Source organism: Prionailurus viverrinus, chromosome X (assembly GCF_022837055.1).
Source record: "Prionailurus viverrinus isolate Anna chromosome X, UM_Priviv_1.0, whole genome shotgun sequence".
NCBI lineage: Eukaryota > Metazoa > Chordata > Mammalia > Carnivora > Felidae > Prionailurus > Prionailurus viverrinus.
The window spans coordinates 91,936,888-92,008,976 of record NC_062579.1 but is presented as its reverse complement, the minus strand read 5'-3'; the positions used below and the strand labels follow the sequence as shown (position 1 = coordinate 92,008,976).

Sequence of the window (72,089 nt, the reverse complement as noted above, 5' to 3'; positions counted from 1 at the left end):
GAGAACCTAGTCATTTGAGTCTCTGGATCCTGGTGTGTCTGAGATCTGCTTTGTCTTTCCCAGTTATAGAAGCTAATAGACTCCATTTCCTCAAGCTTATTCAACTTGGGTTTCTGTCACTTGCAAACCAGAGTCCTAACTAATACAAGCTGTATGTAAGATATAAACACTGAATCCCATAACTTTTTTGTTTTTTTTCTTTCTTAAAGTACTATAAAGTATATAAAGTACTATATACTATATATTATAGTACTATATTCTATATATTAGTACTATATACTATATAGTATATAGTATACTATATATATTTATACTATATAGTGTATATATATATATAGTATATATATATAGTATATATATACATATATACTATATATATATACTATATATATATACACTATATAGTATATAGTACTATACTATAGTATATAGTATACTATATACTATATACTATATACTATATACTATATATTAGTACTATATACTATATATTAGCTCCCTCTTGTTTTATTTTCCAGCATGTATTATAAAAAATTTCAAATGTATAGAAAAGTTTAAAGAATTTTATAGTGAATACACACCACCTAGATTTTACAATTACCATTGTATTATTATATTCCAACAGCTTTCTTTTAAACAATAACAGGAATAGAAACAGGAAACAAACTATCTCATTCACAAGAGTAGAAAAAGATATGTGTGAAACACAAACTGGCACAGACAAATAAAGCTCCCACAAAATTCTTTTTCTTTTCTTCTTTTATTCTTTAAACATTTTATTTTTCGGGGCACCTGGGTTGCTGAGTCGGTTGAGCATCTGACTCTTGACATTGGTTAGGGTCCTGATCTCAGGTTCGTGGAATCCAGGCCCAAGTCGGCTCCGTGCTGAGAATGGAGCCAACTTGAGATTCATTCTCTCTCTCTCTCTCTCTCTCTCTCTCTCTCTCTCTCTCCCCCCCCCCACCTCCCCCGCCGACCCCGTTCGGGCTCCCCCTTTCTCTTTAAAAAAAAAAAGGGGGGGGTGGGATCAAAATCAGATACATTTTGAGTTTTTGGTTTTTGCCTTGGCGCCAACCAGGCGTCTGTTAGATGAGTGGGTTTTTCCCTGAAGGGATTGGTCAGATCCGCTGTCAATCAGCCATCCTTGACCTATTAGATACGCCGGAACTCCAGCTTCAGTGGGCAGGACCTAGCTTTAAGAACACGCGTGTTGCTAGCGTGACTGAAGGTCCTTCGTTGGCGGCCGTGGTTCGTATTTCGAGACGTTGGTTTGGAGATCCGAATCGATAGCTAAAACGCCGGTAACCACAACAAATCCCGTTGGTCCTCTTGGGACGGTGAGTTAAACAGCCCCTTAGAGACTGGGGAAAGCGGAGGGGGTATCTTCTGGGGGCTTACTGAGTTTGGACCTGACTTCGGGCAGAGAGACGATAAGCCAAGGCTCCGCTTCTGGCAATTTTAAGTTATTCTCTTTGTTGTATTTCTTTTCGTTATTCGCAAGCATTTAAAAGGTATGTTAGAAGTTATAGCCTTTACTCACCTGCGATATGAATTTAGGGAAAATCATGTTAGAGCCATAGTTATCTGTGGAGAAAATCTTCTTAAAGGTGGTGACCACGTGGGAGGACCCCCAACAACCGCGGCTCTGTAGCCTGACGAAGAGGCCAAAATAGAAAATAATTAGAGACCTGGTTCAGATCGCAGTGAGGTCGTACTTTGAGACCCTCCGGAATAGCTGGAGGATGTCCAGAGTCTGTCTGTTGCCGGTTAAGCAACTGGGCGGGGGGCGAGTGGGGGGCACAAGCCTTCGTAATTTAAAAGGGCATGGCAGATTAAGATGTTAGTCTGAACAGTTGTGCTTTTTCTCCACAAAATAGCATTAAAGATGGAAAATAAATATAAGAATAAAGACGTTAAAAAAAAAAAAAAGGATAGAGCCATAAAAATAGGATACACTTGGTTGAGAAGCCAGAGTCCGAGAATCCAGAACACTATACAGATACGGGAGAGGACTGCTGCAAACATGAATTCTGTTTTCTAATGCAGCCCTTCAAAGACAGAATATGTCACTGTTACCTGGATCAGGGAAAGGGAGGTATGGTGCCCTCAATTCAGAAGATAATGGTGAACAAATGAAGTAGTAAAAGCTAAATTCAGAGTTAAATACAAATAATTGTTAAGAATATGTCTAGGAAATGGTGCCTGTCTGGTTCAAGTTGGTAGGGCATGGGACTTGGGGATCTTGGAGTGGTGAGGTTGAGCCCCACATTGGGCATAGAGCTTACTTAGTAAAAAAAAAAATCAAGCATGAAACTCTTCATATAAAAATTAATAGCAAGATGCAAATAAATTTCTGGAGAGAGGATGGTGGTAGAGGGCACTTATGCTTTGTTGTGGTTGTTTTACAGTGAGAATGAATTCATGTATATTTTGGGAAAAAAATTAAAGTTTGATAATTCTTAGTGTTGCTAATGGTGTGGGCAATCAGCAGTCATTCTGAAGGTGACTGTGTATGTACCACCTTCCTGAAGAGTAAGATGGCAATCTATCAACATTTTAAATATACTTTTTCCTTGATTCTGCTTCTTCAAATATATCCTCAGAACTACTTTTATGCCTGCATAAAGATTTACATCACAGGATGTTTATTGCTGCATATTTGTAATAGAAAAAAATTAGAAATAGCCAAATATCCAAAAATAAGGGAGTGGTTAAATAAAACAAGGGATGGCTGTACTATGAAATAGTATGCAGCCCCTAAAAAGAATGAAATCTCTATGCACTGGCATGGAAAGCTGTCCGAAGTATATTGAGTTTAAAAAGCAAATTGTAGAGCCAAATTTACAGAAATGATACTATTAAAAAATACCAGGGGCGCCTGGGTGGCGCAGTCGGTTAAGCGTCCGACTTCAGCCAGGTCACGATCTCGCGGTCTGTGAGTTCGAGCCCCGCGTCGGGCTCTGGGCTGATGGCTCAGAGCCTGGAGCCTGTTTCGGATTCTGTGTCTCCCTCTCTCTCTGCCCCTCCCCGTTCATGCTCTGTCTCTCTCTGTCCCAAAGATAAATAAACGTTGAAAAAAAAAATTAAAAAAAAAAATACCAAAGCTGCCTATTTGTAGATATACAAATATATGTATATAAATACTGAGGAAGGCTATGCACCAAACCTACCAGTGAAGGGATTTTTTGTTTTATATTTTTCTATATGTTTTTCTACAAGAATGTGTGTGTCATTCGTGTAAGTTAACAAAACTGAAAGACAACCAGTAATAGAATTTAGTGTGTAGAACTTGCCAACCACTAATAGTTGAAAAAAAGGAAACAGGGAAATTCAGTCAATTCAGTCAATCCAGTAAGGAGAGGGGAAAAACAAACAATAATGCAATAATTAGAATTTTTTAAAGTGAGAGGGGAATGTATATTCATATACAGTATGCTATGCTACCCTTAAAAGTGGTGGGGTAGATCTATGTATACTGACTAGGAAAGACGTCCGTGATATAATAGTAAGCAAAATAAACTCACAGAACAATTCATGTATGATCTATTTTTTTTAAAAGCAACAACTGTATGTTGCTAAAGGTGTACAGAAAGATCGTTAATTAGTAAACTGTGAACTGAGGTTATGTTTAGGGAGTGGTTTTTGTTGGGGAGCAGAGAGTTAGGGGGAGGTGTCACCTTATTTTGTAGTTAAAAGTTGTTGAGACCTGGACATCTCTAAATGCACAGCTGATCAGATTATTCCCTTCCCTGCTTGAAGCCCTTCAGTGGTTACCCATGACCTGGGGAATCAAATCTAAACTCTATAGCATGGCACAGAATGTTATCCATGATCTGAACCCTGCCTGCCTCTCTGTCTTCCTCTCCTACCATCCGCCTCTCAAACCTACTGCACATTAGTCACACAGCATAATAATACTTGCATTTGCGTAAATGGGCCATCATTTTTCTCGTATTTCCACGTGTTTGTATACACTATTCCCTTTTTCAAGTAACCCCTAGGTTTCCAGATCTCACCATCCTGATACTACAAATTACATTCAGATTTGTATAATTAATGCACAATTACAGCAACTCTTAAGTCCCCATCTTGTGGACCATGAAAAGTCTATTCTTCCATCAGCTTGAGGGTGATTCCCCCAGCCCCCAAGTAACTTGAAAGAATCCATGAGAAATGCCTAAATGTTCCAGAAATCAGTCCTAGTTGTCATTTACCATCTCTGCCAGCTATTCTTTCTCCAAACTGTTATGCACTAGTGTTCAACAAGGCACCACTTAGCCTTTTATAATTTATTCATTAATATTTAAAAAGAAAAACTTTTTTTCCAGTTTTTTAAAAGAAATCTTTATGCCCAACGTGGGACTTGAACTCACACCCTGAGATAAAGACTCGCATGCTGTACTGACTGAGCCCCCAGGCACCCCAGTCTTTATACTTTAAAAAACTTTTTATTAGGGGCGCCTGGGTGGCTCAGTCGGTTGAGTGTCTGACTTCGGCTCGGGTCATGATCTCGCAGTCTGTGAGTTCGAGCCCTGCGTTGGGCTCTGTGCTAACAGCTCAGAGCCTGGAGCCTGCTTCGGATCCTGTGTCTCCCTCTCTCTCTGCCCCTCCCCCACTCATGGTCTGTTTCTCTCTCAAAAATTAAAAAAATAAACATTAAAAAAATTTTTTTAAACTTTTTATTATAGGGGCACCTGGGTGGCTCAGTTGGTTGAGCGTCCGACTTCGGCTCGGGTCATGATCTCACAGTTTGTGAGTTTGAGCCCTGTGTCGGGCTCTGTGCTGACAGCTCAGAGCCTGGAGCCTGCTTCAGATTCTGTCTCCTTCTCTCTCTGCCCCTCCCCACTTGTGCTCTGTGTCTCTGTCTCTCAAAAATAAATAAATGTAAAAAAATTTAAAAAAAACCTTTTTATTATATAATTTTAATACATACAGAAAAATGTGTGGGACATGTAAATTATGGAGCATACTAAGAAAACACACCCATGAAACCATTTATCAATCTAAGAACTAGAACATTGTCAATGCTTTTGAATCTACTTAAATTCTTCCCCGTTTCCCTTAGAGCAATCCCCTATCCTGGGTTTTGTGTTTATTTTTTCCCTTCTATCTTTTAATGATTTTTACCACATTTTCTGTCCATTGAGTCTTCCTTATTTTTGAGCTTTACAAAAAACTTATCAGTTGCGTGTGTTCTGTGATTTGCTTTTTCCATGTAACATTTTTTGTGATTTATGCATGTAAGCTGTAATTAATTTTTCAGTGTCATGTAGTATTTCATTATCTGAATATGCCACAGTTTGTTTAGTCATTCTGTCAAAGAATATTCTCTTGCCATTTTTTTTTTCAACGTTTATTTATTTTTCGGACAGAGAGAGACAGAGCATGAACGGGGGAGGGGCAGCGAGAGAGGGAGACACAGAATCAGAAACAGGCTCCAGGCTCTGAGCCATCAGCCCAGAGCCCGACGCGGGGCTCGAACTCCCGGACCGCGAGATCGTGACCTGGCTGAAGTCGGACGCTTAACCGACTGCGCCACTCAGGCGCCCCTCTCTTGCCATTTTTTTAAGGTTTATTTTTGAGAGAGAGACAGTGTGAGCAGGGGAGGGCAGAGAGAGAGGGAGACACAGAATCTGAAGCAGGCTCTAGGCTGTGAGCTGTCAGCACAGAGCCTGACACAGGGCTCAAACCTATGAACTGTGAGATCATGACCTGAGCCAAGGTCGGACGCTTAACTGAGTGAGCCCCCCAGGCACCCCTTTTTTGCCATTTTTTGAAGTCTGTATCAAAGGTTGATGCAGACTAGGAACAGAAAATCCTTAGCATGTTCTTTCCTTTCTTTGGCATGTGTTAAATCACTTCCCTCTTGTGCCACCACTAGACAGTCTCCATATATCTATTTTTAGCACTTAGGGCAAAAGGTCAGCAATTTCTTTTTTCTGTAAAGGACTAGATAGGAAATATTTTAGGCTCTTGCTGGCTCTATGATCTGTCCCAACTACTTAACTCTTGTTTTAGCACAAAAGCAACCACCAAAAATATGTAGATGAATGCGTATGGCAGTATTCCAATAAAACTTTCTTTATAAAAATAGGCAGCTGGCTGGGTTCAGTCGACTGACTCTCCTTTCCCAAACTCTGCTCCAGTTCATCTGAATTCTTGTAGCATTGTCCAGTACTGTGGTTACATGTGCATCTGTATTATCTCATCTCATTCTTATTACTTTATTTCCCATGCTTATCTTTCCCTGCACTCCCCCAACTTTGCGATTACTGAACCAGTGTGGCTCAAAGCAAGAATTATTATCAGTATGGGGTGCCTGGGTGGCTCAGTCGATTAAGCATCAGACTTCGGCTCAGGTCATGATCGCAGTCCATGAGTTCCAGCCCCACATCGGGCTCTGTGCTGACAGCTCAGAGCCTAGAGCCTGCTTCAGATTCTCTTTCTCTCTCTCTCTCTCTCAAAAAAATAAACATTAAAAAAATTTTTTAAATGAATTATTATCAGTAGCAATGAGAAGAAAAGCTAGTAAAAATGAGATAACAGGGACAGCCAGATGCCCGAGCCTGGATTCTCCCCTTGCATACTTTTGGCTTCTGTAATCTTGTTTGCCTCCTGTGTCCACCATCTGCCCAGTTAGCACCACTGTTAAGGGCCCTGTACCCCTTTTCTTTTGTCTCTCAACACCCTACCATCCCAGCCATAAAAGGAGGCTGATGCCAAGGTTTGAGGCTCAGCCTTTGGAGGTGACTCCACTGGGCCAGCACCAGTGCTCAATAAACAATCTTTTCCTGATTCCCCAAGTGCGTGTGGTTTGTCTCTCCCTGGGCACCGAGTATTTGCTGTAACATTTGGTGCTTTGGCCGGGAAACTCAATAGCTGCCTTGGCCCCTTGAGCCACCGTTGGTGGAGGCTAGTGGAGAGGCCACTCTTCAAGGGCTCTGTGACAGAAAGGAAGGTACAGCACCACTGATTTCACTGGATCCCAACCCTCACTGGGCCTGGCAATAGTTGGCCCCCGCTGTGCTCAGACAGACTCCAGTGGGAATCAGAAAATTCTGCCAGGATAGGACATCAGATCGGGTAAGTGTCCCTGGGGACCCAGAACCAAGTTCAGGCCTGCCCTAGAGGTGGAAGGGTAGTCTGATCACCTCCCAGCGACTCAGACACCACATAGGACAGGGAAGACCTGGGTGGAAGTCTGCAGTCTGAATGTGTGTGTGAGTGCCCGTGCTCCACGGTCTTGGCTACAGAGCCTGAGTGGGTCCTACCCTGCAATTCCGTGATGACCTCATATGGCTCAAGGCAGAATCAGGTCCGCACAGGCCTGATCCGAGTTAGGGGTTTATACTGACCTGCCAATGCTAAGAGGCGTCTAAATCCCCGCGAGGGGAGCGGCCAGGTGGACAAAGTGACCTCTTCCCTCGTGTTTGTCCTGTGACACCATACATTGGGAGGGATCTATCTAGGATACCAGGATGGGGAGAATTTCCTCAAAACCAACTGTTTTTGAATGTATGATTAAGAATTTTAAAAAGATGGGGCGCCTGGGTGGCTCAGTCGGTTAAGTGTCTGACTTCGGCTCGGGTCATGATCTCGTGGTCCTTGAGTTCAAGCCCAGCATCAGGCTCTGTGCTGACAGCTCAGAGCCCGGAGCCTGTTTCGGATTCTGTGTCTCCCTCTCTCTCTGACCCTCCCCCGTTCATGCTCTGTCTCTCTCTGTCTCAAAAATAAATAAATGTAAAAAAAAAAAGTTAAAAAAAAGAACAGAAATAATTAAAAAAGAAGAATTTTAAAAAGAGATTTTCAGGTGACTATGGGGTCAAATTGACCCCCGGGAAGTTACACACCCTCTGTGAATTAGAATGGCCCATGTTTGGTATAGGCTGGCCCCCAGAGGGCACCCTAGATGTCCCCAAAGTCTAAGCTATTTATAAAGTAGTTAGTGGAGACCCTGGCCTCCCAGGTCAATTCCCATACGTTGATCAATGGCTGGAAATAGCCCAAATCAAGTCTCCTTGGGTCCAGTTCTGTGTTAATAATAAGGGACGATGTAGGGTCTTAGTGGCACAGGCCAAGAAGACTTCACAGCAGAAAAAACTGTCCCCCGTTCTCCCAAGAAACATCAGAAGTCCCTCCATTTCAGCCCCATATGCCCCAGCATCCCATCAATTGAGGGAGGGGAACCTCGCCTGCCTGATAGTCCACCTCTGTCGGTCACGCCTCTGCCAGCAGCCAGCCCGCCCCAACTTGGGACACCTGAACTGGTAGGGAGATGTCTTAGGTCTGTGGCTCAAGGTCCAAGGCCCCCAACGGCAATGCAGATGCCATTGTGGGAGACTAGGGGTCCCCAGAGAATAGGCCCCGATGGGACCCTACAAGAGGGGGATTGGTTTTCTACTACCAACCATTCCCCACTACTGACCTCCTCAACTGGAAACGCCACATGCCACCCTACTCTGAGAAGCCACAGGCGATGATAGATCTCCTAGAATCCATAATCCAGACTCACTGCCCTGCCTGGGTCGGCTGTAAGCAGCTTCTGCTTACCCTTTTCAACACGGAAGAGCACTGACGAATTGTCACTGAAGCCAGAAAATGGCTCCAGACTCAGGCACCAGATGGGAATCTAGAAGTTGAGGCTTGAGTATGGGAAGGTATGCCCGAAGAGGAGCCCTGCTGGGACCCTAACACAGAGGTGGGAAGGGCCAGATTAGGAAGATACTGACCCGCCTTCCTCCAGGAGTAGAAGCAGGGGCCAAAAAGCCCACCAAAATGGCAAAGGTATCTGAGGTCCTACAAAAGCCTTCAGAAGAGAGTCCAGCTGATTTCTATGAAAGATTATGTGAAGCCTTCAGAATTTACACTCCATTCGACCTAGAAGCATCAGCGCATAGTCAATGCTGCCTTTGTGGGACAGGCCCAAAGTGACATTAGACAGAAGCGCAAAAAAATTGGAAGGATTCCCTGGAAAAAATCCCACCGAATTATTGGAAATTGCCAACAAGATTTCTGTAAACTAGGATCAAGGTGCCAGAAAGGAGGCAGACTGAAGAATGAAACAAAAGGCAGCTCTTCTGGCTGTGGCCTTGAGGCAACCACCCCCTCCAGAAGGGCCTCCACAGAAACCATGAGGGATGCAAGAACAAAAAAGTAGGGCCCCACAGGGACGGGATCAAGGAATGTGGACACTGGAAAAATGAATGTCCAACTGCCAAAAAGGGAAACCAAAAACCTCTTCACTCAGATGCTACCAACCAGAACCACCTAAGGCTGATCTGATCGGAATGACAGGAGTGGACTCTTACTAGGAAAGACTGAACTCTAGCTAACTAGGCCCCCATGAGCCCATGGTCAAAATGAAGGTGGGGGACCAAATAATAGACTTCGTGGTCGACACTGGGGCTGAACACTCTGTGGTGGCACAAGGTGGCACCTCTGTCAGGTTGAGAAGTCACCATTGTAGGAGCCACAGATTTGCCAACAGGAAGTTAAATATTTGGGCTTCACAATTACCCAAGGCAAACAGAAGTTGGGAGCCGAAAGGTAACAGGCAATCTGTGCCATTCGGGTTCCCGCTACCCATTGGCAGATCCGAGAGTTCCTGGGAGCAGCAGGATTTTGTTGAATATGGATCCCAGGTTTCTCAGAGTTGGCCAGACCTCTATATGAGGCGCTAAAGAGGGAAGAGACAGCACCCCTTTTCTGCGGCCCTAATAAGAAAAGGCTTTCATAAAGACCATAAAAACAAAACTCACGGAGGCACCAGCCTTGGGACTCCCAGATCACGAGATTTCAACCTGTTGGTACATGAGAATAATGGGGTGGCCCTGGAGGTTCTCACTGGGGAACTTGGACCTTGGCAAAGACCAGTGGCATACCTTTCAAAGCAGATTGACTCAGTTGCGGCAGGGTGGCCTTCCTGTCTGAGGGCCCTGGTAGCCACCACACTTTTAATCGGGGAAGCAGACAAACTCATGTTGGGGCAAACCTAAATGTTAAGGTTCCCCATTCTGTTATTACCTTGATGGATGCCAGAGGGCGACACTGGCTAATGCATGCTCAGATGACACAATATCAGGGACTGCTATGTGAGAACCCATGAATAAGATTGGGAGCCATAACATTTATCCAAGGGATATAGGTGTGCTGTTTCAAAGGGACACATGCACCCCCATGTTTATAGCAGCACTATCAACAATAGCCAAAGTATGGAAAGAGCCCAAATGTCCATCGATGGATGAATGGATAAAGAAGATGTGGTATATATATGCAATGGAGTATTACTTGGCCATCAAAAAAGAACGAAATCTTGCCATTTGCAACTATGTGGATGGAACTGGAGGGTATAATGCTAAGTGAAATTAGAGAAAGACAAAAATCATATGACTTCACTCATATGAGGACTTTAAGAGACTAAACAGATGAATATAAGGGAAGGGAAACAAAAATAATATAAAAACAGGGAGGGGGACAAAACATAAGAGACTCAGAAATATGGAGAACAAAATGAGGGTTACTGGAGGGATTGAGGGAAGGGGATGGGCTAAATGGGTAAGGGGGCACTAAGGAATCTACTCCTGATATCATTGTTGCACTATATGCTAACTAATTTGGATGTAAATCTAAAAAAAAAAAAAAAAAGATTGGGAGCCATAACAACTATAAACCGTGCCACTTCCTTGCTCACAGCAGCAGGGACCCCAGAGCATGATCTTCTAGAGGTACTTGATGAAGTCTATTCTAGCTGACCCGACCTATTAGGCTCTTACAAACCCTGACCTCATCCTGTACACCGACGGCAGCAGCTTCATGAACGAAGACAAAAGATATGCTGGTTATGCAGTAGTCTCTGATTTTGAGGTCATAGAAGCAAAGGCCCTTCCACAAGGATGGTCAGCCCAAAGAGCAGAACTGTAGGCCCTAATAAGAGCACTAGAACTCTGCAAAGACAAACAGGCCAACGTATACGTGGACTTGAGCTATGCCTTTGCCACTCTACATGTACGTGGGGCTCTATACAAGGAGAGAAGACTTTTGAGTGCAGGAGGAAGAGAAATAAAAAATCGGGAAGAAATCATAAAACTATTAAGGGCAGTCTGGAAACCAAGTCATCCACTGCAAGGGACACCAAAGAGGAAAGGACTCAGTGTCGGAACGTAACAGACGAGCTGATGCTGCAGCTAACCAAGCAGCAGGAAAACAACACCCTCAAAAATCATGCTGGCCCCGGAACTGCCCGCTTCCCCAAGGCACACAATCCAAGAAACAAAATGGGCACAGCAGGAAAAAGGAGGCCAGACAAAAGAAGGGTGGTGGGTACTTCCAGACCAAAGAGTCTATATCACCAGAGCAGCGAGCCCACTAGGTGGTTCTCCAGCAGCCTGAGCTTGCCCACCTAGGAAAAACCGCCCTTGAAACCTTACTGAGCCCTTACTATGTAATTGCTCGACTCCCATCACTCTGTGCCTCAGTCTCTCAACACTGCCTCCTCTGTGCTCAGAATAATGCCAAACAAGGCCCCAGTGGGCCCATGGGAATCCAATGCTGTGGTCAGGCACCCTTCGAAGATTTAGAGGTAGACTTTACCAAAATAAGACCCAGTGGATGATACAAATATCTTTTGGTATTTATCTGCACGTTTTCGGGCTGGGTTGAAGCCTATCCCACACACACCAAAAAGGCAAGAGAAGTAACCAAGGCCTTGCCAAGGGGTATCATTCTCAGTTAACCAGAGGCTCAGACAATGGCCCAGCTTTCATGGCTGAGGTGGCACAACAAATAGCCAAAACCCTAGGTATCCAATGGAACTTACAGCCTACCAGCCCCAGAATTCAGGGAAAGTGGAACGTATGAACCGGACCCTTAAATCAGCCATGGCAAAACTATGTCAGGAAACTAACTCGCCCTGGCCAGATACACTACCCCAGCTCTTCTGTGAATACACTGCACACCCTGGGGAAAAAACAGAGGATTCTCCCCATTCGAGATCCTACATGGAAGACCCCCTCCACTAGTCAAATTCAAGGGGGACCTGAAAGCTAGGGAATTGAGAAATACAAAAACGACTAAACGGACTAGGGAAAACTGTATTTGAGATACACAGATGGGTGACAGACAGGATGTCTATTTCCCTAGGAATAACTGTACACCCCCACAAACCTGGGGATCAGGTTTGGATAAAAGATTGGAAAAAGGAACTGCTTAAACCTACCTGGAAGGGACCTTCTTGTGCTAACCACACCCACAGCTCTCAAGGTGCAGGACTAACCTGGATCCACCATTCTGGAGTAAAGGCAGCCCACCTGTCACCTGACAACCACTTGGAATGAAAAGTAACTGCTAACAGAATGATCCTCTACAGACCACCCTTAAGGAGACAACAGACTATACGTGGCTGGCAGCCAACACCTGAGAACTCTCTGTAACCAGAAGCTTGAAGAAATCACCACGCAACTTAAGTGAACTATACCAAATCGTTCTGTCTCAGATTTCATTGTCATCCCCACCTATTTCTCTTTCCATACTCATTGCTATACTCTTTGCTGTAGGGCTGGACCTGCTAACTGCCCAAAGGAGAGGACTGTGTCTCTTCCGAAATGAAGGTTGTTGCTTCTGTGTCATCCAATCAGGGAAAGTCTGAGGTACAGTCCAGCAGTTAAAGGAGTGAATCAACAAAGGAAGACAGGAACTAGCAGATTCATGGAACTCTTGGAGCACCATATGGATGCTCCAGTTGGACTATTCTAGCTGTCGCTACTCTCCTTTGTATGATGAAGAACCCTAGCTGCCTCACCCCTTCCTTTGACGTCCCTGTCCAACAGGAGGAAGCCAGAATGGTCTTCGCCCCTCCTTTCATTCCCTGGGCCCCACAAACTGATTTTCTCTAAGTGCTACCGCAGCTGGAGAATCAAGAGGGGGGAATGAGAAGAAAAGCTTGCTAGTAAAAACAAGATAAAAGGGTCCAGCCAGATGCCCGAGGCTGGATTCTCCCCTTGCATACTTTTGGCTTCTGTAATCTTGTTTGCCTCCTGTGTCCACCAACTGCCCAGTTAGCACCACTGATAAGGGCCCCTTCCCCTTTTTCTTTTGTCTCTCAACCCCCTACCATCCCAGCCATAAAGGAGGCTGATGCCAAGGTTTGGGGCTCAGGCTTTGGAGGTGACTCCACTGGGCCGGCACCGGTGCTCAGTAAACTGTCTTTTCTGATTCCTCAAGTGCCTGTGGCTTGTCTCTTCCTGGGCGCCAAGTATATGCTGTAACAGCCACAGCTCCAAGTAGGGGATACGAGTAAGGCCTGGTGCTAAGAAGCCTAGGAATTACTGTACCATAAATGAGACTGGGATGTTGCCTTAATTCCCCTCCATAGCACTCCAGGGGGATCAGTTAGGACAAACTAAACTATTCACTGACAACTAGTTTACTTGCTGATCCTGAATATGTCTTAGTCTTTCTCACCTTTAGGATTTAAACATGCACCCTAGTTTCCTTCTTTGTGCCCCTTGCCTCCTCCCATTCTCCTTGCCGGGTTAATTCCCACTTACCCTCATGGATTTAAATTGAATTATTTTCGGGGCACCTGGGTGGCTCAGTTGGTTGAGCTTCCGACTTTGGCTCAGGCCATGATCTTGCAATTCATGAGTTCCAGTTCTGCGTCAGGCTCTGTCCTGACAGTTCAGAGCCTGGAGCCTACTTCAGATTCTGTGTCTCTCTCTCTGCCCTTCCCCTGCTCATGGTCTCACTCAAAAAATGAAATAAAATGTTAAAAAATTTTAATTAAATTACTTTCTTTGGAAGCTATTTGTAACTCCTCACGCCCACCTTTTCTCTACCCCACCCCACCCCACCTTCCTAGGCTGTGCAGGTGTCTCTCTTTTGTGCTCCTAAAGCAGCTTTTATCACTCTGTTCTCTAATTGTCTGCCTCACCCACTAGGCCAATTGAGAACTGTTTGAGGGCAAGGGTTGTCTTTGTATACTCCGTGACAGGTCCTTAGGCAAGGCTTGTTCAGTGTTTGTCTAGATTTGGCTAGGAGAAGGAACTGGTTTCTACCTCTAGTGAAGATCAGCCATTGGGCTGAGGGTCCAGCCAAAGAATGGACTGATTCTCTAGAACCAAATTGCTACTGTCTCCTTAAATGTGCATTGCTTGCTGCTGGATCCTGCCTGAACCGAATCCAAGCTTGGTCTCCTATTGGGCTCTGTGATTTGGCTCATCTCAATAAAGGAGTTATTTTTTATTCCTCACTTTTTTTTCTTCTGGTGAGTGGGACCCTGAACGTCTTTTCCTAACTTGTCTATTACTTGAGACAATTTTATGGCATGTCTCCTTACTAAACTAGAAATTACAGGAAGTACCTTATAGGGTTTGGAGAAAAAGTGTGTTTGGTTTACGTCTGTGTGCTTCGTGTCCTTGGCAAGTCATTTAAACCTCCTTCTCTGAGTCTGTTTCTCATCTGTAAAATGGGGATGGCACCTGACCTATCTCACAGTGTGGTTATGAGGATAAAATAAGATTGTGTGTGAAAGTGCTTTGAAAAACTGTAAAATCAACCACAAATGGAATTTCGTATTAGTTCTGTATTCCCTTATGACATCTAGCACCATGCCTTGCCCAGAGTAGTTGCTCAATACATTTTTGTTGAATGACCAAATGAATTGGCAAGAAAAATAATGCTATTGGTGGGAATAAAGGACATTTAATGGAATCAGGAAAAACAGATCACTTGGCAATAGAAACATCCATATGGTGAATAATTCAGAGTTGGGCATTTATAGATAGTCCCAAATCTACATTCTCAATGTCTGGTCTTTGTTTTGTTTATAAAAAATATTTAAATTTCTTTGAATAAGCTTTTGGCAGCTGAGATAAACTTGACTAGATCTTAAATATGCAGTCATCACAAAGCAGGATTGGCCCCAGGCAATACTGTGAGGTCAGCAAAATGTACTCTCAGAAATCTTTCCTCCCCTGCTGGTAACTTTACCCCCCCCCCCCCACATCCCCCATTGCAATGCCTCGTCCTTGTTCTGTTTACCTCCAGGCATTTAGGACTTTTGTTTTATCCTTTGTTTCCCCAGAACCATTCACCTTAAAGGGTCAGGAACTGAGTCTCCCTGGCAAATTTGAATTTGAAAAAAGGATTCTTAGAGAAGGAGACTATTTTTATCAAAAGGAATGAATAAATAATTGTGAAATTTCGGGCATTAAAGAGTACAAAGGCTTATCAGCTTCATTCAAATCATGATGGTACTTAGTTCATCTACAGCTGTGGTCTCAATCTTGGAGGTATGTAGATTCACCCTGAGAACTTCTTAGAAATAATGATAGTTGAGGCCCTACTCACAGAGATTCTAATTCAGTTGGACTGGTTTCAAACCTGGGCAAAGGTGTGTTGTTTTTTTTTTTTTAAGTCCCCAGGCAATTCTGTTGTTTACTTGGAGTTGGGAACCACTGGTTTAAACCTAAATTGGCCTTGCTCTGGAGAAAAAGAAAAGCCAAATGCTATTGGAATATCAAACCTTGAAGCGGGATGGGGTGGGGGGGGGCGGGGACTATGATAGTCATTGATAAAGTGAAGGGAAAGTTAAAAATAGGCCCAGCAACTCCACAATAAGCAAGTGCATGGCAGCACCAAAGAAAAAAGTCATCTGTGGTTGATCCAGTCCCCTACCCCAAACCCACAGGGAAAATGGCCTGGCCCTAACTTTCAGTCCTGAAATCTGCTTTCCAGATGGTTCACGGTAGGACTATAGGTAAAATCTCTGTGCTAAGGGGCTAAGTCCTCAAATGTTTGATGTACCCAAGTCAGTAAGTCTTAAGTTGATGAGATAATTTTACATGGAAGATAAATGATTTTGTTAAAAATATGAGATCTGTGTTATATTTATTTACATTGCACTGAGCACCACAGGTTTAGCATTTTTTATCAAGTTTCTTGCTTTATAAAGCAGCTCTAGGAGGCGTGCCTGAGTGGCTCAGTCGATTAAGCGTCTGACTTTATTTTTAAATTTTTTTTAACGTTTATTTTTTTTTTAAATTTTTTTTTTCAACGTTTTTTTAATTTATTTTTGGGACAGAGAGAGACAGAGCATGAACGGGGGAGGGGCAGAGAGAGAGGGAGACACAGAATCCGAAACAGGCTCCAGGCTCCGAGCCATCAGCCCAGAGCCCGACGCGGGGCTCGAACTCACGGACCGCGAGATCGTGACCTGGCTGAAGTCGGACGCTTAGCCGACTGCGCCACCCAGGCGCCCCTTAACGTTTATTTATTTTTGAGACAGAGAGAGACAGAGCATGAACGGGGGAGGGTCAGAGAGAGGGAGACACAGAATCTGAAACAGGCTCCAGGCTCTGAGCTGTCAGCACAGAGCCCGACGCGGGGCTCGAACTCACGGACCACGAGATCATGACCTGAGCCGGAGTCGGCCGCTTACCGACTGAGCTACCCAGGCGCCCCAAGCGTCTGACTTTGGCTCAGGTCCTGATCCCATGGTTCGTGGGTTTGAGCCCTACGGCAGGCTCTGCTGCCAGCTCAGAGCCTAGAGCCTGCTTCTGATTCTTTGTCTCCCTCTCTCTCTGCTCCTCCCCTGCTCATGCTCTCTCTCTCTCAAAGATAAACATTAAAAAAAAAGCAACTCTAGGATGGGCAAAGGGTGTAGTTGGATCATCTTTGCTTAAGCTTTGACCTCCCCAGTCGTCTCCTAGCAGCCCCTTGCTGTTGAGAGCATCACAGAGCCCTTATTATGACATCATGTTGACTACCTCACCACTGCCTGGTTTAACTTTTCTGTACTTCCCTGCTTCAAAGATGGTCCTTCAGAAAGGCCGATAGGCAGCATGGACTACGTTTTACCCACCAGTTGTCTTTTCTAGACACATTCTTAAACAATGCTTGCTGCAGAAATATCTTTAGTATTCTCCTGAGCAATCACTATCTCCTATTTAAGGAAGATTCCACCTGTGGACAACAAGGCTTCCAGGGGTGTCTGTCACTGACAAATCGCTGCTCTGAGATGTCTGGAGAAGACACAAAACAAAGTAACTTGGGGAATTCCCATGATCAAAAAAGGGAATCAGGTTATACTCTTTTTTAAAGTTTTTTAGAATTTTAGTTATTTTGAGACACAGAGACAGCATGAGCAGGAGAGGGGCAGAGAGAGGGAGAGAGAGAGAGAAAGAATCCCAAGCAGACTCTGCACTATCATTGCAGAGCCTGATGTGGGGTTAGAACTCACGAACTGTGAGATCATGACCAGAGCCAAAACCAAGAGCCGGACGATTAACTGACGACTGAGCCACCACAGCACACCTCTCTTTTAGAGACATGCCTGCCAAAATAGGGGAATGGACATTAGAAAAACTTGTCCTCTGTTTTTGTATATCTTTCTTTATACATGTTTACCTTTATAAGAAGCTACAGGTTTATTTATTTGCTTGATTAAAAGAATACCAGTAGTAACTATACTTCATCTGGCAGCACTGTAAAGTTTAATTAATGTTTCTAAGGTATGAGTTGAACTCACAAGATGAAAGATTCTATATATATGGAATATGTGTTAAGTGCCCAATCTGGTTTAGTCTGATAATGGCCATAATTGTATGGTGTTCTACATCGCAGTCTTGATTATTGTGGTTTCAGTGAGTTCAACCTTGAGAAATGTATTTTAATGTTGAGAATGTGTTTAACAACGGTTGGCAAATGTTTGGGTGTACTTGATTCTTGATGTAAAAGATGTTTTACAAAGAAATATGGAAGGTTTTTCTTTTTAAATTGGTTCAAGGGTCCAAGAAGACACAAAATTCTGGTCCTCACACATCATATAGTAATATCTAAGTTGGTTTGTGCCACAAAATCTAAATGCTAAATAAAAAAAAATCATTATTATTTTTTTTAAAATTTTTTTCAACGTTTATTTATTTTTGGGACAGAGAGAGACAGAGCATGAACGGGCGAGGGGCAGAGAGAGAGGGAGACACAGAATCGGAAACAGGCTCCAGGCTCTGAGCCATCAAGCCCAGAGCCCGACGCGGGGCTCGAACTCCCGGACCGCGAGATCGTGACCTGGCTGAAGTCGGACGCTCAACCGACTGCGCCACCCAGGCGCCCCCCAAAAAAATCATTATTAAAATTACATCTCCATATTAAGATATGCTAAATATGTGAGGATTGAGCTGGCACAAAATAAGGTTGTTAAGATATCAAAAGGAAGATTCGTGTTAATCACCAAGATAAAAAAGAAAAATATTTTTCCACAAAACTCATTTAAGGATATTTCATGGAAAACTTAAATAGTAGGTAGGACTGCTGGGTCATTCAAAGTGAGCTAGTGCTCAAGAGCCAAGGATCTGTGCTTTTAGAGCTAACATGTAACTTGGAAAACCGAAGGGCTTAGATAATCTTGTCAGATTGGGAGCTATTATTACCAGAGTGTAGTTGAATATTAACAAGACTCAGCTATGCTTTATGTTAGTATAAAAGTTTATCTTTGTATGGCAAAAGCAGTTTTCTACCTTTATGTCCATTCCCTTTCTGTTGTACTAATATTTGTAATTTTAAAAATAGCCAGCACTTCCATATACCCTTTAAGAAATATAATTACATGAATTAAAACAAGGCCCATTTTTTTGGTCTTGAAAAGTACTTGGTTAAAATGCAAATCCTTCTAGAAAATGTATCAATTTGGGCCATTATCAGCTGGCCCATCCACACACCCTTCTAAGAAATTATAACTACACAAATTGGAACAACCTTGTTCATTAAATCCGGAAAATTAGCTAATCTTCCCTTGTAAAGATGTAAAGACACGGCATTATTTTCTCATTCAATGAAATTTTCAGTATTTACTTTGCATTTACAGTTGTTCAGCATCATGTGAAATATGAGACACACTAAAGGGAGGTTTAATGCTTTAGGATACCTTTCCTGGCTTTAAGAGTTAACAGTCATTTTAGGCAGTCAGAACAGAATGGTACATTCAAAACAGATAGGAATCCATTCCCCCTCTTTTTGGCCTCCATCTCTGTTCTCTATGGTCCTAGGGCCTAAGTTCCATTAGAGCCTTGCTCTCAGCCAATTGTCATCAAACAGCATAAAGCTGATAGTGGTTCCAGGTGGTACCTCTTCTAGAAGGATTTACATTTTAACTAGACTTATGAAGATCTAAATTTATTAAATAAAAAAGTGGGCTTGTATGACAGCTAGAAAATTGATTCATTCTTAGAGTTCTGATTTGTCTCTCTAAAACTATTCAGTACAAACTGCTTTTACTCCACCCACAGTCATGTTACTCCCCTGCTTTTAAAAGCCTAGCTTGCTCCCTCCTTTCCTTGCTGTCTAACCTAGCCCACAGAGTAGACCAGATTTTTGGCTTTGTGTGCCAGAGGAGGGAAGGAAACATTCTTCCTCTACCCTTCAAGGTCTTCCAGCTGGATTAAGAATTAAATTCACAGGAGACAGATTAATAGGAGGAAAAAAACCCCAAAGTTTTATTACGTGGGCACAGAGATCTCGAGAAATGACCAAGGCAGGCAGTTCTTAATACATTTTAGACAATGAGACAGTAAATTTGTGAGGAATTGAAGGGATAAAGAAAACAGGTGTTTGAGAGCTTTAATTAAATTACGGAATTCTAAGCGGAATTTAGGTTGAGGTAGATTAGAAAAACGTTGGTTTCTGCAGCTTTCTCAGCTTTACTGGTGATAAGGATGTCTTTTTCTTAGTACAGGGAGCATATTTGCCTTATGGGAGATTTGTTTCTTGCTTTCAGGGGGACAGAACAGGGTCTGCGTGTTCTTGTGCCAGTGGTTTCCCAAGTAGCTTCAATTCAAAATAATCAATATGCCATTGTGTTACATTTTTGGTGGACTGCTCTTGGCCTCTACCCAGGCACTCTTGAGCCTCATTTTCCTTACTTCTAAGGACATCTTACTTGGTAGCTTCATTGCACTTTCCGTATTTCCATAAACAGGCCAGGCCCTTTCACAACTCCCTGCTTTGCCCATTTGCACTGCCCAGAATGCCTTTGACCTTCCCCCTCTCTGTCTTTTTGGCAGTTCCCACTCTGACACCCAGCATAAACAATTCCTATGTGAAACCGATTATTCCAAAATTCTTCCGAATTTCTTGATTCACATGTTTCTGGAGCACTTTGTACATATGTTATACAACTGTTAGGGAAATTAGTTTTGTAACCCTTTTCCCCTACTGGCTTCTCAATGGTAGGAACCTGATAACATGTGTGGCATAAAGTCTTTCAGTTGGATGTTTCTGCAATTAGAATGATCAACAGGTTGGCAGATTGAGTTTTATTTGACATTGTGCCCCACCCCCCCCATGCCCTCAGGTTAAACAAAAACTCTCAGCAGGAAATTTACAAGGTTAGTGCTGCTAATTTAACCACATTTAGAGGTTTGTTCTTAAGAGTAATCTATTTTGGAATTGGGGCTTGTGGAATATATTGGTAGAAAACATTGATTTTTGCCAATATCATTCTTCCAAAATGTGTTCTTTGAAACAGTTCTGAATTGAGATTTGGTAAAAGTCGCTTTGTTTGGTCTGTAAATTATTGGATTAATGACTGAGGAGGTCGTTGTGTATTGTGTGTGTGTGGGGGGGTGTTAGTTACCTGCTTGTTTCTTGGACCTTAGAATGCACCCTAACTCTGGCCAGCCATCTTAGAAAATGCTCCTGGTAGGAAGGTAAAAAGATTTTACAGCTACGTTACTGAAAAAGGTATCAAAATTCAGGCCCTATTCAGTGTTGGGTCAGCAGTGTCCTTGACATAAGAGAAACAATTTATAGCTCAATCGAAGCAAAAACTCATTTTCTTTGTATCTAACATCTTTTTCCTTTCCTATTTTAACGTCAGGACATTCCTTCTTAGCAGCAGGCATAATGCCATGATCATATTTTCCTTCATTTCGGGTTACTCCCCATGCCTTACAACCCCTCCTTATTCCTTTATCTCTTTCAAAGTTTCCATTCTCGGTTCCCTTACTTTTTACTCCCTCCCTTCCTGTCTTCCTCCTCCTCTTTTTTCCCAGCTAGCTCACCCCGCCCCTCACCGTCACCACCTTCCCTCCCCTTCAGGCTCCTTCCCGCTGCTTCTCCCGCCACCTTCCCCCTACCCCGCCCGCCTCGCGTTCAGAAAGCTCCAATCAGGAGCTCGGGAGGTGTCTGGAAAGCCCGCCCCCTCCTCCCTTTCCACTTCTCTTACCCCCCTTTTCTCCCTCCCCCACCCCCCCCACTCAAGTCCTGCGGACCTGGGGGCTTCGGGATCTGGGCGCTATGAAAAGTGTCTGCCCAGTCACTTCCGGTAAGGGCGCTGCAGCGCGAAGCTTCCCGCGGGACCGTTAAGGAGGGGGTGGGAGTTACCGGCGGACCGGGGGAGGAGAGTGCTGCCAAGGAAGGGGAGCGGGAGAGGGAGGGGGAGGAACAGCGAGAGCTAGGGAAGGAGCACGAGCGTCTTGGGCGCCTTAGCTGCCGCTTTCCCGCCGCCTCCCCAGGAGCCAGCACCCCCGCCCCTCGGGCGCCTTGCAGTGCTTCTCTCCACCCCCCACTCCCGAGGACAGACGCCGCCCCTCCCTCGCCGCCGCGTGACCGGAAGTGGCGCCATCTTTAGCCTCTTGTGCTATTGACAATAACAAGCCTTGGTTCTCTCCCCCTCCCCCCTCCCCCCAACCACGGCATCTCCCCTCCCAGAGAGAGGGAGAACAGGAGGAGGAGCTGCAGCCTCACAGACTCACTGAGTCGCTCCAGCAGAAAGGGGGGAGAGAGACCGAAAAGCAGGGGAGGGGGACGGCACCGCCGTTTACCTGTCTGCCGCCTCGTTCGCTCTCCCCCCTCGTTCTGCTCACTCCTGGTGTCAGCCTATCCGCCTTCCCAAACCCTCCCATTCCCCCGGTGTAGCCCCCCCTTCACTTTCCTTCTCGTCCTCTGTGTTTCTCCTCTCTTTCTTCCCTTCCCCCTCTAGCATTGCCACCTTCTCTCCTACACGCACGCAGGCATATAAACGTAGGTTTTTGATGCTCCTCTGCCTGTTGACCCCGCTATTTTCATGTTTCCAACAGGTTTTTCTTCCCCCAATCCCTCAGCTGCTGCTGCTGCTCAGGAGGTCAGATCTGCCACTGATGGTAATACCAGCACCACTCCGCCCACCTCTGCCAAGAAGAGAAAGTTAAACAGCAGCAGCAGTAGCGGCAGTAATAGTAGTAACGAGAGAGAAGACTTTGATTCCACCTCTTCCTCTTCCACTCCTCCTTTACAACCCAGGGATTCGGCATCCCCTTCAACCTCGTCCTTCTGCCTGGGGGTTTCAGTGGCTACTTCCAGCCACGTACCGATACAGAAGAAGCTGCGTTTTGAAGACACCCTGGAGTTTGTAGGGTTTGATGCGAAGATGGCTGAGGAATCCTCCTCTTCTTCCTCCTCATCTTCACCAACTGCTGCAACATCTCAGCAGCAGCAACTTAAAAATAAGAGTATATTAATCTCTTCTGTGGCTTCGGTGCATCATGCAAACGGCCTAGCCAAATCTTCTACCACCACTTCTAGCTTTGCTAACAGCAAGCCTGGCTCTGCTAAGAAGTTAGTGATCAAGAACTTTAAAGGTAACCAAGGCCAAAATCCATAATCACCTACTAAGGATTTGACACTTGAGCGGTCACGTGCTCTGTTTATGTTAATATATTAAACAGTATAGAGGTGGCCTAATGTTTTATGCATAATCAATGAGGTGGAGGGAGGTCCTTTTTTGGGTGGAGGGTTCATTTTCCGGGGGTGGTTAGTATCCTTGTGCTGAAGCATACACCGAGTGTTTCTGGGCAGTATTTTGAGGTCTGGCTCAGCTTCTTCTATCTACTGTTACTCATTACAATACTGAGAATCGGTATGATTGATCCGGATTTTACAGGTGAGAAATTTGTATTCTAAAGAGGTTTATTTATTTCAGGTGCATAGTGAGCTTTCGTACTGGTGATTTTTATTTTTATGCTTCAGTAGGCCACATTTTCTAGTCCCTAGAAATGCAGGTAGCAATGGTGATCTTTTCATGCTCAGTGAAGATTTATAGTTAGATTTGTAATATTGAACATTATATTCTTGAAACCCTTTGTGGAAGCAGTATTTGGAGAAAAATATTTATGATCTCTGCATTTCTTTCCAAAGGTAGGGTTTGGAAGTCAAAAACACTGTGTATACAGATAAGTAGTAACTCTGTACCACTAGTTTAAAGATGGGAACAATTACTACATCTTTTTTTTTTTTTCACTAAAATGGGTTTTAAAGTACTGACCTGCAGTTCAAATTTAGGAAAATTTGTTCATTTTACATTTGAGATATGTGATTGAGAGTATTATGGATGCACTGATGTATATAAAATCAACAGATTTTGAGCTGAATTACTTTTTTCTGTTAACTGTGTTTCTAGTTTTCTGACTTAGTTTTTCAACACCCTTAACTGGCAGGTAATAGCTGCTAAGAGGTTTATTAAATGGAGAAGTAAATGAATGAACTTAAGTAATATTTACCAGATAAGTGCCTTGTGGGTAAATATTAGTATTCAGAAAATTAGCTTCTTGGTGCTTGTGTTTTCAACATTAGTGTGAAAATCAAGAATATGCTCTATTTTGTCTAAAGCAGAGGGTTATAGTGTTTATTTTTAACCTTCTCTTTTTTTTCTGTCATTCCTCTCCCATCCCCAGGTTCTCAAGAGTGTTGTAATCTTTCTGGTTTAATAGTATACTTTTCTGAAGTGAATGTGAATTGTAATTGACTAATGTGTTCACTGTTCCACTCCAAGTATATGGATGTAATAGCCAAGGATTTTTAAAGAGATGAGCTTTATCCCTAATTTCATTTGCATACTGGTTTCAGAGATTTTGTTTGGGTTTTTTCTCTCCCTCTTAAACTAAAAACACATTATGACATTTGAATGTTTTAATTAAAAAAATATTCCTTGTTGGTCAATGAAGTTTAAATTAAGGCCCGGGTTAAGATATTCCTTTCCACTCTGAAAATGCTACATAGGTTTTGGAGTCATTTGGATGTTTTAATTTTTAAAAATTTTACTCTGCTCATAGATGGAATTTAAATTAAAACCTGAGTTAAGATGTTTCTTTTCATTTGTAGATGCTGCATAAATTTATGTGAGAGTCAAACAGACTTGGATTAGAATTCCAGTTTTGCCATTGATTAGCTATGATGACCTTGGGCAAGCCTTACTAAATCGAGTCTTCTGGCCTCAGTTTCCTCTGTTGCAAAATAGGGGTGATAATACCTTCCTTAGAGCGTTGTTAGGAAGATTAAGAGATTTATAAAGTACTTGTACATAGTAGACATTCAGTATTTCAAATCTCAGGTACAAAATGCATGTCAACTGACTTGCTAGGTTTTACATGTCCTCGAATAAGATCAGGATTGTTATTTTTTTATCTGTGATTCTTGAATTTTTATTTTTTGAAGCAATACAGTCAATAGAAAAAAAAACTTCACCTAAAGGTGAATTCTAATAGGTGAGTCAAAATGACGAACAATATTCTGGCATTTCAAATTTTATTCTTTATGCTAAGCTTAAATACAGTAGTTACTTTATTTTTTATTTTTTTATGTTTATTTATTTTTGAGAGACAGAGCGTGACTGGGGGAAGGGCAGAGAGAGAGGGAGACACAGAATCCGAAGCAGGATCCAGGCTCTGAGCTGTCAGCACAGAGCCCAACACGGGGCTCGAACTCATGAACTACAAGATATGACCTGAGCCGAAGTCGGATGTTTAACCTTCTGAGCCACCCAGGCGCCTCCAGTAGTTACTTTAATATTTAGATGTAATAATTATAAAAATCAAAATTTACTCTTAAAAAGCAGTAATACTATTATTGCACTTTTAATGGATCCTTTCGTTACCATATACTATATATTCTGACATCAACTTTCTACATATTATCTAGATAAGCCTAAATTACCGGAGAACTACACAGATGAAACATGGCAGAAACTGAAAGAAGCGGTGGAAGCTATCCAGAATAGTACTTCGATTAAGTACAATTTAGAAGAACTCTATCAGGTACGTGTTAATGTGGATAGCCAGACTTGGCTAGCATATATTGAGGTGGGATGTATATGGATTTTACTTTGAAATGAGTCCTTCTGTAGACTTTTGGTTCTCTTCTAATTACAATTTCTTGATTAACTTACGCATTCTTTTATAATAAAACCACATACTCTGACATACTCTGACATTCTGACATAAACTATGAGTACAGTCATATTGGCATATTTCGGGTTTATTTTGGACCCTTCCGATTAGGATTTACAGTAAGGAGTACCTTGGTATAATCAAGGTTTTACCTATAATGGAATCCTATAGTCTAGATCCCAAAGATGATATCTGGTAACATCGTTCTGTTGTGGCACTTCTTGCTAAGTGGTGTTATTTGCCTATAGGAAGGGCCTCAAGAAATGCAGATACTCTGTATTTTATCCTTCTTCCTTTGTAGTAGTAGACTTTTGCCATTTCTTTTTCTTTTGAGAGAGAGAGACAGACAGAATGCGAGAGGGGGAGGGCAGAGAGAGAGGGAGACACAGAATCAGAAGGGGGCTTCAGGCTCTGAGGTGTCAGCACAGAGCCTGATATGGGGCTTGAACTCCAGAGCCGTGAGATCATGACCTGAGCCGAAGTCAGATGCTCAACTGACTGAGCCACCCAGGCGCCCCGCCATTTCTTTTTCTTGCTCTTTACGTTTGTCTTATCTTCTGGACTGCAAGACCATCCTTAGCCAAAAAAATGAGCAGCTGATTGTAGTCCAGTGACTTCCTCTGAGGTTCAGGTTTGTTTCTTTTGCTTAACAGATGGGTCTGTATTTGAAGTGTTTGGTTTAAATATACTATTAAGGGCAATTACTGATTTAGACTTCTTACTACTAAGATATTTTTCCCTACTGTATTTTTGACACAACCACTTCAAGAAGTTACTTTCCATTATAGCGTCAGCAGTTGCATATAAAAAAATATTTCAGAATCTAGTAGCTTGAATTGTTTTTTTTTTATTTTTAATTTTTTTAAGTTTATTTATTTTGAGAGAGCACGCACACACAGGGATGTGGTGAGAGACAGGGAGAAAGAGAATCCCAAGCAGTTTCTCTGCTGTCAGCGTTTAGCCTAACTTGGGGCTCAAACTCACAAACCATGAGATCATGACCTGAGTTGAAACCAAGAGTCGGGAGCTTATCCAAATGAGCCACCCAAGCACTCTTAGAGTCTTTTATATTGATAAATACCTTGTAAGAAGTTAAGTTGGTTCAACTCATCAGAATTAGTAGTTTTCATCTATTGACTTTAGTTGCAGAGGCTGTGTAGTAATGGACAAACACTGGGTTAGGAGTCAGGAGACAGATTTGGGATCTGGTTTTGGCTGCTATCACCTTTGTGATCTTGAGCAAGAAATTAGACCTCTCTCGACTTCAGTTTGCTTCTCTGTAAAATAAGGGAAAGAAGAACTGTCCTATCTACCTCATGGAGCTACTTGTAAGAATCCAGTAAGATGTGAGAAACACCTCGAAGCACTATGATCTAGAAATATAAGATGATACCACTAGTACAGCTTTTTCATAAGTCACAGTGTGCCTTTTTCACTTGTAATAAGCCAATTAAGATCACCAGTTTCTGTTGCTTTGAAAATTGAATGAGTCAGTGCATGCAAAACACTCAGAACAACATCCGAACCATAGTAATAATGTTATACAGTATTCTAATCCTTATAAAGCTATGGAAGTATCAGATAGTGGTGGTAGTAGTAGTAAGTTATTACTTAAGAATGAGCCCACCTTGGGGCACCTGGGTGGCGCAGTCGGTTAAGCGTCCGACTTCAGCCAGGTCACGATCTCCTGGTCCGTGAGTTCGAGCCCCGCGTCGGGCTCTGGGCTGATGGCTCAGAGCCTGGAGCCTGTTTCCGATTCTGTGTCTCCCTCTCTCTCTGCCCCTCCCCCGTTCATGCTCTGTCTCTCTCTGTCCCAAAAATAAATAAACGTTGAAAAAAAAATTAAAAAAAAAAAAAAAAAAGAATGAGCCCACCTTACTTGGCTTTGTTGGTATATTGCACATGTGGCTCCTGAGTTGTACAATATTAAAAGTAGAATTACGGAATTGGAGTTGGAAGGGCTTTAAGAGATCAGATCATGTAGTCCAATAGCTTTTTTCATATAGTGCAGGTGTCAGTCTACAAAGCAGGTGCATCTTTTATTATTTCATTTAAGCATTATAGAAGAAACCTTTTGTGAAGTGGATAAGGGAGTGCTTATTATTCCTCTGTTGATGAGGAAACTTGAGTCTCAGGGAAGTTAAATAATGAGATGCCTAAGTTTCAAGTCCAGTGCATTTTTACTACTATGCTGCTTCACTAATACACCACAGCTCTTTGAATATCTCTGTAGTGCAGTGTTTGAGGCAAATAAATACTTCACTTTAGGGAAAAAACTTTGTCATCAAAGAAGGTAATTTTTTCATTCGTGTACGTATATGGTGTTTATTTGGATATGCTGGTGTACAGCATCTTTAGTTTCAATAATGTTATTTTATATATTTTGTATTTATGGCAGATTGTGATTGCTAATGAAGCCTATTTACTTTACCTTGAATATTTTTCTAGAGTTTTGGGGTTCAAAAATATTTCTCCTGGGGTGTCTGGGTGGCTCAGTTAAGCGTCTGACTTTGGCTCAGGTCATGATCTCAAGGTTGGTGGGTTCGAGCTCTGTGTTGGGCTCTGCGCTGAGCCTGCTTTGGGTTCTGTCTCCCTCTCTCTCTCTGCCCCTCCCCCGCTAGCACAGGCGTGTTCTCCCTCTCTCTCTCTCTCTCTCTCTCTCTCTCTCTCTCTCTCTCTCAAAATTAAAGAAACATTAAAAAATTTTTCCTGATAAATTGATTCTGTTAAATGTCTTTGTTTCAGGAGCTCATAGCTTACATTTTTTCTGTTTTTCCTTTCCTGTATTTCAGAATTATTACATGCTATTGTTCAATTGCATTTTTTAGCCTAAAATCAGTGATACAGCTTTTTAACTCTTTGCATTTTTCATAGTTCTTTACTATTTCTGCTTTAATAAATTGAAAAGCATTTGTTTATAACTGTTTTTGTTTTTGACTTTAATTTTATAAATGCTCGTTTGGATCATTCTCAGAAAGTTTATTTTGAGATGTTCAAGTTCACAAAAAGATAAAAAGATAAAGGGAGTAAAGTTCATACCATCTGGATTTCAGGTGCTTGTTTAATTTTGACTGGTTGAAATGTAAATTAAAAGTACTCTCCTAAAAAAAAAAGTACTCTCCTAAAATTGAAACCGTAGAAGTATGTAGTATTACACCAAGCAAAAGTTCACCAAACCTCTCATTCCCCCATGCTATCCTTTGTATCTGAAGTAAACACTTACTTGGCATATATCTATGCAGAACTTTTTTCTCTGCACGCAAACGGTTTTAAAGCTTAATCATAGAAGTCCCTAGTATGGATGGCATGTACTGCCTCCCTGAGTTTTTAGTTTCTAGAACAGAATATGTGGTTCTGAGTGCATTTGCAAGAAACAAATGTCTTTTAAGGGTGATTTTAAATGAGAATTGTACTTGAGTTTAAAAATATCTTTCCTCGACAACCTTGAAATCCTGGTGTGAGGCAGTGGTTGGTTAATGTTATTTTAGTTTGGGGGATTTTTTTTCTTGTTTGCTTATTTTTGATTGACTACAGATAGGAGTATGGTTAAGTGCAGTGACTTTTGAGTTGATCAGCCTGATTTAGATTAGAGATCTGCCACTCATGATAACTTTGGGCAAGTTACTTCTCTAAGCCTTGTTTTCCTCATTTGCAAAATGGAAGAGTAACATTATCTTTGTGTTAGGGTTGTTTAGTTGTAAACAAAATACTGCAGAAAAACTGCTTGTTACAATGTCTACTGTTTGTTGGTGTCATCATTGATAATGATGATAATAAATGAGTCTTTTAAAAAGATATCTTTATTTTTAGATTACCCTTTACTGTACAGCTCTAAAGCCACATGTTATAAAATTCTAAATCCACACTGACTCAGAACAGCTGGCTGATAAATAGATTACATTCCAGATACGTGTCAGTAGACATCATTAGCCAAATTGAAAGAATAATAAAGAGAGGAACTCTCTAGGAACAAGTATTTTTTACTTCTCAAGAATATGTCTTGTTTTTTACATGTGGTATCTTATAATAGTTGGAATTTTGGGTGTTTTAAATAATGGGATTATTTTTATTACGTACTCAGCCTTGTATAAGTAGCTGTATAGTCTTTTAAAATCAGCTACCTTTTTTGGAGCTGGCTGGTAGTTTATATATGAAAATATAACATTTATTCTTAATATAAATGTTTATTTTATTTGAAGGCAAGTCTAGGCCATACTTCAATTCTGATGGAAATAATTTTATGTATTATTAATAATAGTGCGGGGTGGGGGGACGCCTGGATAGCTCAGTTGGTTAAGCGTACCACTCTTGATTTTGGCTCAGGTCATGATCTCAAGGTTTGTGGATTCAAGCCCCATGTCTGGCCCACTGCGGACAGTGAGGTGCCTGCTTCAGATTCACATCCTCTGTCTCCCTCTCTCTGTGCCCCTCCCCTCCTCATGCTCTCTCTCAAAAATAAACTTTTTTTCTAAAGTGCGACTACAAATTCTTAGTCCTTGATAATTTTAGTCTTATTTAAATCCTTTTTTATTAGCTGTAAAAAGAAAAATAATTTAGGTTTCATGTCTGGTTTCCTTTCTGTAAGTTCTTAGTTTTTGATGTATTTTGAGTATCTTATTGTAGCCATTTTTCCTAAATGTAAAAAGATAAATTAGATTTTATTGCTGTATCGTTTGTTGAAAACTAGGTGGTGTGTTTTCCTTTCTTTAAATATATGGTTTAGGGGCGCCTGGGTGGCGCAGTCGGTTAAGCGTCCGACTTCAGCCAGGTCACGATCTCGCGGTCCGGGAGTTCGAGCCCCGCGTCGGGCTCTGGGCTTGATGGCTCAGAGCCTGGAGCCTGTTTCCGATTCTGTGTCTCCCTCTCTCTCTGCCCCTCGCCCGTTCATGCTCTGTCTCTCTCTGTCCCAAAAATAAATAAACGTTGAAAAAAAAAATTAAATATATGGTTTGAAAAATAACACCCAACCCATTAGGCCGACGACCAGAGTTCAGCACCCTGTGGGAATTTAATATCTTTCTTGGTGTCTATCGTTGTTAAATGAGAAAAATTTCTAGATTTCCTCCCTTACTGTGTTTATTTTTGTAGTTTTTGTATTTTTTATTCTTATTTTAGTCCTCTTCATTTTTTTATTCTAGTCTTACTACTTATCTTCATTTCTGTTCCTTCTCTTGCCCCTTGTGCAATCTTATGTGCCTTTGCTGTATTAAATCCTGTATTCCCCAAAGCATCAAATTTCAGGAACTATAGTTTTACATTTTGTTTGCTACATGTTTACATTTCTTTGGAGTGTGTGGTTTTGTTTGTTTCAGACAAACACTTTTTTTTCAGACAAACATGTTTTTGATGTGATATGTATGGATTTTGGAGGGGAGGGGCTGAGGTTTTGGGGAATAAAGGTTAGAAACTTGTTAGAATGTTCTATTTTATATCTGACTACATTGAAAAAGAATTTAAAAAAATTTTTTTTTAACGTTTATTTATTTTTGAGACAGAGAGAGACAGAGCATGAACGGGGGAGGGTCAGAGAGAGAGGGAGACACAGAATCTGAAACAGGCTCCAGGCTCTGAGCTGTCAGCACAGAGCCCCGACGCGGGGCTCGAACTCACGGACCGCGAGATCGTGACCTGAGCTGAAGTTGGACGCCCAACCGACTGAGCCACCCAGGCACCCCTGAAAAAGAATTTTTAAGGCAGCATATTTACCAGTAATGATTAGGAGCTTAAGTAAAAAGATAATTTTATTTAAGAGACTTTTAAAATGATCTAGAATCTGCTTGATATAAATAGTTGCATGTGAAATGAGATAAAATAATACTAAATACATTTGTAATAGTTCATTTCAAAGATCTGGAATAAAATAGAGCTTATCCCAAACTTTAAGTAGTTATTTAACATTTTCCTATTCATGTTTCTATCCCAGTACTTAATAGGGTACAGAACACTTAGTTAAATAGTTCTTGTTGAATTAGTTACTGCTTACTGTGTGCAAAGCTGGACAGATGCCATGGACATAAAAAGATCACTTAGGCCTTTTTCCTAAGGTGCTTATATTTAAGTAGCTTCATGAAATGAGTAGTTTGTGACCAGCATTTAAAAACATTTTTTTAATGTTTATTTTTAAGAGATAGATACAGCATGAGCGGGGAAGGGGCAGAGAGAGAGGGAGACACAGAATCTGAAACAGGTTCCAGGCACTGAGCTTGTCTACACAGAGCCCGACACGGGGCTGGAACTCATGGACTGGATGGTGAGATCATGACCTGACCTGAAGTTGGATGCTTAACCGACTGAGCCATCCAGCGCCCCCCACCCCCCACCCCGGCCATGACCAGCATTTTTTAAAAGACATGAAATAGAAAATAATCAAAGAACATCACACATAGTAACAATAAGTGTAGTTTCATGAAAATTTTGTTTAAGTTACATAAATTTATGTATAATGGATTGTGACATACAATGTGTTTCTTAACTGTGGCTTGTCAAAAATTTTTGGAAGTCCCTATTTTAGGCACACGTGATTGCTCCAAACAAACCTTGCTTTAAAAAGTAAGGAAAGCAGAGTGTTTAGATGATAGTATGTGTGGAAGATCATAAACAGACATGAGACTAAAATGGTAAAATTGAGCCTTGAATGCCATGCTGAAAAGTGGTAGTGGGGAAGATAGGGTTTATTGGGTAAGGCAAATATTTTAAATTTTTTGAGGACTTAATGTATTCATCTAGTTCAGAATCCAAGAAATAATACAGAACATATAGTGAAAAGTTTCACTTCCACCCTATCCTCTACCCACCCCCCCCAACTCAGTTAGTTCCTCTCTCCACAAACACTATTAGTTTGGGGAGTATCTTTCCAGCAGTGTCTCATGTATGTAAAAACAACTGTGTGTGTGCTTTATTTGTTTTGTCTTTTTTACGTAAATGGTAGACCATGAACCACATGGTTTAGTCCTTTGTATATTTTTTTAAAGATTAAAAAAATTTTTTTAGTTTAGAGAGAGAGCGTGCAAGGGGGGAGAGAGGCAGAGGGAGAGAGGGGGGAGAATCTTAAGCAGGGATCATGACCTGAGCTGAAATCAACCGACTGAGCCACTGCGGTGCCCCAAAGATAGATAGATTGTTTGTTTGTTTGTTTGTTTATTATTTCAATGTTTATTTTGGGGGGAGAGAGAGAGAGCGCGCTCGCTCGCGCATGAGCGGGGGAGGGGCAGAGAGAGAGGGAGACACAGAATCTGAAGTAGCCTCCAGGCTCCAAGTTGTCAGCACAGAGCCCGACACGGGGCTCGAATCCAAAGACTGAGATCTTGACCTGAACTAAGTCAGACGCTCAACCGACTGAGCCACCCAGGTGCCCTGCACCAAAGATTTTTTAAAGTAGGCTCCATGCCCAATGTGGGGCTTGAACTCATGACCCCGAGATCAAGAATCACAGTCTTCTTCCAACTGAGCCAGCCAGGTGCCCCTAAAGTTTTTTTTTTATTTAAGAATTTATTTTTAAGTAATCTCTGCACCCAACATGGGACTTGAACTCACAACCCTGAGATCAAGAGTCACATACTCCACTGACTGAACCAACCAAGCACCCCAGCCCTTTGTATTTTTATACCTATTATGGGATTTCTTTAGAACAGTACTAGAGCTTGATGAAAGGTTGTCAGGGAAGGGAAATGACTAGATCTGGTCTATATATGTTGAACAGTCAAAGTTAACTAAATTAGAGAAGCAGAGTGTTCTCTTCAATTTGACCTTCAGGACTCACCTTAGATCCTTAGATGCTCCCTTTCCTGCCTTTTTTATTTTTGCCTCTTAACATTTTAAGTTACTTTTCAACTAAACATGGGGGAGATGGTAAAGCCCGGCTAAATTCTCTATTTCTCGCTATTCCCACTAGCTCTTCATTTTCTTTTGGTCTTTGGGATTCCACCTCTTTATCTCTTAGGAAGGCTTTTCTGACTTGCCCCTATCCTAAGGAGACTGGGTTAGGGCCTTGCCTCTGTGCTTATCCTTACCATAGCACCTAACAGTGTTTTGTAATTATATGTTTTCTGGTCAGTTTTCTCCTTATGCTATAAGCCCCTTCTATGTGCAAGACACATTGCTAGTTGTAAGTATGTTGGTTTTTGAATATTTACTGTATTGCCTGGTTCAGAGCCCCCAAAACATTAATAGAATATGTGGATACATAAGCACATGATCTCTTTTTCTCATTAGGGAGAATTAGGGGATAGATATACTTGAAAAGGTAAAGTATTGACTCAGTGACAGATCACTGTGTTATGATTGGTGACAGTGCCAGGTGAGGCAGTTAGGGAAAGCTTATTGGAAGAGGTGGGACCTAGTAAGTCATAAGGGAATATGATATCTTGTGTGAGAAATACAGCAGGAGGGAATGGGAGAAGGAGGAGTCGGAGAAGTACTGGAAATGGGAAATGTGCATAAGATGAAGTACAAAGAATCTAAGGGAAATAAATGCTGACAAAATGAGTCATTCAAGAGGAATACCAGATACAATGAGATTACTAAAGGAGGAAGGGGGAGAATCCATAGAGAACCAATGTGAACAGAAAGGCTCATGAAATAAGCATAAATACACCCTTTAGGTATTTGTGGCCTACCCCAAGGCCACTTGGAAAGTGGCCAGGGGAGACTGAGGCTTCTTATTCAGCCGTAGCTACTGGATCTAATTGGCCTGCTGTTTCCTGGTGAGGTGCCGTGACTTTCCTCCAATGATATAAGTGGTTTTCTTTAAGGTTTCTTTTCATTTACTAATTTATTTACTGGACCTGCATGCTGGGAATGTGACTTAAAACTACGTATTTATAAAATTCCACTCCAACCAACAGAACTTGGAGTCAATTTTAATGGATTTTCTGCCTTTTGTTGTGGTGAGGAAGGAATCTTGGTGTTATGTTTAAGTTATTACTAGTTGGAATTGTAGATTATATCAGAGTTCATCCTGAGAGTTTTTACCATGCCTGTTGTTTTAAATTTGAAAGCCTTTGATACACATAACAAGAAACTCATTGAAATCTGAAGTTTGTCCTTTTGGGATCTGAGTAAAAAAGGAAGACCAATTCAACTATTAGAATGAAGAAAAAATACAGTCATTTTGGTTATAATTAATGTTTATTCAGTTGTGCAAATTAAAAAAAAATTCTGTATTTAAATATTCTTAGACTTAAATATTGGAGAAAAGTATTTGGTATTTACCTCATACTCTTATAATACTGCTAGCAGTAATGTTTCTGTTGTTCTGCTTAGGATGACTTTCAAAGAAAGTACAATTAAGTTTTAATTCATTGGTGGTCAAAGTGCCCAACTCATCTGATAAACAACTGGTGAAATTTGTTTTTAAAACTCAAAATGGAGGGCACCTTGGTGGCTCAGTCATTTAAGTGTCCAACTTCGGCTCAGGTCATGATCTCAAGGTTCGTGAGTTTGAGCCCTGCATCAGGCTCCGTGCTGACAGCTCAGAGCCTGGAGCCTGCTTCAGATTCTGTGTCTCCCTCTCTCTCTGTCCATCCGTCACTTGTACTCTGTCTCTCTCGCTCAAAAATAAAATTTTTTTTTAAAATCTCAAAATGGGATTCTGCTTATGAAAACAATGAGCATTTTAAACAAGAAAGCATTTATATATAGTAGTTGTTACAAATTGGATGTCTCCGTAGGGGGAGAACTTGACTTGATTCCCTGTGTCCTTAACCTGAACAGTATATAATATAATAAATATACTGGTGGGGATTTTTTTTGGGGGGGAGGGTGGTACGTTGGTTATGAAAAAGTTCACCTGCATTCATATTTTATTTTACTTTATTTTTTTAATCTTTATTTTTGAGAGAGAAGGAGAGACAGTGTAAGCGGGGGATGAACAGAGAGAGAGGGGGAGACACAAAATCCCAAGCAGCCACCGGGCTTTGAGCTGTCAGCATAGAGCCCAACATGGGGCTCGAACTCACGAACCCAACTCATGAACTGAGAGTTCATGACCTGAGCTGAAGTCAGACACTTAACCCACTGAGCCACCCAGGCCTCTTCCTTTGTGTTTTAAATGGATGAATATGGGGTGCCTGGGTAGCTCAGTCGGTTAAGCGTCTGACTTCAGCTCAGACTTCAGCTCAGGTCATGATTTCATGGTTCGTGGGCCCGAGCCCCGCTTTGGGCTCTGTGCTGACAGTGCAGAGCCTAGAGCCTGCTTCAGATTCTGTGTCTCCCTCTGTCTCTCTGCCCCTCCCCTGCTCATGCTCTGTTTATCTCTCTTTCTCAAAAAGTAAATAAACATTAAATTTTTTTAATGGATGAATAAACTTTTTTAAATAAATTGATGTAAAAATATTAAAATAGTAAGAATTTGAGGGTTTCCTGGGTGGCTCAATCAATTAACTGACTCTTGACTTCAGCTCAGGTCATGAATTCATGGTTCATGAGTTCAAGCCTCACATGGGGCTCGTGCTGGCTGTAGGAGCCTGCTTGGGATTCTCTCTCCCCTCCCACCCCTCACCCATTCACACATGCTCTTTTTCAAAATGAAAAAAAAATAAAAAAAACTTTAAAAAAAGTTCAGAATTTGATGTAAGTAATCGAGAAATCCCTACCCCATTTTTCTCCTTAAACAAGTATGTGTTTAATCTTGCAGGCTGTGGAAAATCTCTGTTCCTACAAGATTTCTGCAAACTTGTACAAACAGCTGAGACAGATTTGTGAAGATCACATCAAAGCACAAATTCATCAGTTCAGAGAATATCCTTTTAAAAACCAAAAATACTGTTTTTTTACCTTTGACCTCTTTTCCTATCCCTCACTATTTAACCCAACTTGAAGTGGAATGCCTGTGTTTTATAGATTTGTTGTTAATTTCATTTCTAGAGAAAGAAGAAACAAGTTTTTGACTTTTCAGCTTTAATTAGGTTCCAAATTTACATTGTAGTATAAGTTTACTCTTGTCCTAACAAATTTCCATTTTAAGAAAAAATAATCTGAGGGAAATCATAAACAACACAATGCTCACTTATATGTAAGACTTGTTCTAAAAGGTATTTTTTTAGTGGGATCTAAAACTTTTTTACAGTTTAATAGCATTTTCTATAATAAGACAAATGTGCTCTTCTATTGCTTATTACTTGTACTAAGCACTTAAAAATATCCTTGACATATTTCATGGATTCATTGGATAGTGTTCTTTTTCTAAAGAAGATTGATAGATGCTGGCAAAACCACTGCAGACAAATGGTAAGCTGGAAAAATATTGTAGTTAAATACATTTTTTCAAATACATGGATGTTTTAAAAGCTTTGCAATGTTTGGGGGATAGCCTCAGTATCTGCTCTTGTTCTGAATTGAAAACAGATTTTGTTTGAGTTTTCTACTTTAAAACTGCTAGTTATAGGAAGACCACAAGTTTAGAATGATTTGCACCTTAGGATCATTTTTATTTTTGTCATGCGTAAACTAAAAGTATTTGTATGACTAAAAAAAAGTAACATTTTTGTCTGTTAGTCTTTTTTTTTTTTTTTTAATTTTTTTTTCCAACGTTAATTTATTTTTGGGACAGAGAGAGACAGAGCATGAACGGGGGAGGGGCAGAGAGAGAGGGAGACACAGAATCGGAAACTGGCTCCAGGCTCTGAGCCATCAGCCCAGAGCCTGACGCGGGGCTCGAACTCCCGGACCTCGAGATCGTGACCTGGCTGAAGTCGGACGCTTAACCGACTGCGCCACCCAGGTGCCCCTGTCTGTTAGTCTTGATGGATATCTCACCCACCTACTCGATTACCTGTGAAGGTGCCTGATGCATTTTAGTTTATTCAGATCAGAACTTTTTCCTTTTCCCTAATCGTATTTATTTTATACCTTTTAATCGCAAATTAAAAATTTTAAAATCCCCATACCCAAAACCCACATGTGCAATTTAAGGCAGTTTCACTCTGAATGGGCACTATTACTGAAGAAGAATTGCATGTGTGTCTCTTTGATTCTGTTTTTATTTTTGGTTACTTCTCAAGTTGCAGAGAGGTCATAGGACCATTCTAAGTGTCCCTTTTCTAGAAATTACAACTAGGATTAAGACAATAGAATAGTTTAACAAAAATGGCATGGGCATATTCTCAGGTAGATTTCTTTATCTGTGTGTTTGATTCTAGTAGTTTATGTATAAAAGTGAACCCTGCAATTTTATTCTTATTTTATCAAGAGCAAATATTTCAGCTTAACAAAATATAAAAATTGGTTTTCTTTTTCATTGGCAGATCATGATTAGAAGCATTTTTTTGTTTCTGGATAGAACTTACGTTCTTCAGAATTCAATGCTACCCTCGATTTGGTAAGAATGCCAGAAAAAAATTATGAAAAGATTTGTTACAAATGATAGTTAAATCTTAATTACACTAATGGAAAGAGAGTAAGTGATTCTGTGAACATTCTCCTAAAAATTCACATTTGGCTTCTAGACTTGTATTTATAGCAGTTTTACCTTCTTAATTAGTTTTGCCTATGTTGGAGATAGCTCGCATTCCTTGAGCATATGATACTTTATAAAGTTTTTTTGTTAGCCAAGGGATTAAAGTTTGCTCTGGACTGTCTTATGAGTGTGCATTATTTTGTTGCTTATCAAGAGTTTGCTCATTATCTTTTAACTTTGTTATGGAAAATTCCATATATGAAAATAGAATAGTATAATGAGCTCTTTCCCCCACCATGTGCCTAGTATCTGCCTGCAGTAATTATCTGGAGAGTTTACTGATTTTTGAGTACTGAAGCCAGATTACAAATGACCAATTAGCCTTCATTACCAGTACAGTGAAAACCATTTTATATCTTTGAACTAATTTTGTCTCTTGATTTGACCAAGGAAGAAATCCACCAAAGGAAATAATACAACCAAACTTAGTTACGGAGGAAGACAGGAATTTAGCTTCAATTCTCATTAAAGGCAATGATTTTCCTGTATACATTAATTCTAATAATGTTATGTAAAATTAAATGTGTGGAGTTTATCTTTTCACAATTGCTGCTTCAAATCTGGGGCCCTCATTAACATGTGGTGAGAAGTTAAGCAGGTTTCTCTAGAAGTGGTATTGTTGTCAATTAATTATATATGTTTTTTATTTTAGGGACATGGGACTAGAGTTATTTAGGGCTCATATTATAAGTGATCAGAAAGTCCAGAATAAGACAATTGATGGCATTCTTCTCTTGATTGAGAGGGAAAGGAATGGTGAAGCAATTGATAGAAGTTTACTCCGAAGCCTTTTGAGCATGCTGTCTGACTTGCAAGTAAGTTAACTTACTTCACTTACAGAGCTGATTGCTATTCCTAGTTTGATGTTTGAAAACCAGATTCATGGTGCTATTCACATAGAGGACATTTAATAAGTATTGAATAAATGAACTCGTTTGTTTTGATTCCCCCCCACCCCCAGATTTATCAGGATTCTTTTGAACAACGGTTTTTGGAAGAAACTAACCGGCTCTATGCAGCTGAAGGCCAAAAATTAATGCAGGAAAGAGAGGTACTTAAAAATCATGATTAATAAATCCACTGTGTCTCATAATAGACCTTACTTTATAGAGCATAAGCTGCCTTTTGCATTTATCTTCTGAACATTGTGACGCTTTTCTCTCACTTGGGTTCTCCTTTCTTTTCTCTCTCCTTAAAGGCCAGAATTCTGGATCGTAAACTACCTATAATTTTACATGTTTCAGTCCTGTCATTCAGGGCTGTCCCCAGGGTATTTTGGATTTGACATTTTCTGAATGATTTATGGGGAGGAAAACAATAATATGAAAAACTGTCTTTGTAGGTTCCTGAATATCTTCATCATGTTAACAAACGTCTAGAAGAAGAAGCAGACAGACTTATTACTTACTTAGATCAGACCACCCAGTAAGTATTATATGCTCAGTCTAATAGACTTTAACCAGTGTTGTTGAATCACTTAAGGCACTAAGCATCCCCAAACCTGTTAGTACCCATTTTCAGGTGTGATTTGAGATTTTTAACAATTGTTTTCTTAATGTAAACTTCAAGTTATTTTTCTGTAGTTAATTAGATTTAATCAAGGGTTGTCTGCATGTGTTAAGGATGTAATTTAAAAATAGTATTAGAGAGGTGCCTGGCTGGCTCAGTTGGTAGAGCATTCAACTCTTGATCTCAGGGTCATAAGTTTCAAGCCCCACATTGGACGTAGAACTTATTATTTTTTTTAACGAAAAAAATACTAGGCTGATTAAAATTCAGTAGGTATGGGGCATATGGGTGGCTCCATTGGTTAAGCTTCCAACTTAAGCTCAGGTCATGATTTCATGGTTGGTGAATTCAAGCCCCGCGTCGGACTCTCTGCTGTCAGTGGGCTCTCTGCTGTCAGCGCAGAGCCCGCTTGGGATCCTCTGTCCCTACCCCTCTCTGCCGCTCACGTGCGCATGCTCTGTCTCGCTCTCTCTCTGTCAAACATAAACTTTAAAAAAATCAGTAGGTGTTTGGAGGAGAAACTGTTTCTGTGCTTTCCTAAATATTAACCACCAAGGAGTTCCTGTAAACAGCATGGATAACTACCTTCCTAATAAAAGCAGAGAAACTTGGAAAAAGCCAGCCACGGCAAGACCATGGAAATACTTATTTAGTGATGTAAATCAAATTCTGAAATAATGCACTTTTTCTTCTTGCATAAGTAGAGTGCCTCTGAGCACCAATAAATTTAAATGTAGGATAGGAATATTAAAATTATCGTAAAATAAGCTATATGTGATTTTTCCACCCAAAGAAAGGTTTTAAATTTTCAGGAAAGTCCATTGGCGGTAATTCTAAACTTTTTCTTTCTTGTAGGAAGTCATTAATTGCTACTGTAGAAAAACAACTTCTAGGTGAACACTTAACAGCAATTCTTCAGAAAGGTAATTGACAATTTATAAATAAAGAGATTACATTTTAAATGGTAGAAGCAGACAAGTAAAAAATTTTTAAGGATTACCCTTTTAAAAGCTTGATGCTGTGTGGCTGCTTTTCTGAGGATGGACAAACCCCTTTTCCCTATTCATCATTGTAAACTTTCAGGAGGTGCTTCTTGCCTTAATTTAAAGATACAGGAACTGAGGAGGCGCCTGGGTAGCTTAGTTAAGCAGCTGACCTCGGCTCAGGTCACGATCTCACGACTCACGAGCTCATGGGTTCCAGCCCTGTGTTGGGCTCTGTGCTGCAGCTCAGGGCCTGGAGCCTGCTTTGGATTCTGTGCTCTCCACCACTCCCCAACTCATGCTTGCTCTCTCTGTCTCTCTCAAAAATAAATAAACATTAAAAAAAGATACAGGAATTGAGAATGAGAGGGGTCCACTAACACCAGCAAAAAAAAAAAAAAAAGGCAGTGGGAATTCTTGACTTAATTTGTAAGACTATGGTAAGATTCCTTTTTACACTCAGGTGTTTTTATTCATAGCATATAAAACCAAGCACTTCTAATCCCAGGTGATCTTGAGGGTATACCCTGAATTTTATTTTGACAGTGCCAGGAATACACAAGTCTTACCTTTCTCTCCCAACTACCTTTTGTATAAAATGGATATATTTTAGAACTTCAAAGCAGTTACATATTAGTTCATTCTGAAAATCAAATACAGAACCTCATTTAAACTTGGCCTATTAGGGGCGCCTGGGTAGCTTAGTTGGTTAAGCATCCAACTTTGGCTCAGGTCAAGATACCATGGTCTGGGAGTTCGAGCCCCGTGTCGGGCTCTGTGCTGACAGCTTAGAGCCTGGAGCTGGCTTCAGATTCTGTGTCTCCCTTTCTCTCTCTGCCCTCCCCTGCTCGCATTCTGTCTCTCTCTCTTTCAAAAATAAATAAACATTAAAAAAACACTTAAGCTTGGCCTATTAATGCATGGTTTTTAAAACACCACAGACTGTATCCAGTACTCTGAAAAATATGTATACTAATTAGTGCCAGATATAATATGGCTTCCACACACATGTGTGAGTTATATTTAAGTAAATTTAAGTATATTTAAGTAAATTTAAGTAAATCACTTAAGTATATTTAAGTGTATTTAAGTAAATCACTTATTACAAATTGGTTTATACCTCTGATCTATGCTAAATGGAACAAACTGTTGCATAATTATTTTTGTTTTTATATAGACTAAAGCTCCCTGTATTTAGTTTTCATTTGGAAAGGTGATTTATCTATTTGGATTGACTAGAAAACAAGTGTCCGTTAAAATTCATAGACTGGTGATAGTTTAGACCACTATTACATTAATAATTTAACTTAATTTTCATTAAAATGTCTGACATTTTTGGTAACTATTTTTAATGCCAAAATATTTGAAATTCCAGGTTTAAATAACCTCCTTGATGAAAACCGAATTCAAGATTTATCTCTCCTGTATCAGCTCTTTAGTAGAGTTCGAGGTGGAGTTCAGGTTCTCTTGCAACAGTGGATTGAATACATTAAGGTATTAACAATTAACCTGTGTTTTTTTCAGCTATTATAATCTATGCAAAATGCATATCAGCAAGTATTTCTTGTTAGATCCAATTTTTTTTAAGTAATGGGAATTTTGAAGGCGGTAAACCTGAGAATGATAGCTGTGTAACAGATCAGCAATAAAAGTTATCTTCCTGATGTCTGATATGATTTCTAGCTTCAGTACTTAGAATAGTGAATGTGGGGAGTGGGGGCAGGCAAGAGGATTTTTGTTTGGATCCAAAATTTCTTTGCTTTCTTCAATTTTACACTGAAGCTAGATTGCTATTTTTTAAAAAAATTCAAACCTGACTTTAAAAGTAGGAACAAAAGCCCAGAGACTTACAATAATACTCCATTATGATACCATATACCCAGTAAGTCATTTCTTATTTTGTGACTGTAGATGAATTGTATCAGTCTGCATGTTTTATCACTTTAGTTTTTTCTTTTCCTGACCTCAAAAACAGCTTTACTTTAATATTTTGATATTTAAAAATGTGTGTACTTACTTAAAATATGATTTGTGGATTGTTTTCATCAGATAATTCTGCTAAAAAGTGGTCATTTTTATTTTTAGGCATTTGGCAGCACTATTGTAATTAATCCTGAAAAAGATAAAACCATGGTTCAAGAATTACTGGATTTTAAAGATAAGGTTGACCATATAATTGATATTTGTTTTCTGAAAAATGAAAAATTCATCAATGCCATGAAAGAAGCATTTGAGACATTCATTAACAAAAGACCAAACAAACCTGCTGAACTTATAGGTATTTTCCAGTATTTTTTTTCTGTCTGTTTAATGTTCTTTTATTCATAAAATTTCAATTAATTTGAAACTTTGACAAGGTTGTAGTTGATTCAACACCTCATTTATTTGGGGTTGATTAGGTGGCAGTTTCTAAGAACCTTATTCTAAGGAATAAGTCCTTCGAGGTAAAGAACATAAGTCACATGTCAAACATGATGTTCTGTCTTGGTAAGATCGTACATTGGACCCTATTTACTTTTATTTACACTAAGCTTGATACCTGTTTTTTAATCCTGTAGCAATTTAGAGGTGGGACAGGGTGCTACTTCTAGAGGCCCACACTTAGGGCTACAATAAAGTCTAGCAAGAAATTATAGTTGCTGGTGAGAAAGGAAAATGTCCAGGACAGGGGCACCTGGGCGGCTCAGTTGGTTAACATCCAGCTCTTGATTTTGGTTCAGGTCATGATCTCATGCTTCCTGAAATTGAGCCCTGTGTCAGGATCTGTGCTGACAGTGTGGAGCTTGCTTGAGATGCTCTCTATCCCTTTCTCTCTGCCCCTATCCCATTCATGCGGGCACTCTCTCTCAAACTTAGAAAAAACGCCCAGGACAAAAATAATCTGGTCATCTGGGTCCATTTAGTGTAAGGATATGATATATGGCAGTGTTTCTCAGGTTTTCCTACCAAACTACCCTTTAGTGTCAGGAGAGGTACTCTCTGAAGGTTTAGGGTCCTCTGCCAAAGGGATGAAATTTCGTTGATCTACTACTTACCTTTAAATTTTTTGGCAGATTTTGCCTTTTACTCTGTGTCTGGTTTGTTTTCATAAGTAGCATTTAAGATTGCTTGACATCAGTATAAAATGGACACTCAGAAGATGTGCCAGGTCTTTCAGTGGCTTTTTTTGGAGATGTAATTGCCATATGTTCTATTAGTTTCAGATGTACAGCATAGTGATTCAACATTTGTATGCATTGTGAAATGGTCACCACGATAAGCCTAGTTACCATCTGTCCCCTTGTGAAGTCAATACAGTATTTATGGACATTATTTATATTCCCATGACTTTTTTTATAACTGAATCTGTGTTTCTTTATCCCCTTTACTCATTTTGACACCCCCAACCGCCCTTCCTCTGGCCACCACCAACCTGTTCTCGTATTTGAGTCTGAATTTTGTTTTGTTTTTTAGATTCCACATATAAGTGAAATCCCATGGTATGTGTCTTATTTCTGTGTCTTAATTTCACTTAGTGTACAGCCCTCAAGATCTGTTATGCAAATGGCAAGAGTTCATTCATTTTTATGGCTGAATAGTATTCCATCACACACACACACACACACACACTCTCTCTCTCTCTCTCTCTCTCTCTCTCTCTCTCTCACTCTCGCTCTCTCTCAACCTTCTGTATCCATTTATCCATTGATAGGATATTTAGATTGTTTCCCTATCTTGGCTGTTGTAAATATGCTGCAATGAACATAGGGGTACATGAATGTTTTTGAATTAGTGTGTTCATTTTCTTCATGGTGGAATTGCTGGATCATATGGTAGCTCTATTAATTTTTTGAGGAACCTCCATAATATTTTCCATGGTGGCTGCACTGGTTTACATTCCCACCAATAATGCCCGAGGGTTACCTTTTCTCCAAATCCTCACCAACACATTTTTTTGTCTTTTTGATACTAGCTATTCTGACAGATAAAAGGTGATATCCCATTATGATTTTGATTTGCATTTCCCTGATGATTAGTGATATTGAGCATCTTTTCATGTGCTTTTTGGCCATCTGTATGTCTTTGGAAAAATATCTATTTAGGTCCTCTGCCAATTTTTTAATTGGATTTTTTTTGTTAACTGGGTTGTAGGAGTTCTTTATCTATTTTGGATATTAACCCCTTGTTGGAAATTGGTTTTTCTGTATGGTGTAAATCATGGTCCAATTTCATTCTTTTGCATGTGGCTGTCCAGTTTTCCTAATACCATTTATTAAAGAGACTGTCCTTTTTTCCCATTGTATGTCCTTGCCGCCTTCGGCATGGATTAATTGACCACATAAGCATGGGTTCATTTCTGGGCTATTTATTCTATCCCATTGATACGTGTGTTTGTTTTTATGTCCACATGATACTGTTTTGATGAGGGATTCTTTTGGTTTGTTTTTTTAAATATGGAACGCTTCACGAATTTGCGTGCCATACTTGGGCCATGCTGATCTCTGTATCCTTCTGATTTTAGTATATGTGCTGCTGAAGTGAGCATTGATTACTGTAGTTTTTTTTAATGTTTATTTTTTAAAAGAGAGAATGTACGGGCATATGCGTGTGGTGGAGGGGCAGAGAGAGACAGAATCCAAAGCAGGTTGTGCACTGACAGCTGGATGTGGGGCTCGAACTCATGAGCCGTGAGATCATGACCTGAGCTGAAGTTGGTTGCTTAACTGAGCCACCCAGGCGCCCCTGATTAATGGTTTTGCAGTATAGTTTAAAATCAGGAAGCATGATGATACCCGTGGCTTTGTTGTTCTTTCTCTAGATTAGCTATTTGAGATCTTTAGTGGTTCCATACAAATTTTTAAATTATTTGTTCTAGTTCTGTGAAAAATGCCATTGGAATTTTGGTAGGGATTACATTGAGTCTGTAGATTACTTTGGGTAGTATGGATGTTTTAACAATAGTAATTCTTCTAGTCCATGAGCACAATATATTTTTCCATTTATTTGTATCGTCTTTAGTTTCTTTCATCAGTATCTTACAGTTTTCCACATACAGGTCTTTCACCTCTTTGGTTAAATTTATTTTTAGGTATTTTATTCTTTTTGTTACAGTTGTAAATGGGATTGTTTTCTTGAGTTCTCTTTCTGATAGTTTAGTATTAGTGTATGGAAACACGAGACTTTTCTATATTTTGTGTCCTGCAACTTTACTGAATTCATTTGTTTTAATAGCTTTGTGGTGGAGTCTTCAGGGTTTTCTATATACAGTGTCATATACAGACAGTGACCATTTTACTTCTTCCTTTCCACTTGTATGCCTTTTATTTATTTTCCTTGCCTAATTGCTGTGACCAGACTTCCAATATGATGTTGAATGAGACTGGGAATAGTGGGCATCTTTGTCTTGTTCCTGATCTCAGAGGAAAAGCTTTCAGCATTTCACTGTTGGGTATGATACTAGCTGTGGGTATGTCCTATATGGCCTTTATTTTGTTGAAGTACATCCCCCTACACCCACTTAGTTGAGAGTTTCTGTTGTAAATGGCTATTGAATTTTGTCAAATGCTTTTTCTACATCTAATGATGATCATATTATTTCTTTCATTTTGTTAATGTGGGTGTATCATGTTGATTGGTTTGTGGATGTTGAACCGTCCTTTCATCCCTGAAATAAATCCCACTTGATCACTGTGTATGATCCTTTCAGTGTATTGTTTTTTTTTTATTTTAACAGTTTTTATTTTTTTAATGTTTATTTTTTGAGAGAGCGCAAGTGGGGGAGGGACGGAGAGAGAGAGAGAATCTGAAGCGGGCTTCAGGCTTTGAGCTGTCAGCACAGAGCCCGACATGGGGCTCAAACTCACAAACCATGAGATCATGACCTGAGCCAAAGTCGAGACTCTTAACTGACTGAGCCACCCAGGCACCCTTCAGTGTATTGTTGAATTCAGTTAACACATGCAAGCTCATCTACCTGTACTAGTGAGCTATGTGGAAAGTGCAGTGATGATTCTAGCACCTTGATCTTCAGGGAGTATATTACCTGTATCTCTTTGCCCCCAGATCAGCAGACATATCTTCCACGTATAGTCTAGGTGCTTTTCAAAAGGCTGTTTTTTCATTGGGTCTTGAGGTGAGCCAGGCTACAAGGAGCCCTCCAAGAGGGGAATCCCCATTTCCTAGAGTACTTTGGGATCCCTGGAAATCACGTCTGTTGGTTATTTAATAATTTTTTAAAATGTTTATTTTTGAAAGAGAGACAGAGCACAAGCGAGGGAGGGGTAGAGGGAGAGAGAGACAGGATCTGAAGCAGGCTCTAGGCTCTGAGCCGTCAGCACAGATCCCAACGTGTGGCTCGAAGCCACAAACCGTGAGATCATGACCTGAGCCGAAGTCAGTCGCTTAACCCAACTGAGCCACCCAGGTGCCACAAAATCTGTTGGTTTTTTAAGTCAGATGTTCCCGGGGCTCATCTCTCTGCTGCAAATCACTGAGGCCAGGGTGCCCGAAGTAAGGCACCAATCCCTTGTTCCTCCAAGAGAAGCACCTGACTGGTGAAATCTTTCCCTATTGTGTGTTACAATATCGTGTCTCTGCCTCTCCTACCCATCTTGCTGTGATCCTTTTATCCTTTGTTGTAGAGAGCAGTTCATCCAGTTTTCAGATGTTTTTCAAAACAAAACGCTCCATGGAGCTGTAGCTGGGGTCTGTTCATGGGAGGAAGTGAGGTTAGGCTGTTATGCTGCCATCTTGGACCCCCCCCCCCTCATCGTCAATGGTTTTGATGACTCCAGCATGGTACTGTATACACTACCTCCCCCAGGATACATATACCCCATTTTACTAACCATCAGGATAGTGGAAAGTACATGAGATATGGAGCCAGAAAACTTGGGTTTGAGTTCAGGCTCTGGTATTTATTAGCTCTGTGATGTTGAATAAGTCACCTGATGTCCCTGACTTTGGAGACTTTAGAAATGCATGTATATCTCTGAAGCATTGAAAAATTCAGTGTATCATATTCCTATTTGGGTGTATATAGTGCCTAGTATCTTACGGATACTAATGATCACTAAACAAACTTTCCCCCCATTTTAGCTAAGTATGTAGATTCAAAGCTTCGCGCAGGCAACAAAGAAGCTACAGATGAAGAACTTGAAAAAATGTTGGATAAAATTATGATCATATTTAGATTTATCTATGGTAAGTGTTTTTGCCTTAAAATTTATCTTTTAGAACAGAGCACTCAACCTGGAGGGAGTATTTATTTGGGAGTTAGATATTTAAATTTGTATTAGATTTGTTGCATTTAATTCATTGGGGTACTTGTGGAATATTACTTAATTGCCTTGTGCTTTGACTTTTCCACTTATTAAGAGCCTTGATTTTTGCTACTTTTTTTAATCTGTTAATGCCAAAGCCACCAGTCGACTAAAACTTTTTTAAAGAAAAGTTAATGTAGTCTTCTTTACAGCAAAGAACATTTGAAATGTCCAGCATAAATATCTACCTCTAATGTCTGTTGCATTTAACGAACTTGGGTAAAATGTATAAATTTAAATAACCTGGAGTAATGGTATGATTTATTAAGCACTTGGGAGCCATTGTGTCAGAACTTTTTATTGGCAACTTAGCTGTATTTTATTTTTTTAACATAGGTAAGGATGTTTTTGAGGCCTTCTATAAGAAAGATTTAGCCAAGCGCCTGTTAGTTGGGAAAAGTGCATCTGTAGATGCTGAAAAATCAATGTTGTCCAAACTTAAACATGGTATGATTGTCATTCTTTATATTCCTTTTCTTTGATTTCTGAGGGACAATGCTACCTTAATTTTTATTTAATTACTTGCCTCTTTCGTTAATCATTATTCAGATGATGAAAATGTAAATTGAGTTAAGTTTATGAGGTTTCCATCCTATTGTACATATCCAAAGCGGTTGCAGTTTTTTAGAAAATAAAGCATTGTTCTTGTTTTTATTATTTGTATAAATATTTTCCATTTATCTTATGCCTAAATAGTAGATAAGGTTACTACAGGATTAAAGAGTTTGGCTCTGAATTAGTGGGGCATACACTTTGGGGTAAGGATTTTTTCATTCTTATGAACAGTTACAGATCATATTTCATGCTAAAATACATTTTACATTTCATGTTTTCAATTGTTTGTTTTCACCACTTTAAAATATTATAAATGTATAAACATCTTTAATAGAATGTGGAGCTGCTTTCACCAGCAAACTTGAAGGAATGTTTAAAGACATGGAACTTTCTAAAGACATCATGATTCAGTTCAAACAGGTAAAAGTGAGTTAAACTCTTACTTAATTTCTCAAACTTAAGTGTATTTAGTTATTTCCTTTCTGTGGTTTGCACTGAAGAGGATAAATAGGAACCTACATTTGTTGTAAATACATCATAGCAGCTTAGATGATGTTCACATTAGAGAAATCACCAATGGAATATATTTGACCTACTTCAGAATTTATTCCCAGTATACACCCAGGGTAACACAAAAGCAAATAAAATGCATCGAACTGAAGTGGGGACAAGAAAAACTGTAGCTAGATCGTGAGAATGGGGCTTTCTCTAACATCCAGTCACTGTTAGTGATTTATATGTTCAAAGCTCGCAATGGGGAGAGAGGAGATTCAATAAAATGGTTGTAAAAGGCCTTTGGAGCCATTGGGAATGAAAAGCTTAGATCCACGGTTTTGTAGATGTTGGTTATGATGATTTTGAAACATTTAAGAGCATAGGTAATAGTGATAGCAAATTAAATTTTCCTCTCAGGGTTTTTGTAATGGCTTCTTTACCACTATATTGCTATGGTGGGAAATGATAGTGGACAACGCAAGAGAAAGAGCAGCAGGATCACATTCCCATAGTAGTGGCAGAATAGGGTTTATTTGCTTTGCTCTTTCCCCTTCCTCTTCCTTCACCACTTCAGGTTACCCCCTGCAAGCAGGCAGTGGAGCACGTGAAAAAGTGGATACTTGGGCTGGCTGGTGGGGTGAGGAATGGGGGTTGCTACAAGTTGCTCAGGTCACATTAGGCGTCTCCAAAGGTGGGGACTGCAGGTGGTAGGGGGAAAAGAATGGACATGAGATTCTACCTATAACAGCCTAGCCATAAGTGAGAGATTATTGAAGTCGATAATGCCTCTAACGAGGTCACATGATCCTTGTGTGCCTTTGTAATAAAATGTTAGCTAATGCATTTGATAGAGGCTTCGTTTATAGTCCTTTTATAACAGTTCCCTTTTATTTTAAAGATGGTCAGTGTTGGCATGTAATTTTATAATGGGGAACTTCTTGAATGGGCTATTATTATGACATGAAATGTATGCACTTTTTTAAAGACCTCATTGTGTGTGTTGATCTTATTGTAGTATATGCAAAACCAGAATGTACCTGGGAATATTGAATTAACTGTGAATATCCTGACAATGGGTTATTGGCCAACATATGTGCCTATGGAAGTCCACTTACCACCAGAGGTAAGAGTTGCTGTTCAGGACTTGTGTTATAAGCACAGAAATACATAACACTTCTATTTTGTTTGTCATTGAAAAATAGATACTTTTTAAAGGTTTGTGTCAGCATGCCAACACCAAATGCCAACTGTTTTAATATTTTGCTCTTCCTTTTATTATTCTTGTACTTACTTCGTTAGAGCATAGTTAATGATGTCAAGTTTCTGGGTCCAGAGCCAATTTTCATGACTCTCTTTTTCAGTTTTCCAGATTGCACCCATCTTTCTGCCCAGCTCTCAAAAATTCTTGCCCATATATCACCTGGGGGTTGGATTGCTGAGTCAATGGGCTTGAGTAAATCCATCCTAAATTCTGGGGAAATGTCTTAACTCAGGACTGAAGCTTAGAAGCGGGGTTAAAGCTAGAGATAGATATTGAGAATCCTTCATGGAGATGATCATGGAAGCCAAGGGGGTCGAGATCTCCCTCATTAAGAGGAAAAGAATGTAGAAATAGAAAAAAATAGGGCTGAGACAGAACATTGGAAAAGGTTCACATCTGGCAGGTGGTAGGAAGAGGAAGAAACCAACAAAAAAGCAGTCATGAGGTAAAGGAAGCAGCATGATATGGAGGCACAAAGCCACTGGAGGGGAATGTTGCAAAAGAGGGGGTGTTTAAATGTTGCAAAGAGATGGAAGCGTATAAAGGCTGATGAATGCTATTAGATTTGGTAGTTGGCAGATCATTACTTTACATCAAAGTGATCAGTGGCTACCAGGTATAAAAACTGATACTAAAAGCTTCCAGAAATTATTATACATGAGGTGAATAGAAAGAATGGTGAAAGCGATACTGGATACAGAGCTTAAATAAAGCTGTATTTTATTTACTGTAGATGGTAAAACTTCAGGAGATTTTCAAGACATTTTACCTAGGCAAACATAGCGGCAGGAAACTTCAGTGGCAGTCAACCCTAGGACACTGTGTGCTAAAGGCAGAATTTAAAGAGGTAAGTAGATGTTCCCATAACTTAGTGTTCATCTTCATTTTTGTTGTTGAGGTCATCCTTTTTTCTCCTTTAAACACTTTTTATTTGAGTATAGTTGACACACGATGTTACATTAGTTTCAGGTGTACAACATAGTGATTTAACTTCTCTATACATTATACTATGCTCACCACAGAGGTCATTCCTTTTAACTTGACGATTTGTTTTACAAGTTTATCCTAAATATATAACAGTGACTGCTTTGTGTATATTATTAAGAATGTGGTCTTCGTGGTTGAATTAGCTCTGCTGCAAAACCACAAACAGTAACCCTTTTGTTGCCATCCTTTCCCCACCTGTGGATACAGGATTCCCATTTCCACTTCTTGACAGGAACCTTCTTGTTGCTGGGAGCTAGGGAATAGAGTGGATGTAAAGGAGAATAGTTCCCGTATCTAATTTCAAAAAATTCCTGCAACTTTTCATGACTAATTTGAATCTAACAAGTTGAAAATGCATTTGAAATAGTGATTTCTTGCTGCTTGTGAAAAAAATCTGTAGTGATGCAATAAGGCCAAGTTATTAATGTTTGGTTTTTTTTTGAGAGATAGGGACAGAGTGCGAGCAGGGGAAGGGGAGAGAGAGGGAGACACAGAATGTGAAACAGGCTTCAGGCTCTGAGCTGTCAGTACACAGCCTGACGTGGGGCTCAAACTCGGGAATGGTGAGACCGTGACCTAGACCGAAGTTGGATGCTTAACTGACTGAGCCACCCAGGCAATAAGGCCAAGTTATTAATTTTCATTACTTTGTTGTTCTGTTTTAATTACAAGACATTTTTAAAAAGACCCATAGAAAGGTCACCCAATCCTTCTTTTCTATTTCAGGTAGGATCACACCTAAACCCTACACTGAACGTACTGGCTTTTCTGTATAATGTTAATCCACGTTTCTAAATCCACTGAAGGAAAAATGCTTTTCCTGTTAAAAGATTATTGATGATTTGATTAATTTTCATGTGTTTTTTAAAAAATGATGGCTAAACTCTGCTGTTTCTCCAACAGGGTAAAAAAGAACTCCAGGTCTCTCTCTTTCAAACCCTGGTGCTGCTAATGTTTAATGAGGGAGAGGAGTTCAGTTTAGAAGAGATCAAGCAGGCTACTGGAATAGGTTTGTGTTGAGTCAATCAATTAGCAAGCATTATTCAGTGTCTGCTGTGTGCATTCCACTAAGGTTAAGAGCTCTGGGGGGATACAAAGGAATAATCCCTCTTAGCACTCATAATCATGGGGAAAGGGAAAAATGACATTTGTAATAATTTCACAGCCAATAAGTATCAATCTGTGGGGCTGACTAGGACTGTGTTAAGAGTTTAGTGAAGCAAGAAACGTCTGTGGGCTGGCATAATTGGGAAATCCGTCATGAAGGAGGTGATATTTGAGGTGGCCTTCAAGTTTTAGTTAGGGAGGTGGCATATGCTGCCAGGGGAGATAGTGTGAGAAAAGTCTTGGTAAGAATGAGCACAGTGTGGGCAGGATTCATGAAGAATGTAACTGCAGCATCGAATAGTGAGATAAGGGTAGGTAAGATGAATAGAGCCTGATCATGGAGAGCCTTGAAGATCTAGCAAATGAAACCTGCATTGTAGGGTCTCAAGCATGAGACATCATGAAAGTGGCTTATTTACACAACTTACCTGGAATCAACAGACAATAGGGCAGCTTGGAGGATGAAGAGATGCCAGTCCAGAAACTAGTCAGGGTAATTCAGGCTTAAACCTATAAGGGGCTTCGATTTGAATGAGGCCAACGAGAATGGAGAAGAGGCATCTATCTCTAAGGAAGCAGCTACTAGGTACATGAAGGAAAAAGGGGAAGGACAGTTAAAAGATGATGCCAGGGTTTCTCACCAGAGTGGATTGGTAGTTTCAGGACTAACAATTAGAAAGAATATACAGTTTTATGGGGAAGATTATGAATAAAATTTTAGACATATTGGAGTTGATGATAGTTAAACAGCGAAGTGGAGGTGTCTTTTGAATGTGGGACTAGAAGGAAGTGAGATGTCATTTCTGAAGATTTGGTAGTTATTCACGTGGAATAATTGGAGCCTTTAGAGAACCACAGGAAAAAGGCCATTGGATAGGGCAAAGAGGAAGACCTTGACCTTGGGGAAAAAAGGAAACAGTTTTAATCGAGGGATGGGGTAGAAGCTAGATTGAGACGAACGTAGCTGTTTATGTTGATGAGCTAGTAACAAATAATCCACTATTTCTTCTTCAGAGGATGGAGAATTAAGGAGAACACTGCAGTCATTGGCCTGTGGCAAAGCTAGAGTTTTGGCAAAAAATCCAAAGGGCAAAGATATTGAAGATGGTGACAAGTTCATTTGTAATGATGATTTCAAACACAAACTTTTCAGGATAAAGATCAATCAAATCCAGATGAAAGAAACGGTATCTCTTTTGCATTCTCCTTGTCCTGATGCACTGGAATTACATGTATTCATAATAAAAATGTATAAAGAAGGTTTCATACCTGTACTATTGGCACTAAGGTTTTCTGTGCTTATATTTAGCTCAGTATATTTCAGTACTTGATCTTGCAGTTTTTTGGGGTTGGGGGGGAGTACACACAACTGGGCCTGATACTCAAGATAGTTCTGTATTCTGCTTTTTTTGCTTAACATTAAGTCTTTAGAATATTCTATGCCCTTAAATATCTTCATAAAATGTCAAGTGGCTACACAGTGTTCTTTTACATGGCCATTATAATTTATTCAACCAATGCCTGCTGGACGATTAAATTCTTAATTTCTTAGTGCTGTAAACAAAACTGCCAGAAATATCTTTGTACTTTAATCTCTCTGAGACTTCCTTTATGATAAATTCATGGAGGTACGTATTTTTTGGGGTTAAAGAGTACGAACAGTTTAAGAATCTTAAAACTGATGTTGTATTGTGTTCTAGAAAGACTGGACTAATTTATACTCTGTCTAGCAACAAGAATGCCTGTCTTACTGGTGCCCTCACCAGCAGCACTACAGATTGTTTTACTTTTTAAATCTGCACCAATTTGCTGGGTGAAAACTCTGGATGATTTAGTTAGTATTTCTTTGATTAACAGTGAAGTTTTTGTTTCTGCTATTTGAATTTGTAAGGGACTTGTATTGTGGAAACAAACAACTCCGGCATTTCCTGACATCATTTGGTTTCAGTTCCAAAGGTTTAATGCAGTACATGAGGAAAAATTTTAATGTGAGACAGAGGGCAGTATCTCAGACAAGTTCCTGTTTTATACACATTCACATCAAAGGTGTCATATTCCCTTAGAAGATTACTGTGTCCTTTTACAGCATTTATGCTGTATCAGAAAGAAATGGGCTGCAAAAAGCCCAAACTCTTAGGTGCTAAAGATGAACATTTTTGCCTTAGCATTAAAATTGATAAACTGACTCATAAACAACCTAAATTTCTGGTGGTTTTGAACACTGTAATAACTTAACACTGCATTTCTGATTTATGTATTATAAAATAATTTTTAAAAAGTTTGACTCCAGTTAGTACTATACTTTAAGTCAGAGATCAGAGTCCATCACTTCTACGGAAAAGCTAATGTCATACAGAAATCTGGTCAATAACCCCTTATGACACATTAACCAATATTGGCATTACTTCATTGGTACAGGACAATATAATTAGGACAGAAAGGTATTGTTTTGACTGTCATCGTCTGTATTTATAAGCATTCTGCAAATAATTAAATATATTTAAATCATTAATTAACAGTATGTCATGGCCCTAAAATTTTCAGTTTGTGTAAGCAAATTTCACTTCAGGTGTAGTTCCTAAGTTTGAAAAAATTTTGTTGTTAGGTTGAAGAACAAGCAAGCACTACAGAAAGAGTATTTCAGGACAGACAGTACCAAATTGATGCTGCAATTGTTCGAATCATGAAGATGAGAAAGACGCTTAGCCACAATCTTCTTGTTTCAGAAGTGTACAACCAGTTGAAATTTCCAGTAAAGGTAGGTACTTGTATATTTTTGTATTGAGCTTGTTACATAAAAAGAACATGTTAGATTTTCAGACACGAATCTTTTAAGTTATTTATTTTGAGAGAGGGAGAGAGAATCCTAAGCAGACTCCGCGCTGTCAGTGTGGAGCCCAGCGTGGGGCTCAAACTAACAGAGATCGTGACCTGAGCTGAAACCCAAGAGTTGGACACTTAACCAACTGAGCCACCTAGGCGTCCCCAGACATGAATCTTAAAAACATAGATTGATTTCTCCTGCTCATATATCTGTGATTCCCCCCCACAAAAAAACCCTTTGTTATCATATGTGGATAGCCGTGACAACAGGGAAAACTATTTATAAGAGCTCTTCTTATACCTGAAAGTTTAGCTGCTAAATGCAAAATTTTCAGGTTCATTCACATTATTTCTTTTGATCTTGTTTTATTTTTGTTTATATTTTCTTTTTGAACTACTTTGATATTTTGACAGATTTGGTTATTTTCAGTTATAGCTTGTTTTATTTAGCTTATGTAAGTGTCCATTAAAAACTATTGAGACAGGGGTTCCTGGGCGGCTCAGTCAGTTGAGTGCCTGGCTTCAGTTCAAGTCATGATCTCACTGTTCATGAGTTCAAGCCTCGCATTGGGCTCTGTGCTAACAGTGGGGAGCATACTTGGGATTCTCTCTCCCTCTTGTCTGCCCCTTCCCACCTCAAAATTAATAAACTTTAAAGAAAAAATTCTATACAGATAACTAGCCATCATTAGGCATCTTTTTGAAAAGTTTAGCAGTTCTGGCAACCTGAAATTGGTCATTAAATGGACATGTTCCAGTGTAGATGTTCAATATTAAAGAGGCTTAGACAATGTGGTGTTTTACTGGCCTATTTTTCAATTTTTTTTTTTTTTGAGAAGATTTCCAAACCTTTGTTATGATAAAGACTTCATAGAGTTTGGATAAACTCTTGGCTCTTGAGGTTCTCATGACCTTTAGGCTTAGGTAAATCACTTCGTCTTGTTTTATAAAATGGGGATAATCTATTTAAATCGTAGGTTTAGGGGCGCCTGGGTGGCTCAGTCGGTTGGGCGTCCGACTTCGGCTCAGGTCAGGATCTCGTGGTCCGTGAGTTTGAGCCCCGCGTCGGGCTCTGTGCTGACCACTCAGAGCCTGGAGCCTGTTTCGGGTTCTGTGTCTCCCTCTCTCTCTGACCCTCCCCCATTCATGCTCTGTCTCTCTCTGTCTCAAAAATAAATAAATGTTAAAAAAAAATTAAAAAAAATAAATCGTAGGTTTATTGTGAGGCTTAAATGAGGTATGATATATGTACAAAACTTATTAGCTTTGGGCCTGGCATGTAGTAAGTGCTCATTAGCAATTAATGTTAATAAGACAGGCTTTCTCTCTTCTCCAAATCTAATACTGCCTTCTCGTTACCACACTCTTACCCATATGCTCTGCCTTACAACCATTTCACCTCCAGCCAAAGAGATCACTGGTGCTAGGGCAATTAAAGGATTTCTGTAATACTGTTTTTTGGCTTCCCCATCAGACCACTTTCCTTCTTCAGCCTTCTCAAGTGGCCATTTTATGCAATCTGAAAAACAATTAGCAAGATTACATTTTTTTTAATAGGCTAGATACAAAAGACAATGAGATTTTGTCATCCAAGAGCTAAGAATGCAAACATGAAAACAAGTTATAAGCTTTCTTGATTTTTCAACCATAGGTAGAGTTCAGATATCCAAATTGTTTATAGTAGATAACAGGTAAATCTTAAACCTGAAATACAGAGACCTGAATAATGAAATGGAAATTCACTTATCAGACCATTTGTTGTAGTATTTTTGTAAATAGTGTTTTCTGCAGTACATTTTTTAAATCTTAATTTATAAAAATACAACATGACTTTGAGAACTACCTTTTGCCCAAATTTAAGGTCTACTTAGTCTTTTCAGACTCTCTTAGCAAAACTAAATAGCATTCTGGTTTCCTAAACTGTAATGTATTCCTCCTGTGAAGTTACGATAAGTTAGTCTTTGGTATTTGTGCACAGCATAGCTGGTTCTTTTTTTTTTTTTTTTAATGTTTTATTTATTTAGAGAGAATGCAAGCAGGGGAGGGGCAGAGAAGGGAGAGAGAATCCCAAACCCGTGCTGACAGTGCAGAGCCTGATGCAGGGCTTGAACTCATGAACCGTGAAATCATGACCTGAGCCAAAATCAAGAGTTGGACACTTAACCAATTGAGCCACCCAGCCTCCCTGAAAATAGCTGGTTCTTAAAAGACTTCCTTTGGGTTGCCTGGGTAGCTCAGTCTGACTCCAGCTCAGGTCATGATCTCATAGTTTTTGGGCCCCATGTCAGGCTCTGTGCTAACAGTTCAGAGCCTGGATCCTGCTTCAGATTCTGTGTTTCCCTTTCTGTCTCTGCCCCTCCCCCACTCGTGTTCTAGCTCTCTTTCTCAAAAAATTAAAAATAAACATTAAAAAAAATTTAAAGCTATCTTTAAAATAGAAAAGTAACAGTATTGTATAATGATATGACAAGATGTGACAGTATATGTATAGTATAAAAACATTTCTTAATCTGGTTTTATTTTCATTATATTTTTTCTCTTTAAAAAAGTAGGGAGATAAAATACATTAAATTAGTCAGCCAAAAAAAATTTTTAATGGGGTGTTGGTACATGGGCTTGAGCCAATGATGATGAGGTTTGCACTGAAAATTTGCCTTCTTTTACAGCCTGCTGATCTTAAGAAGAGAATAGAATCCTTAATTGATCGGGATTACATGGAAAGAGATAAAGAAAATCCAAACCAATACAATTATATTGCATAAACATTGGCCTCTGAGTATTTGGTATCATATACAGTAGCAGTGGATAAACTAACCTGTTGATCCTATATTATTTGACTTCTTTTATACTACCAATGACCAAATGAAGCAGTGTAATGGAAATAGTTGAGTCGACTTTTTCAGTGGTTAACATGCCCATTTAAAGAGTTAATACTTAACCTTTAAGAAGAATGTTGTTGAACTCTTTGCATGTTATTTAGTATGATGTGCAGAAAATTCTTAAGAAAGTACCTGGTCTTCATGATTCCTCTTTGGAACTGGGGAAGAGGTCCCTAAGGCTATTAAAAAAAAAGAGGGGGGGGGTTCTTATACACCATTAATTATGAAGCAAAAGGTTTATTTGCTTAAAATGTCATTTAAAGATACTTAAACTGCATGCAAACTTTATTTACTGTACAGAGTTCTGGATGTATTTATCAAATAGAAAAACCACCCTGGACTTGGTTGTTCACATGTTTTGTGATTTCCCTTGAAAAGAAAAATAAGTTGTCGTAGCTATTGATATTTTACTAAGTAATGTTCTGTTACACTGAAAGGGATGTTTAAAAAAAACTTATTTGGAAACAGGTTTTCAAGTAGAGGGACAGTTGCTTATGTAATCTCTTGTATATACACATCCTAAGGTGTTCCATCTATGACTGTGGGATGTGTGTATATGGCTTAGCCCTGAGTTTACTGTTCTGATTAACAGGTACTTATAAAAATAGCTGAAATAGAAAATTGCTGATCAGCTGTACTGGAAGATATGGTAAGAGAGAAAAAAAATCCAACTCGTCATATGAAAAGTGAATACAATATGAACATTGCAAAAGAGACCAAAACCCATGTGTTTTGTAAATTTTTACAGAAGCAAAAATCATCAACTAGTTTTCAACTTCCTTTAGACTTTAATGTTGTTTGGACAGTTTTATCTTTAACTTGGACCAATTGTTAGATTGTTACAGGCTTCCTAGGATTTAGCATTCCTATTTTCTCTACCAAAGTTTTTTTGGGAAGCACCCCAACTCCTTTTTGTTGCTAAATAAACCTTTCATCCTTCTTCTGACTTCCTAAAGACCTAGATATAAAGGTCCTCTCCCTTTGTTTTCCCTATATACCTCCTAGTCAGGAATTCCAAAATCTGTATTATGTTCATCTTACTCCTTTCAAAATTTCTTGAAGAGTTCTCATAGCCAGCCACTGGACATCTACTTTTCAGGGGAATGTCCTAGGATTGTTCATACATAGAAAATAGCAAAAGTATTGTTATTCAAATTGGTAATGTGAGTAAAAAGGCTTCTCTGTAGCATCGGTTGGTTTTTTTTGTTTTTGTTTTTGTTTTTTTGCTTGTTGGTTTTTCCTTGAGAATTGATCTTGGAGGAGAAGCAGAAAATTTGTTTGGGTTTTTAAAAATCAGAATTGCTTTGATGTTTTTGGCAACAGTAGATTTCCTTGACTATTTGGAGCCATTAGAAAAAATACCTAGATCCTAACCATCAACTGAGGAGACGTTTGGCTCTTGTGTCTACTATTGTTTTCTTGAGTTCTCAAGACCTGTGACCAGCTGTTATTAAAAAGTTGCCTGTTTCTCTGATTGCATCAACTTGCACACTGTTAACAATATGTGGTATTTAGAATGCCTTCCTGATTATTTTTGAGTGTGGCCATTGTCTATATTTTCTCAGCTTCTCCCTGGTTTCCTTGCATGAGCTCATCTGACAAGGAAATGCAGTTATTTTGTTTGTCCTCTCTCCACACTGGACCATCTCTGTCAGTGTTCTAACTCATCCCAGGTGGTCTCTGAGATATACAGACTATCCCACAAGACTCAATAGTTACTCTTAGGGAATTTCTAGGTAGAATTGGTTCCTGTTAGGAGGAGACTCTTGGTGTCACTTTTGTTATCTTGAAAGCTGGTCCCTTCCCTGAGGCTCTTAATTTTTTTAAAACTTGATGCTGTTTCAACTGAAAAATTGGCAAGACTATTAAAAAAAAAGTTGAAGGGAGCTGTTTAAGAAATTGACAAGTAATTGCAAAAAACATTGGGTAATTGTGACTTTCAGTTGTTCTGTATCAGTTAAATTTTTGTGCTCTTTTCCCTGTGTACGTGGTGGTTCTATTTTTCTCCAATAAAACTTTTATTTAAAAAAAGTTTCTGGAGAAGATCTTTAAAACTGAAGTATTGTAAGAAAGTTATGAAACCACAGAACTTTGCATCTTCCTAATGACTTCATGCATTCATATTTGTCAATTTTGTTATTTAAAATTTTCTCTCTTTTATGTTTGTGGTGGTTTGGTGATAATGCTATAGGAATGTGAAGGAGGGTGAGTCAAATTCTCAGGAATTCTCAAGGTGAGTATTTATTCTTAAGTGTCAGTATTGTAGAAAAATCAAGTGCAAGTATAAACACGGTTTCATTCAAATTCTCAAAAGTTTAATAGTTTCATAAAGTCACCATGAAACTAGATTTACATTGAGGGAAGAATAAAAGATAAAATACTTTCGTTTTTAGTAACGGCACTTGATCTACCTTTTCTATTCATATGAATTCTAGGTCATACACTCTCACTGTTAAGATGCTCCTCAAGAACCTTACCAAGCCAGGAATCAGGAAGCTTTTTTGAACCCAGTTTGTGAGTCTGCTGAACAGTCTTAACATGAGGTCTTGCCATACTCTTGAAAATTCTTATCTTTGTACATGTGTGTACAGTTCAGGAAACTAGTTGATGCTGTTTAGGCAACTGTGTCTCAAGATTTTCAAAAGCTTGTTTTTTAATCTTAGTATCCATACATCTTTTTTTACATTAGCTTTTTTTTTTTTTATTTTAGTGACCATTCTGATTTATGCTGTGAATGGCAGGACGTGTTATAAATGTGTTCTGTTCCATCATCTACATAAAATTGCCAAAGTAAATTGCCCATTAAAAAGAAAAGAGCAGGGGTGCCTGGGTGGCTCATTTGGTTGTGTCTGACTCTTGATTTTGGCTCAGGTCATGATCTCACGGTTCGTGAGGTCAAACCCCTTATTGGCCTCTATGGTGGCAGCGTGAAAGCTGCTTGGGATTCTCTCCCCCCACTTCTCTCTGCCCTTCCCTCACGCTTGCGCTAGCATGCTCTCTATCAGGATAAACGAACATTAAAACGTATTTCTATGTATTTTGTTCTTTTTTTGATGCTCTTGCAAATTGAATTGTTTTCTTTAGTTTTCAGATTGTTCATTGCTAGCACATACAATTTTTTTAAATCTTATTTTTAAGTAATTTCTACACCCAACATGGGACTCAAACTCACAACCCTGAGATCAAAAGTTGCATGCTCTACTGACTGAGCCAGCCAGGTGACCCATACACAATTTTTTTGTGTGTTTATCTTACACCCTATAACTTTGCTGAATTTGATTATTGGGTCTAATATATTTTTGTGGATTTTTAAGGATTTTCTATTGTCTGTGAATAGAGTTAAGTTTTTGCTTTTTCCTTTCCAATGTGGGTGTGTTTTATTTCTTTTACTTGCCTACCTACTATCTCTGTCTGGAGCTCCCAATATGATGTTGAATGAAGTGGCTAAAGCAGGCATCCTTGTCTTGTTCATCATCTTAGGGGGAAAGCTTTCAGTCTTTTGCTGTTAAGTATGATGTTAGCTGTGGGTGCTCCACAAATGCTCTTTATCGTCTTTTATTCTTAGGTTTCTGAGTTCCTATCACTAAAGACTGTTGAGATTTGTCCAATGCTTTTTCTGCATCAACTCAGACAATTGTGATTTTTTTCCTTTGTTCTATTAAATTGGTGTATTACGTCTATTGGTTTTCATATGTTGAACCACCTTTGCATGCCTGACATAAATCCCACTTCATCATGGTGTATAATCTTTTTAATATGTTGTCATTTTGGGTTGCTAGTATTTTGATGAGGATTTTTGCGTTATATATTCATAAGGGATATTGATTGGTCTGTAGTAATCTTGTGTCTTTGACTTTGCTATCAGTTGAAATAGTTACACAGTGTTATTTCCTCTTCTGTTTTTTGACAACTTTGAGAAGGGTTGGTGTTAATTCTTTAAATATTTGCACCAGTGGAGACATCTGGTTCTGGGCTTTTCTCTGTGGAGAAATTTTTAATTCATTCAGTCTCTTTGCTCATAGATCTGTTCAGGTTTTCTGTTTCTTCTTGAGTCAGATACAGTGTTTTGTCTCTAGGAGTTTGTTGATTTCATTTTGGTTATCCAATTTGTTGGTGTACAGTTCACAGTGGTTTTTAAAAACTTTTTTTTAACATTCATTTATTTTTGAGAGGTAGAGTGTGAGCAGGGAAGGGGCAGAGAGAGAGGGAGACAAAGAATCTGAAGCAGCTTCCAGGCTCTGAGCTGTCAGCACAGAGCCCAGCACGGGGCTTGAACTCACATACTGTGAGATCGTGACCTGAGCCGAAGTTGGTGCTTAACCCACTGAGCCACCCAGGCACCCCTGATTATTCTTTTTGATATATCGACCTTTAATATATATTATCGTTCCTTGTCTCTTGTACAGTTTTTTACTTAAGAGTTCATTTTGTCTGATAGTAATAGAGCCACTCTAGCTCTCTCTTGGTTACTGTTTGCATACAGTATCTTTTTCCATTCTTTCTCACAACCTTTTTTGTGTTTGGGGTCTAAAGTGAGTCTCTTGTAGACAGCCTGTAGTTAATGTGTTTTTAATCCATTCTTCCAGTCTCTGCCTTTTTAAATTGGAGACTTTAAGCCATTTATACTTAAAATAATGACTGATAGGACACCTGGGTGGCTCAATCATTAAGCATCTGACTCAGTTCAGGTCATGATCTCATGGTTCCTGAGTTTGAGCCCTGCACCAAGCTCTGCTGACAGCCTGGAGCCTGATTTGGATTATGTGTGTCTCTCTCTGCTACTCCCATGTTCACACTCTTGTCTGTTTCTTTCAAAAGTAAATAAAACAGGGGCGCCTGGGTGGCGCAGTCGGTTAAGCGTCCGACTTCAGCCAGGTCACGATATCGCGGTCCATGAGTTCGAGCCCCGCGTCAGGCTCTGGGCTGATGGCTCGGAGCCTGGAGCCTGTTTCCGATTCTGTGTCTCCCTCTCTCTCTGCCCTTCCCCCGTTCATGCTCTGTCTCTCTCTGTCCCAAAAATAAATAAATGTTGAAAAAAAAGTAAATAAAACATTAAAAATTTTTTTAGGGGTGCCTGGGTGGCTCGGTCAGTTAAGCTTCCAACTTCAGCTCAGGTCATAATCTCAACAGTTTGTGAGTTCCAGCCCCCATAGGGGTCTCTGCTGTCAGCGCAGAGCTCGCTTTGGATTCCCCTCTCCCTTCCTCTCTCTCTCTCTCTCTCTCTCTCTCTCTCTCTCTCTCTCTCTCTCCACTCACTCACTCTTCTTCCTCTCTCCTGATCACGCTCTCCCTCTCTCTCAAAAATAAACACTAAAAAATTTTTTAAAAATTTTTTTACATGACTGATAAAACTGCCATTTTGCTGTTTGCTATATATCTTATACTTCTGTCAACACCTTTATTACTGTTTTTTGTGTTTGGTTTTTTTTTTTTGTAGTATACTGGATCGATTCCCTTCTCATTCCTTTTCTCCGTCATTCTAGTTATTTTCTTGGTGGTTAGGGGTTTGCAATTGACATCTTAAATTTACGACAGTCTAGTGTGAATTAATACAAACTTAGCTGCAATAGTATACAAAAACTGTATACAACTCTGCCCTCCTCCTTTGTGTAGTTATTGTCACAAATTATATCTTTATATGTTGTACGTCCACTAACATAGAGGTAAAATCCTTTTCATGTTTCTTAAATCAGTCTTAAGTAGCCAGTTAGGCATGAAGTTGAAAATAATTATCAAGGAGTGAGTTGTTTCACGTATTTAAGTATTTTGTGATAATTAAAAGTCCCTGCTGTACATAAAAGTATTTTCTTGCTGTTAATTACTATGTAATAGAAGTTATTTTTTAAGACATTTTCCAGACAATTTTTAATACTATGTATGTCTATTTCATTGTTTGTTTATATTTTATTTATTGTCAAGCTAGCTAATGAGTGTAGTCTTGGCTTCAGGAGTAGATTCCCATGATTCATCCCTTCCATATGCTACCCAATGCTCATCCCAACAAGTGTCCTCCTCAATGCCCATCACCCATTTTCCCCATCCCCCCAACCCCCACTCCCATCAACCCTCAGTTCTCTGTATTTAAGAATCTATTATGGTTTGCCTCCCTCTTTGTATCTTATTTTTCCTTCGCTTCCCTTGTGGTCATCTTTTAAGTTTCTCAGATTCCACATTGAGTGAAATTATATGATACCTGTCTTTCTCCGCCTGACTTATTTCGCTTAGCATAATAACCCTCCAGTTCTATCCACATTGTTAGATAAAGATTTCATTCTTTATCGTCGCTGAGTTTTCCATTGTGTATATGTAGCACATCTTTATCCATTCATCAGTTGATGGACATTTGGCCCCTTCCTAATTTGGCTATTGTTGATAACGCTGCTATAAACATTGGGGTGCATGTGTCCCTTGGAATCAGCACTCCTGTTATGCTTTGGATAAATTCCTAGTAGTGCGATGGCTGGGTCACAGGGTTATTCTATTTTTAGTTTTTTGAGGAACCTCCACACTGTTTTCCAGAATGACTGCACCAGTTTGCATTCCACCAACAGTGCAAGAGGGTTCCCATTTCTCCACATCCACGCCAGCATCTGTTGTTTCCTGAGTTGTTAATTTTAGCTGCTCTGACTGGTGTGAGGTGGTATCTCCATGTGGTTTTGATTTGTATTTCCCTGATGATGAGCAATGTTGGGCATTTTTTCATGTGTCTGTTAGCCATCTGGATACCTTTTTTAGAAGAAGTTTAGTAAGTTCTTTATAGATTTTGGATACTAACCCTTTATCTGATATGTCATTTGCAAATATCTTCTCCCATTCCATTGATTGCCTTTTAATTTTGTTGACTGTTTCCTTCACTGTGCAGAAGCTTTTTATCTTGATGAGGTCCCAATAGTTCATTTTTGCTTTTATTTCCCTTGCCTTTGGTGACATGTCAAGTAAGAAGCTGCTGTAGCAAGGTTAAAGAGGTTGCTGCCTGTTTTCTCCTGTAGGATTTGATGGTTTCCTATCTCACATTGAGGTCTTTAATCCATTTTGGATTTATTTTTGTGTGGTGTAAGAAAGTGGTCCAGTTCATACTTCTGCATGTTGCTGTCCAGTTCTCCCAGCACCATTTGCTAGAGACTGTCTTTTTTCATTGGATACTCTTCCATGGTTTGTTGAAGATTAGTTGGCCATACATTTGTGAGTCCATTTCTGGAATCTCTATTCTGTTCCATTGGTCTATGTGTCTGTTTTTGTGCCAATACCATACTGTCTTGACGATTACAGCTTCCTGGTAGAGGCTAAAGTCTGGGATTGTGATGACTCTTGCTTTGGTTTTCTTCAACATTACTTCAGCTATTCATGGTCTTCTGTGGTTCCATACAAATTTTAGGATTGTTTGTTCTAGCTCTGTGAAGAATGCTGGTGTTATGTTGATTGGGGTTGCACTGAATATGTAGATTGCTTTGTGTAGTATTGACATTTTAACAATATTTGTTCTTCCAATCCATGAGCATGGGATGTTTCTCCATTTCTTTGGGTTGTCGTCACGTTCTTAAGCTTTCTATAGTTTTCAGCATACAGATGTTTTATCTCTTTGGTAAGGTATATTCTTAGGTATTTTATGGTTCTTGGGGAAATTGTAAATGGGATCAATTCCTTTCTATCTCTTTGTATTGCTTCATTATTGGTATATAGAAATGCAGTCGAATTCTGTACTTTGATTTTATATCCTGCGACATTGCTGAATTCATGTATCAGCTCTGGCAGTTTTTTGGTGGAGTCTTTTGGGTTCTGCATGTAGAGTATCACGTCATCTGCGAAGAGTGAAAGTTTGACTACTTGTTTGCCAATTTTGATGCCTTTTATTTCATTTTGTTGTCTGATTGCTGATGCCAGGACTTCTAACACTGTGTTAAACAACAGTGGTGAGAGCAGACATCCCTGTCATGTTCCTGATCTCAGGGGGAATGCTCTCAGTTTTTCCCCATTCAGGAGGATATTAGCCATGGGCCTTTCATATATGGCTTTTATGATGTTAAAGTATGTTCCTTCTATCCTGGCTTTCTTGAGGGTTTGTATTAAGAAAGGATGCTGTGGGGCACCTAGGTGGCTCAGTCGGTTAAGCGTCCGACTTCAGCTCAGGTCACGATCTCGCGGTCCGTGGGTTCGAGCCCCACGTCGGGCTCTGGGCTGATGGCTCAGAGCCTGGAGCCTGCTTCTGATTCTGTGTCTCCCTCTCTCTCTGCCCCTCCCCTGTTCATGCCCTGTCTCTCTCTGTCTCAAAAATAAATAAACGTTATGGGGCGCCTGGGTGGCGCAGTCGGTTAAGCGTCCGACTTCAGCCAGGTCACGATCTCGCGGTCCGTGAGTTCGAGCCCCGCGTCGGGCTCTGGGCTGACGGCTCAGAGCCTGGAGCCTGTTTCCGATTCTGTGCCTCCCTCTCTCTCTGCCCCTCCCCCGTTCATGCTCTGTCTCTCTCTGTCCCAAAAATAAATAAACGTTGAAAAAAAAAATTAAAAAAAAAAAAATAAACGTTAAAAAAAATTTATTTAAAAAAAAAAAAGAAAGGATGCTGTATTTTGTCAGATGCTTTTTCTGTATCTGTTGACAAGATCATATGATTCTTACCCTTTTTTTTTTATTAACGTGATGTATCACATTGATTGATTTGAGAATATTGAACTAGCCCTGCAGCCCAGGAATGAATCCCACTTGAGCATAGTGAAAAATTCTTTTAATATACTGTTGAATTTGATTTGCTAGTATCTTGTTGAGGATTTTTGCATCCATAATCATCAGGGATATTGGCCTGAATTCTCCTTTTAATGGGGTCTCTGTGTTGTTTGGGAATCAAGGTAATGCTGGCTTCACAGAATGAGTCTGGGAGCTTTCCTTCTGTTTTTAGGAACAGCTTCAGAGTAGGTATTAACTCTGCTTATATGATAGAATTCCCCTGGGAAGCCATCTGGCTCATGACTTTTACTTGTTGGGAGATTTTTGATAACGGATTCAATTTCTTCACTGTTTATGGGTCTGTCCAAATTTTCTGTTTCTTCCTGTTTGAGTTTTGGTAGTGTGTGTCCAGGAATTTGTCCATTTCTTCCAGATTGTCCAGTTTGTTGGCATATAATTTTTCATAGCATTCTCTAATTGTATTTCTGTGGTGTTGGTTGTGATCTCTCCTCTTTCATTCATGATCTTATCTTTTTGGGTCCTCTCTTTTCTTTTTGAGAAGTCTGGCTGGGAGTTAATCAATTTTGTTTATTCTTTCAAAAAATAGCTCTTAGACTCCTTGATCTGTTCCGGTTTTTTATTGTATATTGCTTATTTCTACTCTATTATTTCTTTTTCTGCTAGCTTTGGGCTTTCTTTGCTGTTGCCTTTTAGTTCCTTTAGGTGTGAGGTTAGGTTATGAATTTGGGACCTTTCTTGCTTCTTGAGATAGACCTGAATTGCAATGCATTTTCCTCTTGATACCACCATTGCTGCATCCCAGAGAGTTTGGATTGTTGTGTTTTCAGTTTCATTTGCTTCAATATATTTTTTAATAGCTTCTGTAATTTCCTGGTCGACCCATTCATTCTTTAGTAGGATGTTCTTTAACCTCCACGTATTTGGGGGCTTCCCATATTTTTTCCTGTGGTCGACTTCAAGTTTCATAGCATTGTGATATGAAAATGTGATGGCGTGATCTCAGTTCTTTTATATTTATTGAGGGCTGTTTTGTGACCCAGTATGTGATTTATCCTGGAGAATGTTCCATGTGCGCTCGAGAAGAATGTGTATTCTGCTTTGAAAAGTTCTGAATATATTTGGTAAGTCCATCTGGTCCAATGTGTCATTCAGAACCATTGTTTCCTTATTGGTTTTCTGCCTAGATGATCTGTCCATTGTTGTAAGTGGAGTGTTAAAGTACCTTACAATCACAGTATTATTATCTATACATTTAATTTATATTTGTGATTGATTTATATATTTGGGTGCTTGCACGTTGGGGGCATAAACATTTACAAGTGTTAGCTCTCCTTGATGAATAGACCCCTTCATTATGATACAGTGCCCTTCTTCATCTGTTGTTAACAGTCTTTGTTTTAAAATCTACTTTGTCTGATATAAGAATGGCTACTCCAGCTTTCTGAGAAGTCCAATAGCATGATAGATGGTTCTCTAGCCTCTCACTTTCAATCTGCAGGTATCCTCAGATCTAAAATGAATCCCTCCCTCATAAACAGCATCTAGATGGATCTTGTTTTTTTATGCATTCTGATAGCCTGGGTCTTTTGATTGGGGCATATAGTCCATTTACATTCAGAGTGATTATTGAAAGATGGATCTAGAGGAGCACCTGGGTAGCTCAGTTGGTTAAGCATCTGACTTCAGCCCAGGTCATGATCTCACAGTTTTGTGGGTTTGAGCCCCATGTCAGGCTCTGTGCTGAGCCTGGAGCTTGCTTTGGGTTCTGTCTCCCTCTCTTTCTGCCCCTCCCCTGCTCACGCTCTCTCAAAAATCAATAAACGTTAACAAAAAAACTTTCAAAGAAAAAAGATGGATTTGTTATCTTTTGTGTTATCTGTAGGTTTCATGCTTATGGTGATGCCTGTGGTCCTCTGTGGTCTTTGCTGCTTTCCACTCACAGAGTCCCCCTTACAATCTCCTGCAGGGCTGGTTTAGTGGTCATGAACTCCTTTAGTTTTTGTCTGGGAAAGCCTTTGTCTCTCCTTCTATTCTGAATGAGAGGCTTGCTGGATAAAGGATTCTTGGCTGCATATTTTTCCTATTCAGCACATTTAATATCTCCTGCCACTCTTGTAGCAAGATTCTTGCACAGAGTTTTGACACCAAGGCTTTTCTTTCCAGGAAGCAACTTTATTCATGCCGGCACTGCTCAGTTGGGTTCGTACCTGAAGAACTGACCCCTGAACACCAACTGGCGTAGTTTTTTATATATTTTTTTACTTCTTTGTCTCCCATATATGGTAACATACAAACGTGTAGTCTAAGTGGTCTCATGTTACAAGGTCGTGAGGGATGTTGTCACACACGTATAGCCAGGTTGCCTTGAAGGTTTTTTTTTTCTTTCTTTATAGGGAGGGGACCCTACTACACTCCTTCTGGCCTGCCAAGTTTCAGTGCATAGGTCTGCTACTACCCTTAATGCGTCTACCCTTGTAGGTCAAGGCCCATTTGTCTCTAGCTGCTTTCATAATTATCTTTTTATTGCCAGTTTAACTATGATGCCATGGTGTTGACTTGTTTTTGTTGATTTTGAAGGGAGTTCTCTGTGCCTCTTGGACTTGGATGCCTGTTTCCCTCTCCAGATTAGGGAAGTTCTCAGCTGTAATTTGTTCAGTAGACCTTCTGCCCCTTTCTCTTGCTCTTCTTCTGGAACTCCTATCATATGGATATTATTTTGAGTTCATTGAATCACTTAGGTTTCTAATTCTCCGCTTGTGGTCTAGTAATTTCATTTCCTTTCCCTCTTATTTCCAACTTCGTCATTTTCCATAATTTTATCTTCTATTTCACCTATTCTCTCCTCTGTTTCTTCCATCCTGGCTGTCACTGTATCTGGTTTATTTTACATTTCATATATAGCATTTCTTAGTTCAATGTGACTATTTCTTAGGTCTGGTCTCTGCAGCAAAAGATTCTGTTCTCTATGCTTTTTTCAAGCCCAGCTATTAGTCTCATGACTGTTATTCTAAATTCTTCTTCAGATATATTGTTTTGTTCACATATATTGTTTATATCTATTTGAGCAATTATCTGGCTGTCATTTCTTCCTGGAATTTCTTTTGAGAATTCTTCTGTTTTGTCATTTTGGCTAGGTTTCTGTGTTTTACATGTTTTAATAGCTTGTTATGTGTACTACACCTGCGAGAACTACTATATTAAAAAGGAGTCATACTGGGGCACTGGGTAGCTGAGTCAGTTGAGCGTCCAACTTCGGCTCACGTCATCATCTCGTGGTTGATAAGTTCGAGCCCTGCGTCAGGCTCTCTGCTGACAGCTCAGAGCCTGGAGCCTGCTTCGGATTCTGTGTCTCCCTCACTCTGTGCCCCTTCCCTGTACATGCTCTGTCTCTCTGTCTCAAAAATAAATAAACATTAAAAAAAGGGGGGTGGTTCATACACTGTCCAGGGCCTGGCATTTCAGAAAGTGTTGTATGCACTCTGTTGTTGTGTATTTGGCTACTCTGTCCCACTGGTCAGTCCTCTGCAAAAATCCTCCTTGCTTGTAGTGGTGGAATGTTTGGACCTTCCACCAGGTGTGCTTTGATTTGTTTAAGTAACCCTGGAAAAAGGGATAGGGTAGGGAAGCTAATCCCATACAAAGAGAAAGTTGAAAGGGGCAAAAAAAAAAAAAAAAAGACCAAGCAGAGAATCAAAGAACCTATAAGGCTTACTCCAGAGAGAATGGAAATAAAGAAGGAGATACAGGAAAGGTGTAAAAAGAATAGAATAAAAATGGCTAACCAAACAAAACAGAAGAAAAAAAGTGTGTGTATGTAATTTTTTATATATAAAAATCAAATCAGAAATTATCCTGATTCTAAAAGGAAAAGAAGAGGGTAGAAAGAAAAGAAAAAACATACTAACCTACAAAACCACAGGACAGTTGTCTGTTGGTGCCTGGGACCAGTGGCTATGATGGCCTGGAAGAGAGGCCCTCTGGTTCACCCAGTGTCAGTGTTCCTCCAGTAGATAAGCAGTCACCAGACACAAAGGGGTGGGGTTTGGTGTAAGCGGGTCTCGCCTCCCCTGGGGGCCGTTGTGCTGCTCCCTGAAGCCCCAGCGTGTTGGGGTCGGGGAGAAAAATGGTGACACCCCAGTCTCTCCTCCCCAGACCCGGTGTCTCGAACCACGCTGTTCAGGCAGCCCTCACAGAGCAGCGCGGGCGGTCAGCTTGTCCTGCTCCACAGTCTCCTGCTCCTCAGCTGGGATTCAAAACCTGACGTCTTAAGGATCCTGCCCGCGCCCACCTGGTTCTGGGGTGGTGTCACTCCGCCCAGCGACAGAGGGCCTCTGGCTGGTGCCTGCAGGGTCTTTTTCCTTGGGTGGAGGGCGATAAACGCTCTACCCTCTTCACACAGTACTCAAGAGCGGGGACTATTCTCTCTCAGTGCAGCCCTGAGATGCCTACAGTGCCCTGGGACCAGCTTCCCTCCCCCGAGGCACATGCACACAGTGGCCGCTTCCATCAAGAGAAAGTTGTACACTTTTGAAAACCGATCTTCGGCTCCTAAGGCTGTTTACAAAGAAGAAATGAACAGTTCCTATTTCTCATTCCTCAGTCCGTGGTCCAGAGAAGTTTTTCTCTTAATGATGGGGTTTGTGAGCAAACAGCTAAGAAAGCATTCTTGAGACATCTTTGGTAGAAAATTATTTTATTAAAGCGCTGAGACAGGACCCATGGGCAAAAAGAGCTGCACTGGGGTTGTGAGGAGTAACTATATACTTTTAAGTTAGTGCAGGTTAGGGAGAGTGTAGGTCCAAGGAATTTGAAAGTAAGGTTTTCAGGACCTTGGGGCTAGCTAACACTAAGATAAGGTTACTTTTAGTCTTTAATAAAACAAACAAAAAAACATCAAGGAAGTGAGGTAGCCATGAGTTCCTTGAGTAAGGTCACACTCTGTTTCAGGTGTCTATCATTGGGCTGCAAGCTATGAGGAGATTTAATTTAAGCTACATTTCTCTTGCCTTTGTTTCCCTCGTCACTAATACAGTTCTGCGCTCCACAGCCTCTCTTTCTTTCCCTTTTGTCTCTCCACAGAAAGGGTTCCATCACCTCCATGGCCACACTGTTTTATGTCCCCCAAATCATACACATGCACCTCTGTCCCACCAAGCTGTCTCCCTCCACCTGTGGAGACTTTTCTGTCATCCTGCGGATTGATTTTATGGGTATTCCAAGTGTTCTGGCCTCAATACAGCTGTGTTTGAGGGACAAGGGAAATCCTGGTCCCCCTACTTCTCTGCCATCTTAATTCCTCCTCATTGTTGATTTATTTAAATCACTGGTGTATTAACATCTTGTGAAAGGATTTTTATTTTTTATTTTTTTAATGTTTATTTTTTGAGAGAGAGCACGAGTGGGGGAGGAGCAGTGAGAGGGAGACACAGAATCCAAAGCAGGGTCCAGGCTCTGAGCTCAGAGTCCAATGTGGCAGTCAAACTCAGGCACAGCGAGATCATGACCTGAGCCAAAGTCAGACACTTAACCAACTGAGCCACCCAGGTGCCCCAAAGGTTTTTATTTTTTAACTAAAAGCATTTTTAAAAAATTTTTTTTAATTTTTTTTAACATTTATTTGTTTTTGAGACAGAGAGAGACAGAGCATGAACAGGGGAGGGGCAGAGAGAGAGGGAGACACAGAATCTGAAACAGGCTCCAGGCTCTGAGCGGCCAGCACAGAGCCCGACGCGGGGCTTGAACTCACGGACCGTGGGATCATGACCTGAGCTGAAGTCGGACGCTTAACCGACCGAGCCACCCAGGCGCCCCTAAAATTTTTTTTTTAACGTTTATTTATTTTTTGAGACAGAGACAGAGCATG

At 40.0% G+C, this 72,089-nt stretch overlaps 1 protein-coding gene and 1 pseudogene across 5 annotated transcripts; one reads left to right on the top strand and one right to left on the bottom strand.

The window, feature by feature from the left end:
* Positions 1–16,999: 16,999 nt before the first annotated feature.
* CUL4B (cullin 4B) lies at positions 17,000–58,487 on the top strand. 5 transcript variants are annotated; one of them, XM_047843858.1, is made up of 21 exons: positions 17,000–17,039; positions 22,071–22,610; positions 24,946–25,061; positions 35,827–35,930; positions 36,350–36,419; positions 37,436–37,509; positions 38,300–38,462; positions 38,609–38,698; positions 38,990–39,072; positions 40,012–40,079; positions 41,515–41,633; positions 42,225–42,417; positions 47,217–47,321; positions 47,777–47,887; positions 48,330–48,421; positions 49,506–49,613; positions 50,485–50,598; positions 51,642–51,747; positions 52,860–53,032; positions 54,451–54,603; positions 57,335–58,487. In XM_047843858.1, the coding sequence occupies exons 1-21, from the start codon at positions 17,015–17,017 to the stop codon at positions 57,428–57,430; spliced, it is 2,703 nt and encodes a 900-aa protein (XP_047699814.1). In that variant the 5' UTR covers positions 17,000–17,014; the 3' UTR covers positions 57,431–58,487. The 5 variants fall into 5 exon arrangements, with proteins under 5 accessions (XP_047699814.1, XP_047699813.1, XP_047699816.1 ...); XM_047843857.1 differs by having other exon boundaries at positions 17,015–17,078; XM_047843860.1 differs by lacking the exon at positions 17,000–17,039 and adding an exon at positions 21,161–21,316 and having other exon boundaries at positions 48,330–48,415.
* On the bottom strand, positions 44,567–44,664 carry LOC125158008 (uncharacterized; annotated as a pseudogene).
* Positions 58,488–72,089: the final 13,602 nt, after the last annotated feature.

Coding starts and splice junctions, on each gene's coding strand:
- CUL4B (XM_047843857.1), top strand. CDS start 17,015: ATGTCTGGAGAAGACACAAAACAAAGTAACTTGGGGAATTCCCATGAT. Junction 17,079..22,070: donor TGATCAAAAAAGGGAATCAG/GTTATACTCTTT, acceptor TGTTTCCAACAG/GTTTTTCTTCCCCCAATCCC. Junction 47,322..47,776: donor CATATTTAGATTTATCTATG/GTAAGTGTTTTT, acceptor TTTTTAACATAG/GTAAGGATGTTTTTGAGGCC.